Source organism: Castor canadensis, chromosome 17 (genome assembly GCF_047511655.1).
Source record: "Castor canadensis chromosome 17, mCasCan1.hap1v2, whole genome shotgun sequence".
NCBI classification, from domain to species: Eukaryota; Metazoa; Chordata; class Mammalia; order Rodentia; family Castoridae; genus Castor; species Castor canadensis.
Window position 1 is genome coordinate 68,853,779 of NC_133402.1, and position 72,089 is coordinate 68,925,867.

Here is a 72,089-nt window from a genome sequence, read left to right on the forward strand (position 1 = left end):
AGATTCTACATTAAATCCGAGATCCCACACAATGGGGCAAGCAGGCCAGGCAGTAGTCTGGGCTCGGTGGGCCGTACTGGGTTCAGAAGAGACAGACACGTAGAAGTGGGGTGTCTGTCAGGAGACACACAAGAGGGGTCCTATCTTGAAGGTCATGGCAAGACAAGAGTTCAGAAGATCAGTCAGTGTAACAATTGTCACCAAGCTTGTCCTGTGCAGCATGAAGCTGTTCTCAGGTGGAGAAGAAACTGGGTCTACCAGTGAATTGGGGGGAGCAGTAACTCCATCCTCACAACACAGATTGGTCCCCGTTGACTGGATCCTGTAATGGGCTCATGTCTCAAACTCAGGCAATAAGAAGTAAGTTGTGGGTCAGGACTTCCAGGAAAGAAACGATTACTTTGCGTGTCATCGACACTAGTATTTGAGTTCATTTGATTTGGTTTTTTTGTTTTGTTTTTTCAACATAGAGTCTTAACTGACACACGGAGGAGAGATTGATGCTCAATTCTATAGGCATTTTGATGGGATGGACACACAGCCTTTAGTATTTCAAGAATCCAGTCTTTTAGAAATGAACTCTGGCTTTCCTGAGGGACCTGATTTGGGATGTCACTTGAAAGCAGTCTGTCTGTGTGTGTGTGTGGTTTCTTATTGGAAACAGCAGCCCTTACCAAAAAACGAGCACTGGACCGTGTGAGGCGGTGAGGCTCAGAAGGTGAGGGGATGTCCTCACCTGGGCTCTCCCAGTAAGGTGGGAAGTGGCTCAGAACTTCCTGTGTAATTTTAAATATTTTGAGGAACTCATCTGTGAGGGTGGAGAAAACTCACCAAGTTGGAACTTCCAGATTGTTCTCTAACTTCTGAGACAGTAAGACAGCCCCAAATGCCACAAGCTGGCTGGGTGTGGGTGGTGCCAGGAGGAGGCACAGCGTTTCTGGAAGAGGAACTCTCTCCTTCCGTGCTGTCTTTCAGAGGGAAGGTGCTCAGGGGACTGGGAAGCCACTGTGCAGCCTCAGCCTCCCAGGTCTGGGGAGCTCAGGAAGCACTCACTGGACCAAGTGAAAAGTCCTCTGCAAAGGAGCGTTGCGGAAGGAGGTGGCCCCAGGACTGCCACAGCTCTTCGCTGGCTGGCACTTTCTCCAGTGATACAATGCAATGCTGGGTGACAACTGAGTAGCCACCCAAATCAAGCTGTCTTCCAAACCTCTCTTGAGAGCAAGTGTAGACTTTGGAGCAGAGAGGCAGCCCAGATAGCTGCTGTCCACGGGCCTCTGGATGGACTTTTTCCACACTGTCTAATTTAGTGTGACCCTGAGACAACACTGAGACAGCCTCAAGCTTTCTTGCTTATCTACCTCCTGGGAGAATATTTTTAATTAGCATATTATTTTGTTGTACTGGGGCTACATTGCAGCATTTACAAAAGCGCTTACAATATATCTTAGTTAAATTCAGCCCTCCATCATTTTCCTCTACCCTCCACCCCCCCCCCCACTATTCTTACAATAGTTTCATCGGGTCTCATTTTTCCATGATAACTTGGTATCAGGGAGAGCTGGATAACAATTGGCATAAGTATTTCATATGTCTTGATAAAGTAACCTTAACCATCATGTTGAATAAAAAGCACCAAGTCTGAAGGAAATAATGTCAAATTTTTAACCTGTGCTTTTTTCTTCAATATATCTCAAAAAATTTGGTCGTGTCAGGAACATTCCAGTCTCAGGGGAAGAAAGACGCCTCCCGAAACTGCACCAGGGAGGTTGTTTTGAATCCAGAGTGTCTCGGCATGCCCCAAACACCGTGTTAATGCAAAGCTTCAGGCTTAACAAAAATCTAAGACGAGGGCCTCAGGGCTGCGTGATTTATCATCCCGGGTGGGCGGAGGCAATCCTGGGTACTTGGACTCCAGCTGCATTGGGTCGTGAGACTGAGAGGGCCGGAGAGATGGGTGAGGAGATGCTCACCGTCAGCACAAGCTTCATTCGGGAAAGAAGAGCCTGCAGAGGTAGCTCTCTAGCAGAAGCTGTGGCCCAATGTGACTTACAGATTGGGGGCTGACACACCCGGAGCTGGTGGAAAAGTGCCAGGAAGTTCGCTGGGTGGGAAAACTTTCTTCTGGGTCACTAAGGAATGCCACTGCTGGCCAACCGAGGAAATAGGTTGTGGCTAGGTCACCCGTCTGCTCAACTGTCCTTGGTCCCCAGTGACAATGGCTAAAGGTAAATGTTTGTCCTTCTTTGGGGCTGGGTGGGGGGAGGGTTCCTGTAAGCCACTTGCAAGGGGAAGGTGTCTGGTCCTAACATGGCTACCCCCACTGTTCACCCAAACAGATCTTACGTGTATCCATTCAATGAAAGAACACGTATGGAATTCAGATCTGGAAATGGGACTTTTAGACTGTCTACATCCCTTGGGAAGTCTCTGTGTGTTCCTGACCTATGTGCCTGTATGTTTGAAGACAACTCTCATCACCGATACCCCCCGGGGGGTCTGGGCACCTCTCACTTGTGAGCATTCCAGGTTCTTGGTGAATCGAACAGTTTTAGACAAAAGACACAGAGGTAGCAGACAAAGTGTAGATTTATTGAAAGTGGAAAAACACTCCCACAGACAGGAGTGGACCTGAGCGACGAGCTCAAGGCCTTGATTCTCTGCAGAATCAAGTGATTAAGGCAGAAGCTGGGACTGAGGGAGGGGCTGAAAGGGGGCGGAGAGAGGCACCCCCTGTGATTGACAGCTTTGATTGACAGGAGGATGTTACATAACTTACTGTTGACTGCGTACTCCCTATCACAAGGCTTTCTGTCGTAAGTACACGCATGGGGTGTAGTCCATATAGGAAGCTTTAAGTAGGGGGAATGTCTCAAAGGTCATCCAAGGACAAGTTCCCCAGCTTTCAGGGCATGTGCTAGCACGGGGACTTTCCCTTCTGCGCAAACATCCTCTTAAGTCGTAATGTACTGACTATTGAGTTAACCACAAGAAAAGAGGTTCCAAGGACGTCCCCAACCAGGTGTCTCTTGAAGGGCGCTTGAAACGCATCCTAAGCGTTTTTATGTCGTTTGATCTGGTCAGTCTCACCTCCTCTTGACCAAACTGCCCTCCTGCCTCCCCACATGATCGTGACACTGGAGTCACAGGGTCTCATTCTTTACTTCCTGATTGACTTCTCACAGGTCCCTTATTCAATGTAGAGTTTTTCAAGTGTACTTATTTTTGAGTAGCACTGGTGGCACCACAAAACCTCTTAGAATGGCAACATCCCATACACAAATTGTGTCATCCTGTACACGATGACATGGAGGCAGCCACTTGTGCTAGGCCAGGGGCCTAGAACCTCTTTCCATAGAAGGTCGGGTAGAAAATGGTTTAGTCTTTGAACATGGCTGTGAGCCAACGAAACTTATCTACAAGTCAGTTGGTGGCCTGGGCTTGGCACACACGTAGTCTGACAGCACCTAGTCTAGGCCACACATCTTAAGGATTTGAACCCAGGTCTGATGAGTTCATAATGCTGGACCTGTGCCCACTCCCCTAGTGAGGTGTCTTAGAGGGCCTTACAGAGGAAGGCTGGAGCACAGGAGGCCACAGGAGGCCACAGGAGGCCACAGGAGGCCAACATCATCTCACTGGCCGTTTAGCCAACAGTCAGCCGCTTTCAGCTTCGCTGGCTCTGAAGCCAATGAGGGTCTGTCTCTCCCTCGGTGTCAAAACTGGTTTGTCAACTCCACTTGTCCTTACTGAGCAATTAATATGGATCTCAAAGCCTAAAGAGAAAATGTTCCCCACAGGGACTCAGTTACAAAACACAAAGAAAAGTATACGAGGAATCTTTCAGTACAGAGCAGTTCCGGGCTCATTTGGGCCCACGTGGAGTTCTTTCTCTTTCTCATCCTCAAGCCAATGCCTTCTCAATAGAGCTGGCAATTAGGTTGGCTACTTCTATTTTAGTTCCTCAAGGCTTTCAGAAAGCTAAAATATATTCGTGAACCTTTGCCTGCTACCAAGATAAAGATAAATATCTGGGATTTGAACCCACACCACTTCCAGGGCCGTACTTGGGAAGGAAGGGTCTCACAGAGTCCACTTTTAGACAGAATCAAATGGTGGTCATTACTTCCTGGGCAGAGCTTGCTCTCTGGGAGCTGAAGACAGCTGGTGCTGTGTTGTGAGCCCCAACCATGAAGACCCTTGCCAAGGCCTTCCTATGTTGTTAACCTCCCCAGCAACAGAAAAGACCATTCCCATTTTTTCTAAGAACACTATGCAGGGATCTGATCGTGAGAACCCAAACATGTCAGGTTGGTGCTGCAGAGAACTGCAAGGAGGGGAGTGACCCAAGGACCCGTGAAGAGTCCCTTTGGACAAGGGGATGATGGGGAGGGAGGTGAGAGGCTGTTACAGTGGTTTAGGACAGGAGGCCTGATTTGAGACTAGGACTATGGGGAGTGGGTTGAAAAGAGAGGGGTCCAAGAAGAATAGTCATTGAAGACCAGAAAAGCTGATCTGAGAGTAAGCAGACATTCCTTGGGAGGACTGGGGAGAGACTGAGAAGTGGGGTGAACTTTAGGAGTCAGCTAACAGCAGTGGTGGCCCAGGGGTAAGAGAGATGGGATTGAAATGGTGACTTCTGTGCCTGGTCCCTTCTGCCACGGACAAAGGTTTTCCCAATACCATGGCAGGTGCTGGAAAGGCAGGTTCCAGTCTCCACTTCTACTTCCAAACACACAGGCAGTCGAGGGCTTTGCAGTACAGACAGTCTGCTGCCCCCACCATGACAGTTACAGACTAGGCTTCGCGTTTCCCTGAAGAGCGAGATACTCTGCAAAATAAAGATCAGTGGCTGTGGCTTCTTGGCTTGAAAATCCATCTACTTTATAATCATTGCCACAAACATGGTGTAGTACCCAGATGGGCCACCTCTTCCTACACAATACAGACAAAGTGCAATGTGCCACATCAAGAACAAAGGAGCACCACAGTAGAGAAGAATTCATAATTTAGTTGTGACAGTCTGCTTCCAGATCAGGAGCCGAGACAGCCATCTTAAATACAGAGTCTGTGCACTCGGGCAAGTGTCTTTATGTCCTCCCGAGTCTGCCAGGCCTTAGTGGTGGTGTCCTAGCTCAGAGCTGCCCACACCCGAGGTGCCCAGGACTGTCGGTGACTGTCAGGACTGGCCAGTTGTTTCCAAAGCATCCCTTGGCGGGGAGGAGCAGGTGAGACTCCCTTCAAGTTCCCTGTCCTCCCTGGCCAGTTCAGAAGCCTCCAACCGGCTGTAGCCGTGTACCTCGGTCACAGCCACCTGACACTGCTTCGGGCTTCACTGCTGCCCACTGGACCTTGGTGGCGGAATTAGATCCAAGTGAGCCCTCGCTGTCATGGGCACTGCAAGCAGCCCTTGCTCAGGTTTTAGGTGTGCCTGGCTTTTCTTCCTCTTCGTGCTCCTCCTGCCCTGCTGCAACTTCCAGCCTCTTCACTGAAAATCTACCACAAACTCGACTCTGCCTGGGGCTGGAAGATGCTCAGTGCATGGTCTTCCCCACGGGGACCTGGCAGAGCAGCTGGAGAAGAGCGTCAGGCGTGAGGAGCACACTCTGGAGGCAAACCACATTCCGTGTGCTCTCATCGCTTGTGTGTCTGCCTTCTCTCACCTTCCCACGTGTCCACGTGGAGATGAGCGCCAAATCAGAGATTTGATGTGAGAAAGTGAAATGCCTGGTCTTGGAGGTCGCAGAGAGCCTTTTGCTGGATTTATGGGGAAGCATAGACAGATGGTAAGTGCACAAGGCTGGGTTTACAGAGAAGGTAAGGCAGCCAAACACCGGGACAGAATGCCTTTCACTGAGGTTGGTCCGATTCATTTTACATGTTATGAGTGTTAGTTGTAGCTGTGGCTTTTCTCTCTCTCTCTCTCTCTCTCTCTCTCTCTCTTTTGAGTAGCTAGACAAGAAACCAATAAATATGAAAGATGGAACAAATTATTATTTCAATAACAATTGGGTCCCAAAACTTCTCAGTTTTGGTTCCTTATTCCTGCTAATGACACAGTGAAAATCCCTGAAGCCTTTTTCTTGTTCTCCTGCTTGTACTCAACTCTCCACATTGAGAAACTGGACCTCAGGCAGTGCTGCAACCTGGACACAAAGCGCTCTGTCCCCACCTTCCATCCGGCAAGGACAAAAAAGTGATTGAAAGGGCCCATCTTGCTTTTTGCAGGAGACACCTGAGCTCTGTCTGTCCAAAGACATTCTGTCGTTACACAGAGGGTTTGTCAGGCTGCTTCATTTTTAGGAAATGGTACTGTACAGTGTAAGGTCCCATCTGGCAGTTGGAATTTCTGCTTTCAGTTTTCCAACACTGGGGTCCTCTGGGTGGTGTGGAGATGCCGGGCCCGTGGGTGGCTCCCGAAGTGCTGGCCATTTAACCCAGGCCTGCCTGTGAGTGGGAAGAGACACCTATAGGCCACTGGCCAGGCTAAACTGCAGGCGTACCATAGGAGAACGGACTTGATCCTGAAACACACCCAAAGGCGAGCCAGAATTTCTGGGCTCATTTTCTCCAGTACTTTGTGCTGGTTTGGGTCATTGCCCTTGGTGGTCTTTAATTTTTTTTCTCTGTCCTTATGTGACCTGTCATATTTGCCAGTGAACTGCAGCACAGGGCTTTGGAACCAGACAGATATGAGTTCTAATTCGGAATCCCCGCCCCCACTCTTTGGGAGAGCTTCTTAAACTCCACGAGCCTCAGCTCCCATCTGTAGAATGGGGATAATGACCCACACAGGGCTACCATGAAGCGCTGCAGTCAAGTACAGGGAGGACCTGCCCAGGATAATCAGAGGGGCTGGGAGCTCCCTGGCTGACTAGGTCGTTTAGCGCTGTGAGACTCTTAAGGAGCCATGGAAACACTTTGCTCTTGGTTTTGCTCACGCTTGAGTTGAGTTGGAGGAGAACATGACAATGACACCTGCTCACTGGGAGGTTCTGGGCTCATCTGGACACACATGCCTGTGACTGTGAGTGACAGCCATGCTGTGGGGCTGCCAATGGGTCAGGACTCAGCCCCCTGGTCCTCTGGGGTGTGTCTGAGGGGTCAGGGGTGTGACTCACTGGAGTTGGGACACGCCTGCAGGCACGCTTCTTCTTATAGTAGACATCCTGAATTCAAATGGTAAATATTTTATTTTCTTTGCCACTTTTTCCTCCCCACAGCTGTGGTCTTAATCCAGACTCTTCTCATTCTAGCTACAAATGGTGGCAGTAAAACTGAATTTTTGCTTTCAGCTCTCAGACTAGGCTTTCTAAAATCCCAGTCACTTTCAGCCATGTTGCTGCCCAAAGACTCCACGGTGCCATCACTTCCTGGATAAACATGTAAGAATCAGCTTAGGTTGTGTCTTTCTGACAAAAGATTTAAACAGTAGTAACTGTCTCACTAACTCACTTCCCATCTGCATGTTTCAAGGACTCTGCTTGACCTGATAAAATTTTCCATTAAGAGCAAAGGGTTGTTATCCTCTGCCAGACAAAATTCTGCTAACCTAAAACAGTGATTGCTTTCCTGAGCTTTTAAACTTCTTTGTCTTCAAAGCCCCTTCCCAACCTGGCCCCTTTCCAATTAGCCAACCACGTAGACCATGAATGCAAAACCTGCCAAATTCAAGGGAGGGGCAGCATGGCATTAGAGATCAAACCTGAGTGAACTTCCCGCCTGGTGTGCTTGCCTCCCAGACTCTTGGTCTGGCACAAATCCTTCTGCAGAAGTAAATTTTGCCTTTCCCAGTGGCTTCTGAGTTGTGTTGTCTCTCTTGTGACATCTCAGTATCTTAAAGATATTCTAACAAACAGAGGACCCCTCAGTGTGGGTTTGCAAGTGGGTTTGGGAAATAAGGGGCTGAGCTTGTGAGTTCTGGGATGATTGTCATGTGGAAAGCAGGGCGGAGGATTGGGTTGAATGGGGAGGAGTGGAGGAATCTCAGAGATGTGGATTTGTAGCAACGGCATCTTTAGATTCCTCCTTTCAAAATCACTTGGGATTTTAATCAGAGAACTGATGTCCAGGGGAAATGTTCCTACTTAGAAGAGAGCATTTGCTCATAGGAGAGAGAGAGAGAGAGAGAGAGAGAGAGAAGAAAATTATAGACAATTAAAACTTCCTGTATGTCCTATACCACCAAAATTACTGCTGTTTAAATGTATATCCCTCCTGGCCTTAAAAAGAAGTATTTCTGATTATGTAAGAAGGTAAATTACGTCACATTTACTCTTTTATACATTATACTCAACAATATATTCTGTGTCTTCCATATCAATCAGTACTGATCTAAATAATTTTAATAATCATTTAAGGTTAAACTAAAACATGTGTTATAGTGGAGTGGCTCAAATGATAGAGCCCCTGCCTAGCAAGCATGAGGTCCTGAGTTCAAACCCAGTACTGGCAAAAATATAATGTAATATAACATAACACAGCATAATATAATGTGTGTAATCAATCTTGTATTATTGATTAGCTTATTTTGAGTTTTTAATTTTATAAACAGCTTCACCATGAACCTCCAATTATTTTCTTTTTTTGTGGGACTAAGATTTGAACTCAGGGCTTTGCACCTGCAAAGCAAGTGCTCTACTGCTTGAGCCACACCTCCAGCCCATTTTGCTCTGGTTATTTTGGAGATGGGGGGGTCTCACATACTATTTGCCCTGGCTGATCTTGAACTGTAATCCTCCCAAACTCAGTTTTCCAAGCAGCTAGGATTATAGGCACGAGCCCCAAGCACCTCGCTTTCTAATTTTCTTGAAAGAAATTTCTCAATGTGTGATGCTATCTTTTATAATTGGGCTAAGAAATATGATTTTAGAGATATGATTTATAGGTGTTCATTTTAAAAGCAAAGTAAAATAGAGAGATACACAGAAAAGAATGAAAATAACTCAGCATTCCATCACCAGAGGTAGGTTTTGATGGCAACTGTACCCGAGTTGGCAAAACACCTACTGATCATTCTGATAATTTATTTCTATTTTTCTATTTACCCAAGTGGTTGAAATTTTTATCTGGGCTCAGGTGAAGAACACCCTGGCATCTTCACACTTAACACACTTTCATTGTCTTTCTTCAGAGCTCACATAGTCAGTATTTCAGCAAAACGATCGATTCTGACACGACACATTGCAACATCAAGAAGGAAGCTGTGACCTTATTGCCCCAGGTCTCATCATCTGTGTAATTTTTAGCCTTCTCCTCATGACTTGGAAAATGACAATGCTGTGCCACCCTGCTCCTGACACGCAGAGTTCACCACGCTGGGATGGTGTGCATGAGGAAACAGCAGATCTCTCTGCATCCTTCCACTTTCCGTCGCCTCCTCCATGGCTCTCTGCTACAGAATGCTGCTGGTGGCGTCTCTCCCACGCCCTTGATTTCAATCTGTACAACCTCATGGTGGACTTGCAGCGTCCACTTAAGGTAGAAAATTTTTTTTTTCATTTTTCTTTTATTATTCATATGTGCATACAAGGATTGGTTCATTTCTCCCCACTGCCCCCACCCCCTCCCTTACCACCCACAAGGTAGAAAATTTTAAATGAAACCATCCACGGGAATAATGTCATGATGAGAGAAGTGTGGAGACGTCATGACTTTTGTGACTGTAGGTAACTTTTCCTTCATGCTCCTTTCCTCCATTTAAAAAAATTTAAATTATATTTTTCCATGCATTATCATAAACATGAGTACAATCCAGGCTGGGTTTATTATTACATGTGCATTCTTCGGATTCCAAAATAAATAAAGCATTCTCACGGCCCTAGCCACTGGGCCTGATGGATAAGGTGCCGTCTGTGTTTTGAAAGTTAAGAAGGAATAAAATTCTAGCGGGAATTCTTCACTGGGAGCTGGCTGGGACTTTCAGCTTTGCACTGTTCACCGAGTTCAAGGACCAGGCTGATATACACCATCCCGTTTCTGTGTTCATTACGATCATTAGTCTCCATTTTATAAAGGATTACCCATACACACAGAGGTGAACTAACGTGCTCAAAGTCATTCAGGGAGGAAATGGAGGGACAGGGCTTTTGTTCATTACATACAAACAGGTCCTGAGCCTCTGCTGTGTGCCACGCCGGGTCCTGGGCCATGTGGAGGTGACAGTGAGCAGAACAGGCCTGGCCCTGTGAGTTCATCCCCTGTCTGACTCCAAAGTCTGTGCTCTTCACTCCCCACTGGAGGTCAAGTTTTTGGGCCTCTCTGCTGCCATGGCTGAAGTTTCATCAGTAGTGATGAAAGGTACTGATGAGTCACCAGTCAGAATCCCACCCATCTCTCTCTCTCTCTCTCTCTCTCTCTCTCTCTCTCTCTCTCTCTCTTTGTAGCAGAGAGGAGGATCAGAAGAAAACAGTCTAGGCCTGAGTCCTGAGAAAGTAGCAGGGAGGTAGGGATGGCAGAGCAGAGAAATCTGAACATGAGGAAGGTCACGTAGCACCAGGGAGGGGAAAGCCACATAGCACTAGGATGAAGTAGCCAATAAAAATAAATATAACCATATATGGATTAGACCATGCTTTTTGCTTCTGTAACCTGCTTGCAAGTGTATATAAGGTGAGACCCCTTTGTTCTCGGGGCTCAGCCTTTGGACATGGGTCTGCTGAGTCTGTGCTGGCACAATAAAACGTTGGTTCCTGCTAAATTGCCTCAGTGTCCCATATCTCAGCCAGCAAACTCCTGCAACACTCTCTCCCTCTAAGAAGTGTTATTGTTGTGGAAAATTATTCATGCTCGTAGTTTAAAAAACAAGAAGTCTAGAAAGAAGACAGATGAGATGAAATTTACCTGCATTTCCAACATCCCAAATTCCCACTGGTATTTTCATGGGCATCCTCCTAGACTGTAAAAATAAAAGGCATTTTAAATTTTTTAAGAAAGAAAATATGAACATTCCTTCACATCAGTGGATTCAACCAACTGCAATGAAAAATATTTGGAAAAAATTGCAAGCCTATTTGATCGTGCACTTTCCTTAAGTCACACAGACGATACTCTGCGCGTAGCGTGCTGGAGGTCATAAATAGCCTAGAGATGGTTTCAAGTGTATGGGAGGGTGTGTGTGTAGGATCGGCCAGTACTGTGCCGTTAATATAAGGCACCAAAGCATCCCCGAGTTTGGAATCCCTGGGATGAGGATGCAAGCCCCATGGATAAGCACGGGCGACCGAGTGTCACACCTGCTCTCGGCCCTGTCTACGTTATATTTGTGTCTTCCACGGCCACAGCCACTCTTCCCCTGGACTCCAGGGATTTTCCATGTGGGATTTCTCTTTTTTTTAAATCATCCTGCCCTGCCGTGGTGAAGGCTGGGATTCTGTGTGCCTCCATCGCTACCATCTTGATCTTGGGTTGTTGTCTGCCCCGTAGATGCTGCTGCAGACAGCTGCCTAAGGTGCTCATCTGGTCTGGTCCTCAGCCTCACGCCTTGCTTGAGACCTTCATGGCTCCTGTCGTCTTCAGGATGACCTGGATATCATGTCTGTTCTCATCTGGATCCGGTTGGCCTCGCTCCTGCCTCACACTCACACTCCTCCTCTTTTTTCTCCCTGGTGCACCATGACCCTAGCGAATCAACTGTTCATCAATCAGTCAACAAACATTGATGGAGTACCTGTTGTGTACCCTGCTCTGTGCACTGGGCCAGGATATAAAGACAGTTCAGTCCCTAATCTTCAGAAGTCAGCAGATCAGGGTGGAGACTGAACAGCAAAGACACTGCTGAGGATCCCGTGAGCAGGACCAAGATAGAGAAAGCAACAGGGCACCACAGGAGCACAAGACATGGCAGAGACGCCTCACCCCAGGGGAGGAGCAGTGCTCACTGAAGGTGGGTGGGCGATCCTGGAGGCTGCCTGTAGGAAGCAGCCCCGGAGGTGTGCTCTGAGGATGGGGATAGGAAGTTGAGTGGACTGATGAGAGCTCCCGCCACAGGTGCAGTCCTGGGGCTCAAGACCAGCAGGGAGAGCTATGAGGTCCCCGCCCCAGGGGTGCATTTACCCTGACGTGAGGAACAGGGGAAGGTTGTAACCAGGGTGTGGAAATGATTACCAAGCTGGCAGAGCTTATGAGGACAGTGGAGGTACAGAGGGGTGGGCAGGTTGGAGGGATGGGGGAGAAGTAGGTCGTGCAGGGTGTGGTGTCCAGGTCAGTTTTGGGGTGAAGGAGAACGAGGGGTCAAGAATGAAGCCTTGGCTGTGGCACACACTGGTCTCTTCCCTCCACACCTCTGAGCTGGCTGCTCACTGCTCCCCTCTGGACCCAAGTATCTGCTCACCATTTGGTATCAACTCAGACAACACCTGTCCCTGGAAACCCAGGACCCAGCAGGAAGGGACCAGTTATCACTGGGTCCCTGGGAGAATCATTGTAAAGGTGTGTACAGAGACCAGAGGTGATGTCTCAGGGCCCTGTGGCTAACTAGTACCATGACCACCCCACAGGCGGGAAATGGCAGTGAGAGAGGTTACTGGGACTGGGGGAAAGAGCGGTGTACAGAAACCCCTCCCCCACCCCACCAGGAGCTACATCCTTCTGGAGGGGACACAGCCAGTTGGTGAGGACCTGAAAGGGGGAGCCCAGCTTTGCTTTCCTCCTTTGGGTTCATCTGCTGCCAGGAGGCCCCAAATCTGAGTAGAAGCATCAGGCAGGGAACCCCTGGTTGCAGTCCCTGCAAATCAGCCCCAGGGCCCAGAGCAGAGTGCAGGTGCACCTGGAGAGCCACATGGAAGGCACTGTCGCCCTGTTGCTGGCCTTCTCTGTTCCTGTCAAGGTCAGCGGCTTCTCCTGTAGGTCTCTCAACACCTTGTGATTCTCACTGGCGCAGTGAGAATGAGTGAGAGTGAAGTGCTCTCCACCTAGGCCTTGTCTTATCCATCTTGTATCCTTCCACGCCTAGTACAGAGCCTGGTACACGGTAAAGACTCCAAGAACATGGACTAATGAAATAATGAAATTCCTATAGAAGTTTAATTACTTAATCTGTTATCAGCTGTTGCCTTAGGGTGGTTTATGGCAAAAAAGAACAAGTTTCTGCATTATAGATTTGAGTTTTAAAAATCCCCAGAGGACCCGTACTTGCTGGTTTTCTTCTTTTTTGGATGGATGAGCGTGTCATCTGTTAAGCAGAAAAGAACACACACTGGGAACTCATTTTCCTTTGGTAACAAAAGGAACACAAAGGAAGTGAAAGCAGTGACATTATTTCATCTAAATGGCACGGGAACGGATCAAGCAGAGAGGTCTGATGGGAAATTACACAGACCAGGGCAGAACTCAGAGCTGTTTACAACCCTGCTGCAGTTATAGGGTGGCACAATTCAGCTACCAGACTGACTCGCACATCCCAGCAGTCTGTTCTCCTGCCCTGGCCTCTCCAGTTCCACGGCCGTCCCAGGGCTCCTCTGCTTTCCATACCACACTGAGGAAGTGGGAGAGATCCTTGGGCAGTTACTTCCATCAAACCACATAATCCTCTACTTACTGCTCAAACCCTTTGTGACAAGGCTCCCACTGTCCCTTTAGTAACGTGGCATGTCCCCTTGGAGCTGGGTCTCCGTCATGCATCTGTAGCTGCCTTCATCCCTTATTAAAGGCAACGCTTGCATCTTCACATGACTGGGAATCCTCACCTCTTCCCATGCTGGGCAGACACTCGGGGATTTCTGATTAAGCGTCCCTTTCTGTGTACCTACTTCATACATGTCACCATAGTAACTCCACACCTTGCTGAAGTTGATGACAGTCATATGCAGTGACTTGGCTACTCCCCATTCAGCTCCTATTCCTGTGGATTGGTGATAGTGTTCCTGCCCCACAAAGCCCAGAGAGCTCGGCTCTCCATGAAAAACTCAGAAGAGCTGCCAGCTTGTTACCTGATTCCTCTCTGTCTCCAAAAACAATGCAAAACAAGCTCCTGTTTCCATGCAGCCTGCAAATAGAGACTGCTCTTCAACTTCAGAAATGTCCTTGGCACACAGAGCACATGCTTGCCAGCCATGGATCCTGGCTCCATCCTACAGGGCCATGGCTGAAGTCATGGAAACCCTGTTTGGGAAACCCACCATGGAGAGAATCTTCAATTGTCCCAATGGCCCTGTGTTAGAGAGGGAGCAAATAGTCCTCAGATACTGGAGCCCAACCTATGGATTCATTCCCTGCCTCTTTCTCTGAGTTCCTTCTGCCAGGAAAGGCCTCCATGTTGCACAATCCGGGAAGCGTGGCACTTCCTGTGGCTGTAAAACATGGTGGGTCTTGATGAGCTTTGGCGTGAGCCTAATGTAGACAGAACCAGGCTCCCTGGGGTGCATTCTTTGCTCCTCTCCAACCGTCTGGGTCCCAGGAATCAAATCTGAGTGGCGCCATTCCTTCCATGGCTCTCCAACTTCCTGTTGGATAAAGGGGATCCTAGCAAGACACTGGAAGGGGTGGGAGGGAGGGGAGTGACCAGTGCTCTGCCTCCCTGCTAGAGCACGATGGGCTTGCAACTAAAACCCACAGCCCCTGCCACATCCCATGGGAGTTCTGGTTCCCCTGGTGTGACTGGCCCAGGACACTGTAGTATCCTTGCTGCCCTCATCTTTCTTAAACGCCTCTAACTTGGCTCCATTTGCCTGTGTCATGGTTTCTTTCTTCTTGTAAACTTGGGTGACGCCGTGATCAATAGCACAGAGCTCCAGCCTCCTCAGAGGCTTGACAGACAGCAAATAGATGTGCAAACATACTTTAGATGATTTTCAATAGCGATAAAGGCTAGGAAACAGTAAGGCAGAGTAATGGATGGAGAGGCTGGAGATGGAGGGCTACTTAATTTGGAGTGGTCTTTACTGAACTGAACAGGTGACATCTGACCAACACTAGATGAGAAGGTATATAGTCACAACATTTGGAGAAGAAGGAGCAATCCTACAGGGGGCATGGACAAACACAATGGCCTCGAGGGGAAAGGGCTGGAACAGAATGGAACCTAGCAGACCAGGGCAGAGTGGTTGATGAGATCAGTGAGGAAGGCTCCAGAAGACTTCTGGATTTTACCAGATTTTACACGGAGACGTCATTACAGAATTTGGGTAAGGAAGTTAGGGTCACTGTCCAACAGAAGTCAGATTGAAACAACCAAGGGTTTACCTGAAGACAATGCAAGTAAAGCAGTGTTACAAAGGCTGGGCAGAATTGAGAAGGATTAAGAAGCCGATAGTCGGTGGGTGTTGAGCCTTCCAGGCATGAGCAGCACAGAGAAACCGTTACACCTTACATCCGATGGGGACGAGGACAGGGAGCTGTGGAAAGGGGGCCACAGGACAGAAGTTGGTGTCTGATGGTGTCTTTCCGGGGCCCATAGCAGGGGTTGGGAGGGTAGAGATAGACCGTGCAGTGAGGACACATAGGGTCGAGAGCCGTATGGGGTAAGAGTTCAGGTGAGGATAAATGGCACCAGAGGCCAATTGTGCACTGTGACAAGCACATTTGTATGAAGTGGTAAGTCTGGGAAGAAGGATTCCACATTTTGCAGAGGATATCCCGGGCCCAGGGTTCCCCATAAATACTAACCGCTCCTTCAGTTGAGGGAACACACAGTCCTTACTAAGACTAAAGTCTAAGGAAAGAGAACAGGTTGAGGGTGGTCAGGGAAAGGAAATATGACAGCCTTTTTTTTCTTTTTTGTTAGTTCTTTTTTTTATTATTATTATTTTTATTATTCATATGTGTATACAAGGCTTGGGTTTCTCCCTCCTGCCCCTACCCCCTCCCTTACCATCCACTCCGTCCCCTCCCTCCCCCCCCACTCCCTCGATACTCAGCAGAAACTATTTTGCCCTTATTTCTAATTTTGTTGTAGAGAGAGTATAAGCAATAATAGGAAGGAACAAGGGTTTTTGCTGGTTGAGATAAGGATAGCTATACAGGGAGTTGACTCACATTGATTTCCTGTGCGTGGGTGTTACCTTCTAGGTTAATTCTTTTTGATCTCACCTTTTCTCTAGTACCTGTTCCCCTTCTCCTATTGGCCTCAGTTGCTTTAAGGTATCCGCTTTAGTTTCTCTGCATTAAGGGCAACAAATGCTAGCTAGTTTTTTAGGTGTCTTACCTATCCTCACCCCTCCCTTGTGTGCTCTCGCTTTTGTCATGTGCTCAAAGTCCAATCCCCTTGTTGTGTTTGCCCTTGATCTAATGTCCACATATGAGGGAGAACATGCGATTTTTGGTCTATTGGGCCAGGCTAACCTCACTCAGAATGATGTTCTCCAATTCCATCCATTTACCAGCGAATGATAACATTTCATTCTTCTTCATGGCTGCATAAAATTCCATTGTGTATAGATACCACATTTTCTTAATCCATTCGTCAGTGGTGGGGCATCTTGGCTGTTTCCATAACTTGGCTATTGTGAATAGTGCTGCAATAAACATGGGTGTGCAGGTGCCTCTGGAGTAACCTGAGTCACATTCTTTTGGGTATATCCCCAAGAGTGGTATTGCTGGATCAAATGGTAGATCAATGTCTAGCTTTTTAAGTAGCCTCCAAATTTTTTTCCAGAGTGGTTGTACTAGTCTACATTCCCACCAACAGTGTAAGAGGGTTCCTTTTTCCCCACATCCTCACCAACACCTGTTGGTGGTGGTGTTGCTAATGATGGCTATTCTAACAGGGGTGAGGTGGAATCTTAGCGTGGTTTTAATTTGCATTTCCTTTATTGCTAGAGCTGGTGAGCATTTTTTCATGTGTTTTTTGGCCATTTGAATTTCTTCTTTTGAGAAAGTTCTGTTTAGTTCACTTGCCCATTTCTTTATTGGTTCATTAGTTTTGGGAGAATTTAGTTTTTTAAGTTCCCCTATATATTCTGGTTATCAGTCCTTTGTCTGATGTGTAGCTGGCAAATATTTTCTCCCACTCTGTGGGTGTTCTCTTCAGTTTAGAGACCATTTCTTTTGTTGAGCAGAAGCTTTTTAGTTTTATGAGGTCCCATTTATCTATGCTATCTCTTAGTTGCTGTGCTGCTGGGGTTTCGTTGAGAAAGTTCTTCCCTATACCTACTAATTCCAGAGTATTTCCTACTTTTTCCTGTACCAACTTTAGAGTTTGGGGTCTGATATTAAGATCCTTGATCCATTTTGAGTTAATCTTGGTATAGGGTGATATACATGGATCTAGTTTCAGTTTTTTGCAGACTGCTAACCAGTTTTCCCAGCAGTTTTTGTTGAAGAGGCTGCTATTTCTCCATCGTATATTTTTAGCTCCTTTGTCAAAGATAAGTCGCTTATAGTTGTGTGGCTTCATATCTGGGTCCTCTATTCTGTTCCACTGGTCTTCATGTCTGTTTTTGTGCCAGTACCATGCTGTTTTTATTGTTATTGCTTTGTAATATAGTTTGAAGTCAGGTATTGTGATACCTCCTGCATTGTTCTTTTGACTGAGTATTGCCTTGGCTATTCGTGGCCTCTTGTGTTTCCATATAAATTTAACAGTAGATTTTTCAATCTCTTTAATGAATGTCATTGGAATTTTGATGGGAATTGCATTAAACATGCAGATTACTTTGGGGAGTATCGACATTTTTACTATGTTGATTCTGCCAATCCACGAGCATGGGAGATCTCTCCACTTTCTATAGTCTTCCTCAATCTCTTTCTTCAGAAGTGCATAGTTTTCCTTGTAGAGGTCTTTCACATCTTTTGTTAAGTTTACACCTAGGTATTTGATTTTGTTTGAGGCTATTGTAAATGGAATTGTTTTCATACATTCTTTTTCACTTTGCTCATTGTTAGTGTATAGAAATGCTAATGATTTTTCTATGTTGATTTTATATCCTGCTACCTTGCTATAGCTATTGATGATGTCTAGAAGCTTCTGAGTAGAGTTTTTTGGGTCTTTAAGGTATAGGATCACGTCGTCTGCAAATAGGGATATTTTGACAGTTTCTTTACCTATTTGTATTCCTTTTATTCCTTCTTCTTGCCTAATTGCTCTGGCTAGGAATTCCAGGACTATGTTGAATAGGAGTGGAGATAGTGGGCATCCTTGTCTGGTTCCTGATTTTAGAGGGAATGGTTTTAATTTTTCTCCGTTAAGTATAATGCTGGCTGTAGGTTTGTCATATATAGCTTTTATAATGTTGAGGAACTTTCCTTCTATTCCTAGTTCTCTTAGAGCTTTTATCATGAAATGGTGTTGGATCTTATCAAAGGCTTTTTCTGCATCTATTGAGATGATCAAGTGGTTTTTGTCTTTGCTTCTGTTAATGTGGCTTATTACGTTTATTGATTTTCGTATGTTGAACCACCCCTGCATCCCTGGGATGAAGCCTACCTGGTCGTGGTGAATAATCTTTTTGATGTGTTGTTGAATTCGGTTTGCCATTATTTTGTTGAGGATTTTTGCGTCAGTGTTCATTAAGGAGATTGGCCTATAGTTCTCCTTTTTGGAGGTGTCTTTGCCTGGTTTTGGGATAAGTGTAATACTGGCTTCATAAAATGTGTTAGGCAGTTTTCCTTCCCTTTCTATTTCGTGGAACAGTTTAAGGAGGGTTGGTGTCAGTTCTTCTTTAAAGGTCTGATAGAATTCAGCAGAGAATCCATCAGGTCCTGGACTTTTCTTTTTCGGGAGACTCTTGATTGCGACTTCAATTTCATTTTATATAACAGCCTTTTGTGCTCGTTTTCCTCTTCTGGCTTCTGTCTCTTACTAAGAACCTTTGAAAACAAAGCAAAGCAAATGAAACCCAACACAGAGAGGTGTGCTGAACTCCTCAGTGCCTCTCACTGGCATGCGTCTTACCCCATGGTGTCAAGTGTCCTGCAAAGCAAAACTTTTTTTCCCATTGAAATGTGCCCCCAAAGTTCACTGTGTGACACAGGCACAGACCACAGACTGTGCTCATCCTGTGTGTGGGGGACGTGCCTGTGTGTGCCACCTGCATACAGTAAAATTTGCCCAATTTAGGCGTGTGGTTCAGTGAGGTTTTTTTGCAGTACTGGGGTTTGAACACAGGGCCTACACCTTGATCCACTCCACCAACCCTTTTTTGTGATGGGTATTTTTGAGATAGAGTCTCATGAACTGTTTCCCTGGGCTGGGATTCTCCTGATCTCTGCCTCCTGAATAGCTAGGATTACAGGTTTAAGCCACCAGTGCCCAGCTGTTTGGTGAGTTTCGGCAGTCTTGCAATAACACCACAGTGCACAGGACAGCTCTGCTGTCCCCCAAATTTCCTTCTGCCCTTTTATAGTTCAGCCTCCCTCTTCCCCCCAACCATGCAACCACTAATCTGATTTCTGCCTTGCGGCTTTTATGTCATGTAAGTGGAGTCACGCATGCAGTGTGTGACATTTCGCGTGCCTGCCTTCACCCCTGACTTACCGCATGTATCAGGAGTCCGTTCCTTTTTATTGCTGAGAAGTCTATTGCTCTTGGGTGGTTTTCAACATTGTCCTTTAGCTGCTAATTTCTTTTCTGCATCAGCTATAAAGACTTCCATCAAGCAAGTTCTTTTCTTCCTTAAAATACCGATATGGAAGTCCTGGTAATACCAGGGCAGAATCCCACCAAGTGTGGGGAGTTGGAGCCTAGAAACATGGTCACTGCCACATGGCTGCATTTGAGCACCATGTGCACAGCAGGCTCCCCAGCTTCCACCCACTCCTCTCTCGACTAAAATTCCTTGGAATTTTCTCTTCCCTTCCCCTCCACTCCCCTCCTTTTCCCGTCCCCCTTCCCTTTCCTTCCCTTTCCCTTTCCTTCCCTTCTTTATCTCTTCCCTTCTCCTCCCTTCCCTTCAGCTCTTCCCTTTTTTCTTTTCCTTTCCTTCCCTCCCCCTTCCTTCCCGCTTTCTTTGCCTCTTTCCTTCCTTCCTTTCAAATTGGCCTTGAACTCTCAATCCTCCTGTCTTTGCCTCTCAACTACTGGAATTACAGGTATGCACCATCATGCTTGGCCCTCCTTGGCTTTTTCTAATCAAAGGGGAAAATCCCAGGTTGCGTTCCCTTATTTTATTTTTTAATTGTAAAGAAGAAATTGATTCTTGAGGTGGGGAAATAGATACTCTTCCACTTAGGATGGGATGAAGCCCAATAAACCTATGGTAAATTGATAACCTGTCATGATGGAAAATGTATTTAATGCATCTAATCTGAACATCAGTTTAGCAACACAGTAACTACAGTTTACCTCTTGAGTGCATGGCTGACTGAGAGGCTCCCGACCACTGCCCGGCACTGCGAGAGAGAACCTTGTCCCACAGCGCGAGCCTGGGAAAGGTCAAACTGCGAACTTCGAACTACTTCAAAGTATGGTTTCTACTTAATCCACACTGTTTATGCATCATCCTAAAGTTGAAAACGCGTCCGTTAAACCATCCTAAGCTATGAACTGTCTGTACAAGGCAATGCATTTGTGCAAAAATAAACCCCGGCTGCTAAAAGTCCACCCAGAAAAAAGTCACAGTCCCCAAACACAAATTTCATGCCAAATCTTCAAGCAGGAACCTCAGCTTCGGCTGCTGCGCCTTGGCCTCCCAGTTGAGAACCCCTTGGGTTCTCAGTGTGCCCTCTGACGGCCAGGTCCACTGCGGAGGCTCAGCGAGATGGCGCAGACTGCTCTCACGTGACTTGACGGGCCGCCCCACAGGAAGGGGTGCTGTGCGTAGAAAGGGGGCCCAGGCCTCCTTCGTGGGGAAAATGATTCCTGGGCTCTGGGAAGAGCACATGGGAACGCTCTGGTGGAAGAAAGTGGAGCCCTCCACCACGGAAAGGGACTTGGGGATGAAGGGGATGGAGGAAGGGGAGCACTCTGCGGTGCTAAGAGGGATGCTAGGCATTGAATGGAGCTGGGGGTGGAGCCACGGCGGGGGCGGGGCCAGGAGGGGGCGGGGCCCGAGAGAGGCGGGGCCGGGGAGGGAGCGCGGCAGGCAGGGGCGGGGTCGGGGAGGGGCGGGGCCGGGGAGGGAGCGGGGAAGGCAGGGGCGGGGCCTTGGGAGGGTGGGGCCAGGGAGGGAGAGGGGCGGGGCCAGGGAGGGAGCGCGGCAGGCAGGGGCGGGGTCTGGGGGCGGGGCAAGGAGGGGGCGGGCCCGGGGAGGGGGCGGAGCAGTCCCACAATGGGGTCGCCCAGGAGAAGCTCCCCTGAAGGCCTCGCCTGCTCTTTTTCTCCTGAAAGTGTATTTGTGATTTGAAATCAGTATCGTAGCCTCTGGATCTGCCTTGGTTCCCCTCACTTCTGGAACTCTTGGAAGTGGTGCATATTACAGGACCAAGAGAAAACCATTCAGATCCCAAATGTGAGCCTCTTCTAAGTGGAGGATGGAGTAACTTATTCTCATCATTAGGTTTGGGGGAAAAACTGAACAAATGCCTGTTATTGCACTGTGACTCTCATGTCTCCCCATATCAAATCGGAGGGAAAACAAGGCCATAGACATAACAATAATTGACTCAGCCTGCAGCCCAGAGGTACAGGAGCTCTCCCTGCTCCTCTTGCCCACTGCCCCTGCCCCAACCACATCCTCCCAAAGAGCTGGACAGGCTTCTGTGGGCGCCATCACTGACCATCGCTTGTGTCCATGGCTGTGCTGTGGTCCTTGTGTCCTCCTCCTCTGAGCCGGCTGGCTTTGACACTCTGCTGCCAGGTTGGGTCCTTGTGAAATGAGGAGAAGACATGGATTTCCACTTGTGCTGTGGGCATGGAGACAGAGGTGGGGGCAGGGTGGGGAGGGGTCCGCAGGGCTAGATCCCAACTCTTGGGTCCTGGGCTGGAGTCTGGACCTTGTCCTACAGGACGGTCACATGCGTTCTGAGAGCTTCCTCTGACATCTGAGGAATCCTGGGTGGGGGGGCCTCCATGTGAGACAGAGTGCACTAGCATGAAGACGTACAGAGAGAGGGGGTCCCAGACACATGTGGGATGCCAAACTGACAAGATGTGGAAGAAGGGCAGGGAAAGGAAGGTGTAAATGACTTCTCTTGGCTACCCCCCAATACTGTGACCCAGGTTTTGTCACTTCCACTGTATAGGTGACAAAGCTTGCATGAGTTTACACAGCTAATCAGATAGAAACCATCCCACAGTACCAGGCTACTATACTCAGGAACTGCTCAGTCATTGAAATAGTGAGGCTTGCATTTGCTGACTCATTAAAACTGTCTTTAAAAGGGACCACCATGCCATTCCTTGGGACCAGGGACGAGTGAAATGAGTAGATCCTACACAGGTTCACCTGGACTCATCTCCTCACTCACCCGCTGTGTCCCTCCCTGACATTGGGAAGACAGAGTCCTGCAATTACCTGCTAGCATTTGAGAGCATGTAGCACAGTCTGCTGCCAGCTGCTTTCTGTGACACAGGCGTGTCCCCCACCAACATTTCATTGCTTTGTGATAAGTGGCCTCCTCCCCATTCCTCAACTGCTTCAGAGATTAAAAAAAAAAAAAGGCAGAGAGGGATTTAGCCTTTACTCATACACTGTCGTGGCTGAGATCTAGAGCCATGGTAATTCATGTAAGCAGGGTGACCATACAGCATGGGAAAAGCCATCTTTCAGATCCCAAGGGGAGAAATGTGGAGCCCTTTCTTCCAGCCGTAGATTACCTTAAAACCCACAGGCAGCTGTTGGCATAACCAGACAATGGAATCTAGGGTGTGATTACCCACAATGAATTGTCCTTCCTCTCTTTCTTTTCCACATCTTCACTAAGCGGCAAAGTCGTTTTATGTACTGGAAGATTCCAGGACTCAACAACTGATCCTAACATGGCAAATTTGGAGATGCTCAGAAAGGATCTCAGAGCTGGCTGAGTCCATGGCGTACCAAGGTCAGGGCCAAAAGGAGCAGAAAGTGATGGCATGGCCCATCAACCTGATTTTGGGATGCTCACAAAAGAGATCCCGGATTCAGGTGTGGCTCTCTGAGCAGTGAGTATGTGGAGAGAGAGCTGTGTTACTGGTTTTCATGAGTATACAAGCTTGTGTTAGATGATGCAGAAGAAATTTATTCTAAAACAAAGTCAAGAAAGCAACTGGGTCAGAACATGCTCAAAGGATGTAATATTACTCTGCTACAAAGTGATCTAGAGTGAGAAACTGTTTAGAGTCCTATTCAGTTTTTGTTTAAGTTCTTTGCTAGTAGTTCTAAAAGATCTGTTTATGTTTTTATGAACTCTATTGTTGAGACCTTATTGTGCAGACAGTTTTAATGACTCTTATGTTATTATTAGATGACAACAAATGCTGTGGGATTTCTTATTAAAAACTTGCAAATGCTAGGGTCTGGGTAAGCTGGGATGGCTTAGTTAGACTAGTCCTGTTGTGATTACCGGTCATGAGTCTTCCAGGAACCACGGTGTCTGTGTTTCCAGGATGAGATGTAGCAAAACAGCAATCTTGCTGCCTTGCCCTGGCCTGTGATTTCTGACCATGGGCAGATGTGACCACCCATCCTGTAGTTAAAACCCATTCCCCTAATTGTGCTCTGGTGAGTTCATGGAGGAGACGATTAGCCCCCAAGACTGGCACATGTCCTGCCATGGCCAGCTCTGTCCAGTGTGTCCTTGTGCACAGCCACGAGCACTGATGTATCACAAACATTCTGGGCACTTCATGCTCACTGGACTGTGCCATCTCACCTTTACTACAGCCCTGAGAGTCAGAGCTGGAAATGAAGTCACAACAAGTAAGTGAAATTCTAACCCAGGCATGCCAAGCTGGTGTCTTGTGTCATTGAATACCATTTTTTAAGAGAGGAGGTCCCCAAGAGTTCTCTTTGAAAAAGGAGAATGAAATTCTTGTGTTGTTATTGAATGTATAAATCAGGTCAAGTACTGCCTGAGCTTGTCCAGGGCATCATTTGCTTCTTGAAGTGAATGATTCCCTGCTCTCATGCTTGTGCCTCCAGCTTCACAGTTCAGGCTCTGGATTAGAAGCCTGAGTCCAATTCCTGCTGTATCTCTTCTTACCAGGGTGACTAAACTTCTCAGGACCTCAGCTTGTCCATTTTATAATTTTTAAAAAAATTTTTGAATTAGCATACGTAAATAATACAAAGGGATTTTATTGTGGCAATTCCATACATGCATAAGGTATACTTTTTTCCCTCCTGTCTCCCTCCCTCCTCCTTTTCCAAAGAGCATTTGGTGGGTTTCATCCCAGCTGTGGTACTAGGCTGCCATCTTGGAGACACCAGTCCTAGCAGATGCCACGTGGAGCAGTAGAACCGCCCGTCTGAGCCCACTCAACACACAAAGCCTTAAGAAATAAGAAAATACTGTCTCATGTAGGTAAATGTTCTAAGCAGTAGCCTCTTTACAAGACTGTGTAGATAGGTAGACTGACTGATAGATAAATACATAGATAAAGTGGATGCAAGACACCCAATTAATGGATTAATGGTTTAGTTTGTGGGTTGACTGCTACACTGATGACCCCAAATTAACCATCTGTCCTCATATCTAAGCCCTTCTGTAGTCCCCTTGCACACTGATTTGGATGTGGCTGGGTAACTTGCTTTGACCACTGGATTACAAGTGAGTGGCAGGAAGTTTACCACTAATCAGTGTTTATGTGACAGGTCTGTCATCTTGGGACACTTACTCTTGGAGTCCTGAGCCAGTGCTGTTGGGGAGACCACCTGGAGAAGAGAGAAATACCCAAACTATGGCTGTTCCTGCCATCCCAGCTGTGGCACTTGGCTGCCATCTTGGAGACACCAGTCCCAGCAGATGCCACGTGGAGCAGTGGAACGGCCCGGCTGAGCTCCCTCAACACACAAAGCCTTAAGAAATAAGAAAATATTGTCTCAGGTAGGTAAATGTTGCCTTTTTCCACAACCACTGATACATAGCAGAGTACCAATGAACAGCGACTTGTTCAATGTTGCTGTCGTTATCTAAGGACTACTTCCTCCAAATCAATGTTATCAAACTGAATAATAAATACAGTAAGTTAAAATAAGTGACATGGAGAATTGTGCTCCTCAGTAACTCATTTGTTCCAAAAATAATGTTTCTATGAAATACAGAGCAACCATTTTAAAATAATTATTTTAATAAAATAGTATGTTCCTCCCAAGCAATTTTGAACTCTTAGATCTACAAAGCAGAAAACTTTTTATTTCTTGTGTTTGGATCATTACTACTTATTGAGTGACTGCAGTATTTATTCATGTGTGTATCTGTGTGAAACCAGATCTTACGTTTCATACACACTTTCTGACTCTTCTTAAGGGAAAGGTGAAAAATACTCAACACTGCATCAAAACCACAGCCTTCAAGGATGAGAGGGCTTGAAAGGCCATCGTCTGCTCTGCCAGGTGGGCGTTTCATCTCAGCTTCCTAGAGCTGACCAGAGTCCTGTTTCCAAAATTCTGCAAAAGCTGCGTTCCTCAGGTGGCACCACAAGCCCTCCAGGTGTGGCGTTGTGTCCAGGGGAGCCAATCTCAGCTGTGTCCCTCTTGAGCCTGGTACTCTCCAACCTGTGTGATTTAGGGTCAAGTCTGCAAGTCAAGGAGAGCTGCTTGGTAGGAAGCCATCCATTCCTTGATTGTCTGACACCCAGCTTCTACAGGGCATGTAAGAGTTAAATCAAAATTGTGAGCTGGGTGTGTGTGTGTGGGGGGCTCATCACCCCCTCTTTCTGCAAGGCTATCTTCCCCAAGGGTGGTCTACCTTCAGTTGTGAGTAGGTCAAGTGAGCTTGAGTCATGCATTCTTTCTTCATCTGGATTTGCATCTTAAGCTCTTGCTCTCTCTGATGTTTATAAAACTATAAATCATCCAATTATAGAATCAAAGGCCTCATGTCTGTTAATCATCTTATTTTGAAACCAGAGGACCAGAAGAGGAGTTGCCCTTATCTGCTCTGCTCATGTTAAGCTATGAGTGAGGGTGGGGGGTAGGGGGGGTGTTGGGAAGAATATTTGGCTGGGATGCCTCCACAAGGAACCTCAGATTTAGACTTTTATCCTCGCTTCCCAGCAGGGTTTAAATGCCATCCCAAACAGAGACGCTCTCCATTCAGTTCTAAGCTCTGTCCTCTGATGGGACCATCCTCCCTCTAGGGCACTATGCATTAAAAAATAACACCTGTACTTACCTGTGAATATCACATTTGTATTGTCACTGCATTTCTATTGAGAGTTATTGTTAAATGTAAACATTAAAATGCACCAGAATTTTGGGATCCTGCAGGCAATTCCATAAAATGTCAGTAACTCAGCATTTATGGACAACTCATTGAACACTGCAGACTTCTCAGGAAACTTCACAACTGGGTAAAAATAGGAATGACTGCCACTGTGCCTTACAGATGAGCACGGGGAGACCTGGGCACATGGAGCAGTGAGGGGAAACTGAGGCATGGGAGGAGAAGGCCACAGGCAATTAGTCCTTGGGGCCTGCATCTGTGCCCAGGCCCTCTGGTCCCAGAGTTGCCATGTGCAATCTCCCTGCCTCATCACACTCTCCAAAGTCTCTGAGGACGGCTCTGTAGTCTCTGGAGGCAGAGGACTCCCATGGGAGGACCGGAGGGAATCGCGTCAAACATTGGGGCCTGCGTGGCTGCTGAGCCAGTGCAGCCTGCTGGAGCACTCAGGGAGGCTGCCTGGACCCCAGGACTTTCCCTTCTTGGTCCTGTGCTGTTCCCTACTGTGTCCCTCTCACCCCAGTGCTGGCACCCCTTCCCCAACATCCCTGCTCATGGGATCCTGAGACCTTTCTCCTGGTGACCAGCTTCCTGTGAGTTTCTGAGCAAAGCCCCCTGCAGCCCTGGGTTGGCCACTGGAACCCAGGCCTGGAATTCCTGCTCCCTCCTTGGACTCCGATGATCCTTGCAGGCCTGGGAGTGGGAGTGGGAGTGGGAGAAACTGCAGTGAGCAGGGGCAGCAGCCCAGGAAGCTTCTCTGCCAGGCCTGGGAGCCACCGAGTGTGGGAGAAATGTGTCTTTCACAGCCGGGCTGTCATGGAAACCTGCTGACACTGCACTTCATGCTGTGTGCGATGACATGGAGACGGTGTATGCACCAAACACAGCGAGGCTGGGCCCCACAGACTCAGGGCATGGGAGCTCCTCAATGCCTGGACAAAACCAGATCTCAAAAAGAAAAGTGAGGCAGAAGATAAAATAAAGGTCTCAGCTGCAAGTCAATGGTGCAAGCAATGTGTAGTGTCAACGTGGGTGGGTTTCCATATGATTTAAAATATGTGCAATGACTTTAAGTTGGCAGCAGTCACAGGATCACATGTGTTGGGGGTCACAGTGGTCACCCCCAACTCTTAAAAGGAGCAGAGTGAGACAAAGAGGGCTGAATCAAAGACACCCACAGGTTCCCCAAAGTAAGCCCCTCCCACAACCCCACCAGTCTTAAGTGAAGTCCCCAAACTACTCCTGTGTCCTGCTGTCTTGAAGAGGCAGATGGGGGACTGAGCATGGTTGACCTCACTCTCAGCACTTCCAAAACTCAACCCACTTCTGAAACTGAGCCTCTTTTGCTTCTAGCTACACGTCCAGCCTCTTGGAGTTTACAGGGCCACTCTCTGTCCCTGAGACGATGGCAAGACCCTCTGATGGGTCTTCCACTTCTAGTCCTGCTTTTGAACTGTCTTCTCTCCACAAAACAGAAACAATGACTGTAGAAAATCAGAAATAGACCCCACCACCCATAAGGTTTACAAAGCCCTGTGTGATCTGCCCAACCCTATTGGCCTTCTGGCCTGTGTCACTCGCTGCCAAAGCCATGGCCCTGAAGACCCCTTAACCTGAAGCATCCCTCCCACCAAGATCCACAGGTCACCAGGCTGGCCATTCAGGCCCTGACCGGGGGTTACTGTTCAGAGAGGCCTCCCCTGACCCTCCAGGGCCTCCTGCCTCAGGACCTCACAGGGATCCTGTTTTATCTTCTCCACTCAACCTTTGCTATCTGGAAATGTCTTCTTGGTTTCATTCTGACAGCAGCAGAAGTCCCACCACAGGAATTTGCCTGTGGTTGTCACCTGTGTTGCTATTATTGTCCCCCAGGCCTTCGTGGCTAAATTCTGTTGACATGAGAGGTAAAGCAATGAATAAATGGGTTTGAACTGACATGGCTCACAGGAGTGCAGAAATCCTGGGGTTGGAAGTAAATGAATTTTTACCTAATCTCCAAGGAGTTTCCAAAAAAACATCTGGCCTGTGTATGTATTTAATTATGCCCTACTTCACTGCAAAAGAATTCGTGGCCATTTTTCAAAGATCTATATAGAATGCAATGAATTTTTTTCAAAAAGGAAACAGTGGGAATGGGGGAAATAAGTTTGAAAAACTGAGATCAAATGGGGCAGGAGAACTAATTAAATTCATACCACAAAGTTCTGTGTTCCTTGCTGGGAAAGGACTACGGCCAATGAGAGCTTAGCTACACAAAAGTCTTTAAAAAAGAAAAGTAAAGGCCAGCATGGTGGTGCAGTCCTGTAATCCTAGCTGTTCAGGAGGCAGAGATGGGGAGGATTGAAGTCAGTGAGATCTTATCTCAACCAGAACTCCAGGCATGGTGGTATGTACCTGTGCCAGAGGCCATAGCTTGGAGGAGTTACGCATTCCCACAAACCCCTGCTCCTCTCACATACTGCTCAAAAAATCTGGCAGGACTCTGAGCACTGCAAACATCCAGAGGACTAAGGAGCCGGCCAGTAGGAAGGAGGGTCGTCCAAACCCTGGGTGGCTCAGGTGTGGTCATCGCTCATAATCAGCCAAAAATGCAAACCTGAGTTTGAGTTTTAGGCTCCGTGATAATATCGAGGTTCATCTTCTTCACGTCGTCTTCTCAGCCGTCTTCCCTAGAATAAAGCTTCTTGATTGGTAAATTTGTAAAATTCACATTTTAGGAAAACCGTGTTTCTCTCTTTTGACCTCTCTCTCCCTCCTCTGAAATGGAGCCAGGAGCACTGGCTGCATGGCTTAGTATCCACGTGCCTCAGTTCCCTGGCATGCATACCCCTTTCCCTCCCCCAGGGTGGTGAGGATTGGATGCTTTTGCATATGTAAAGTGCTTAGATCAGAGCCTGGCACACGGCACCTGCAGTTGTTATAATCACACACCATCCCTCTTTCAAATGGTCTCCCTTGGCAGAAGCACTGTCTCCCACTGTCTCCCACCTCCAAGGCTCTGAACGTGCCCAGAATTTCTTTCTGCTCCTCTTTTTCTTGAAGAACTTCTACACGGTTACAACTAATCTGAGATGCTCCCCTGTTCAACCACCCCTCTGGGCTCCCCCTGGCAGCCTTAGCCTGCCTGGTAACCAAGGTATTCAGAGGTTGGTGAGGTGTCAACTGCTTGCTTGTTTGTTTCCACAGAGGACTGTTGGAGAGGGCCAGGACCCAGTCTTTGTCTCAGGTCTTCCTCATTGTGTGCTGTGTAGTGTTTACTCAGCTCAGCGCTGTTTGGATATCCATGGATCCCATGATGGCAACCAACTGACAGAATGGTAGCCTGGCACTGCTCACACACTTCCCACTTACCCACCAGGCACCATGCTTACTCTGCAGGGTGGACTAAAATAAACCACTTACTCTTATTCTTCATCACTTGAATAAGTGCACATTGAGCTCGTTATGGTAGGAGAAGAGGTCTTATTTCTCCTGCAAAAAAACGATTTTAGCAAAGTGGGAGAAAGTGTGGGACAGGTGCCTTTACTGGCCCTCCTTCTGCCCTCTACTGGGTGTGAGATCTGAGTAGACTGGTAAGCCTTGAGCCACTGCGTCCCCATCTGCCAAATGGGCATTGTGGCACCTGCCCTGTCTCCTGCTCCTTCCTGTGCCATTAGATGTGCTGGCACGTGTGAGTGTGCTTTTGAGATGTGCATCACCCCTCTGCAGATGCAAGATTGGGTGGTACTGGGGGAGAATCTTTGGTGCTTCTCCAAACAAAGCTGGGAGCCTATTGTGCAGGGCAACTGGACCTGCGGCTCCCTTTGAATCAAGATGCAACCCTGAAGTAACTGTCCACTTATAATTCCAGTCACGCATTTCATTAGGTGTCAGATGTTCAATACAGTTGTCTACAGGGCTCTGCTTCTGGGGGCAGGGTGTTGGTGTATCCCACACCCACTGTGTCCTAGGGACAGGATGACCCATAATTTCATCAAGGGAAGGTGTGGACAGGGCTGGACAGTAGGGGCCAAGGTCAGCTTGGGAACACCAAGCAGAGGACTGTGTGAATTCTGATCATTTTGACGTGGTAACAGAATTATGCAAACTTGCACACATAGCAATTTGTCAGGTAGAGAAGTCTGTCTGGCCCTTTCATTGTCCTTTACTTCTTTCTAATTTTGCCACAATGATAACAGAGTGAAAGCACAGCCTCCATCAGAAGTTCAGTAACTCCGTGAATAACAGCAGATCACACATGGCTTTCCCAGGAATTTGCAATGCCAGACGTGGGCTGGCTTTTGTGCATAAATTGCCAGTGTGCCTTTTCCACTGAGGTGATAGGAAGCAGCATTGCAACTGTGACGAACAACAGTCCCTCTGAAGCTGGCATGAGGCACACAGCTCACACCACCCCCTCTCCCCGCTCCCAGTGCAAGACCACACCTGTCCCCAAGTGTTGCCGTACTTCCCCATCACGCAAAGACCTGCATATGTCATTTGGCTTTGTTTCCAAGTCTCAGGTTCTACAGAGATCAAGTACTGTATTGAAAGCCAAGGATGCCCTGAGGTCCCATGTCCCGAAATCTCGCATTATTAATTCCCATTACCTAGCTACATCCTTCCACTCCTCAATTATGCTATTCATAATAAGTGACGATTTTCTCCCCAGCATAAATCAGTCCAAGGCAGCCAACATTTTAATCAACGTGTCGATAAAGTAATGACAGCTACCTCACAGGCCAGATAGCAAGTTAACCTTTACTATGTGACACGCGTTTTCTAATTGATCATTTCCACTTTAGAGATGAGAAAGTGAAGTCTAGAAGGGTTGACTTCAAATGACAAGCCATGATTTGAACCCATGCCCACATGTTCTAATGCTTCACCGAGTAAAGCACTTTTCAATAAATCTCATTTTCCCTTTTTTCCCAAATGATGACAGAATGTAACTACTCCTGTGTGTAGTGGGCTTGTTACACAGGACACTTGTCAGTGGACCCCAGTAATTATTTTAATAATTATTTTTGGTGGTACTAGGGTTTGAACTTGCTGGGGAGATGCTCTACCACCTGAGCCCCACCCCCAGCCCTACTTTTTAATGCCATTTAAAAAAAAAACAAAACTAATCGCTTCTCGGCCTTTTGGCTAAGATCAAGTGTAGTATCTGTTCTTATCAGTTTAATATCTGATACGTCCTCTATCCAAGGACAATGTATGAAATGGATTTTTGGAATAGGGAGATGGAATAGGGGCTTGCTCTGTCCACTCCATGCATTGGCCTGCAGTACCTCCAGGAACGGTGCACCAAAAAAAAAAAAAAAAAAAAAAAAAAACAAACAAAACAAAAAACTAAACCAAAAATCTTCAGGATATTATTTGGACCCAAACAAGAGACCGTGGAGGGAATACCTCATTTTCCATTTTGTTCTGAAATCGTATTAGCTGTGTTTATTTTAAGTGCACACCATCTTGACCTTGGTTTCTTCCTATAAATTTTAATTTATCTATCAGACCCCGCTCCCCACACCCTCACCATTAACCCAAAGCCCTTACCGAAGCTGAAGTGTGAGGGTGGCTCCCCTTCTCCTACCCCAGCTGCAGTGGGCCTGTTGGCCCCGGAATCAGTTCAGACTCCTTGTCAAAGACCACATTGATATGACCTCTCTTACTTACCCGTTCTTATTTCCCACAATGCACTAACTTTACCTGCAGTCACAGTGACTCCTCTGCATCCTTCAGGATACTTAGCACAGGTGAAGAAACATTAGGTGTTCAGCCTATGTTCGCCAAGGAGTGAAGACTGGAAATCGTCCAACTCAGATTTTTAAAATCTTAGTTTCTTATTTGTGATACAGTCATAAATTTTATAATTTTATTTAAATAATGTTCTAAAAGAATCTGAATGTACAACGGTGTTATTATTTAAAAGAATCTGAATGTGCACCAGGAAGGGTTGAGTTACATAAGGAATGAAACATCCACGAAATTGATACAATGTAGCCATTTAAAATCATTCTTAAGTAAATATTGTGATGGCAAACGTTTTGCAATGCATCCCAAGTTAAGAATGTTGTGAAAAGTAAGGGACTGATTGATCTCATTTTGAAACCTCCAACCTTAGCAGGATATTAAACCACTAACCAGAAAGGAAAAGGCTGATAAGCTAGACTTCATAAAGAGCTTCTGTTCATCAGAATATACCTTGAACAGGGGATGAGGCAGGCTTGACAGAGGGCTCATTGTTGTGGTGTGAGCAGGAAATGTCCCTCACAGGCTTCCATGTTCAAGGCTTGGTCCCCAGCTGGTGCTGCTATTTTGGGAGGTCGAGGACACCTTAGGAAGTGGGGCCTGTTTGGAGGTCATGGGCCATGGGGGGTGGGTCTTTGGGGACTACCCCTTGCCCTGGCCCCTTCCTGTGTGTCCTTCTCTGCTTTCTGGCCACTGTGATGTAAGCTGTTCTGCTCTGTCCCAACCTCCCCAAGTGATGGAGTGACACTTCTGAAACCATGAGCCAAGCTAAGTCCTTTCTCCTTTAAGCTGTCTTTGTCAGGTGTTTTGTCACAGGAACACAAAAGTCTAACACATTTTCAGAATGTACAAAAGAACTGCTTCAAATCAAGAAAAGGAAGACAAGACCACTTAGAAGATGGGGAAAGGCTTAAGTAGGCAAAAAAGGTGGTATCCAAATGAAAAGGTGCCCAGTGTCACTAATCATCAGAAAAAATGCAGATAAAACAAGACAGGGTACCGTGCATCCCCACAGAGGGTACAGAACAGAAAACAAAGAAGTGACACTACTGAGACTTGGATATGACCCGTGGCTTCCCACTGCCATTGCTCACGCAGAATCCCTGTCTCCGTCACCGAAGGCTTTTGATTTCCTAGTCTGTGTTCTGTTTTTGCTGTGACATATATTCCTTTATATTTTTCTAAGCAAGGGTGGGCAAGAGTCTCCTAGTGTCTAGTTTTGCTGTGGGGAAAGCAGAGGCTATTTTGATTCTTGTTGAATGTGAACTTGGAAGAAATGGTCACCAGGAGCATTCAGACCTGATCTGTTCTACAACTTTTAAGTGATTTGCCTTAGTTTTATCTGTTTGTTGTGTTTGCTTTTAAAAAGAAAACTCTTTTCTCCACTAGGATGGACTTCTCAGGTCCGTCTTCTTCCAACACAAAATCCAGTTCCAGAACCTTTCTGTATAGTGTCCTCCATCTCCCTGAGGCAGGCTAGAGTTTGGAAAAGTTCGGGGCTCATAAAACAATATATGACTTGATATTGTACGTGTATGTAGGTTGTCCACGCCTGGCCCAGGGATGACTCACCTGGCAGGGAACCACCTGTGCCCTCCCCACTCATTGGTTATCAGATGGGAATCACCTGGTTCTCCCCTTCCCATAGGTTAGTGTAGGTTTTAAAAGCACCAGAAGAGAGAAACACGCTTTCTCTGCCTCCAGATTCCACCTTTTGTAATTCCCTTTCCTCGCCTTTAGGAAACTCCTTTTACACCCACGTGTGTCCTGCCACAGATTCTTAACAGTGGGACACAAAGAATTTGGAAATCCTCTGATCACAGATTCCACCCTACTGCCAAAACCCCCACCAGCCATCCTTTCTCTTCCCTTACTGGATTAGAGGTAGCTGCTGGACCCTTGGGTTACTTGTCATTGTTTTTTCTTTTTCTTCTCATCCCCTTATTTCTTTGTGTTCTGCTTGCACTGATTTCCTTGACTTTGTTATTCTACTGTTGACTTTTTCATTCCATTTTCAGTGATCATAACCACTGAAATTTTTGACTATTATAATTGTAACTGGTATGTTACTTGTTTTTTTCTTTTTCTCCCAGGTTTGATTTGTTTAGTGAATGCAATAGCTTCTCCTTTCTCCTACAGGCTATGAATTCCAATAGTTCTGATCTTTTCTCTCTTCAGAATGTCTCATTTATGTACGTTCCTTTAGTCTGCCTATTTGCTTTCACACCGGAGGATTTTGATCCTTAGTCTCTGTTGCTATTTTATAGAGAGGAATTAAAATGTGTCAACTCTGCAGGGATCGACAGCATGTGTTTCTGTGGCTCCTCTGCTGAATGATCAAGCTTCACAATGGCAATGAAAAATGTCTTGAAATGATTTCCAAGGGAAAAAAAAAAAAACATTCAGTGCCAAAGAGTCATGAATAACAGAGTTTTGCTCAAGAAAAAAGGATGTGATTAGCATCTAGTTTAATGGTATCCTCAGAGAAGAGGGTCCCAGACCCTGGGTAGAAAAGCTTCTTGGTTTGTAACAGTGTTATGCTCAGAGACTCAGCTTTGTTTTAATTCTAGAGTCATGGTTAAGAACCTGAATCTGACAGGGTATTTAAACCTCGTGGTGCCTCATGTACCATTTTAGAAACATAACCTAGAGACAATTTTGTTAGTGTAGTCTACGCTTACTCCTGGTTTCCTTTTCTTCCTTGTTTTAACCATCTTGCAAAAATTTGCATTTAAGAGCACCTCAGCTGCTCTCGAGTGTGGGTTGTATTTTTTTTTTTTCCTTTTCACCTCATGGTTTCATTTCACCCATAATTAAAACTGCAGTTAAGCCAAAAAGATGCAAAAGAGAGACATATTCTGCAAGGTTGCGTTCTGTGTCTTGTTAGCAGAAAGTCTTCGAAAGATGGTATTTTAAACATTTTTCAGGAGATTCTGGATCCATGAGATACTCAAGGGAAATGAAACTGGTAAATGTCATGGAAGTCACATTCATTCTCTCTGATGCAGTGTTTGCCATTGAGCCATTTGTCACAAGAGCCACATTAAATCATCATCCTTGGTTTTTGTCCCTTTCCTATTCTCTCATCACTTTTTATGGTGACCCCAATGTGTAAAAGCATGTGTGGTCTGTGTTGTTTGCTTGTTCTCCTGTCAGATTTATTTGGAGGACAAAGAGGAATACCACACAGGGTGACTCACTGCCTGCAAGCCTTTCTTGGAGACAAGGTCTTTGATTAACCAGGGCCTCATTTCAGAGGGAATCACTCAGCTGATTTTTTTAATAGCTTGACTGTCTGCCCAATGAGGTAATAGCAGTTTTCACTTGCCTAAAGATGTTTCTGTGCACATTGTGTCAGAAAGTTGCTGAGGGCTGCAATTTTTCTTGTAAGATATAATTTGAAATATTAAAATAGAGAAGGTACAGCCAGAAGACAAACTGAAGTGGTGGGGGGGTGATGCACAGCTGAAGGCAAAGTGGCGCTGGTTCAGTTCGTGTGTGTTCCTATTCTGGGCAGCAGGTTAGCCAGTGTGGGGAGCATTTAATCCCGTGCCCATGGGGTGGGGGGCTCTGTTGCAGACCAGGTGAGATTGGATGTCTGGGAGTGGGGCTGGAGACCAGACAGGTGTTAAAGTTCCCAGGACATTTGTGATACACCATAAGGCTTAAGACTCTTTGTGGGTACTGGGATTTGAATTCAGGGCCCCATGCTTGCTAGGCAAGCACTCAAGCTACTCTGACAGCCCTTTTTGTGTTGGGTATTTTGGAGATAGGGCCTCATGAACTATTTGCCTGGCATTGGGTTTGAACCATGATCCTCCTGATCTCTGTCTCCTGAGTTGCTAGGGGCTTAAGACTTTTGATAGAGGCCAAGATGGTTCCTCAGTGAACAGCTCCCTGTCTTCCCACCTCTGGGTTAGGCTCTCATAGAAGAAGATGCAAACACACAGGAGCCATGCTTGGGGGTGTGTGTGTGGGTTTAAAATCTACACGAGAGGCAAGGTAAGCACAAGTGGAAGTGACCAAGAGGGAGCAGCAGGAGGCTGTCACACAAGGGTCCTGGAAGGAAAGGCCATTGTGTGCTTAGGGCGGGGTAGGGATGAAGAGGCCTTATGGGGAAGGTGCTGATTAGGGCACTGCAGGGAGAAGAAGGAAGTCTTTTCTTGCAGGTGAGAGGACAGCAAAGTTGGGAGTGGCCTGGCCTGGAGAGTAGGGGTCCTCTGCTCCCATTACCACTCTGGCCACCTGCTTCTTGCCCATCTTTGCTTGGCCTCCTTGGCAAAGTGTCACTACAGATGAACAAACTGGGCCTCCAGGGTCTAGGAACCTGCTCAGGAGCTAGTCCCCTCTTCTGTCAGACAATTAGGCTAGGTCATCCATGCGACCTGGTTCCAAGGAACAAAGAGAAAGGTGGCAGCTGTGACAACAGTGTGGTGAGGTCACAGGATGAAGGAGAGGAGCACAAGCCAACAGGCCTCTACTGTGAGAGGCTGGAAACTATGTCAGGTGCCAGGTAAGGTTGGAGAGGCTCAGAGGGCCTCAGACCTGGTGCAGGTCAGGAGGGTCCCCCCAGCACTGGAGCAGAGACCTGCCTACAATTAGTTCATTCCATGCACTTCGAGGTGGGCCTGTGGGAAGCAGGGAGTTCTAATGCCTACTGAACCCCACAAATATTTCCCAACCTTAAAAAATAGCATTTGTGATATTTTATATTATTATAATGTCAAGATGCTTCAATATTCTATTGAGCAATGTGCCCCTCAGCCTGCCTCGCCTCGTGCCTGACCCCAAAGCTGTAAGGCCACATTTTGCCACCTGGGGCAAACAGCAAGCGATATACTCCTCGAATCAATTTTATAATTCATGATAAGCCTCACAGATGGGCGTCATCAGCCGTGTACACCATCTGGCGGCTTCGTACCTTAAACCATTACTCTTGCTAAAGAGACGGTAAGCTTTCAGAATCTGACTTAGAATTGTGTCCTCTGAAGTCAGTGCCTTAGGTCTACGTCCTTCCCATGTGACCCACCCTGCTCCAGCCCGGCCTGGGGTGCAGGTGCAGGTTGTGTCCATCTATTCATTGGAAGGAAACAATGAAATTAGGTGAAATAATGTAAAAAATATCAACATTCCTGGCACCCAAGAGGCCCCATCCAAACAGCACAATCTTCCTGTGACGTAAGCAATCTAGCAGAATGAAAGCAAGCAGGCAGCGTGGATGTGATCTGAATTCTGGCTGTGCAACTCTAAAACACCATATTATTTCCTGGCTACCAGAAGCCATGTGTGCCATACTGGAGGCTCCAGCTTTGGCCCCCAAGTTCCAAGAGTTCTCAGCTTAGCCGTGCAGTCAGGGCTGGAGATATGACACGATAAGTAACCATCCGTTATTGGTATTTCATTACAGTTCAACAAGATGAGGGGACATGAGGCACTGCAGGGGACCGGTTCTCAGTGATAACCTTTGGAACCCACTGTTCGACATTATTCAAGGTTGAACTTTCACTTCTCAGATCCGTTGTTTAATATTTGCAGTTTTGGACAGATATTACAAGCACATGGAAAAATATTTAAATGGCCTACAGGATATGCATTGTATAGCAAGTTTCCCGTCTCTCTCAGTTAGGATCCTGGCACAGAGCGATGTTCGCCCCCAGAAGGTTTGAGTTAACAGCCTTTGATGAAAGGACTGCTTACAGGGGTGTGGGCAGCATTGAGGGACAAACAAGAAATGTGGAGCTGGAGGCTGGGGACCAGCAAGAGCCTGAAGGAGGAAATAGTGTTAGTGGAGCCCAGCAGGAGCCAGGGCCTGGCAGCAGTAGCTAGTTTCTGGGCAGATTTAACTATTATCAGAGCTACAGTACCAAAGCAGGAGGGAGCAGGGAAGGAGAACTTGGATCTCTCTTCCCAGGGTCAGACCTCCTGACCTGGGAATGGCACCTCCCATTGGCCAAACATTGGAGGAAGTCAGCCTTCAAGAGAGAGAGACTGCTGGAGGCCATGGAGGACACTGTGCAAAGAACAGAGTGTGCAGGACAAGAAAATGGCCTGGGGGTGGTGTTGGGGTTGGGGCAGGTCTCACACGACAACCTACAAAGTGCTCTCCTGAGACAACGGTATTAGCACTTTCTTTAGAACCATCCAGAAAGAGTATGGGTCCATAACCTGCAGGTGTGTATGTCAATTCACATGAGTAGTGATGAGCCTTTCCCTGCTTTAAATCCCTTAACATGCATGGGACCGGGACCCGTTCTAGCATCCATGGAGCCCCTCATAGTTGGAGACCAGGGTTTCTAAAAGTATAGTCCTCACTTGGACAGCGTCAGTAAATGTGGAAACGGGCTGGAAACTCTGGGTGAGGCCCAGCGATCTGTGTTTAAACAAGCCCTCTGCTCATTCAGATTCAAGTTCAGAAAGCAGCTTCTTGGCTTTGTGAATGAGGCTGAGGTCCCTCACAAGTCAATGTGCCCAAGGAACCGGTGGACAGAGACCCACGCTGTCAGGCTGTATGGTCCGGTCTCTCCACTGTACTCACTGGGTAAGAAAAACAAAGGGAGGTACGTATAGATGGATTCAGGGTCTGACATCACGGGTCAGTACAAACAAGAGCCCGGACACCCCATGGAGAGGAGAGGCTCACTGTCCTGCCCCACCTCCCTTGTCTTTTTGCATATCTAGTTCTTTGGATGCAGACACTGTGTTTGAGTGTGTGTGGCTGAGTGTGTGACGCAATGCAAGCTAAATATATCATGAAGACGCACAGTCACCACATGCTCAGAGCTGGCAGTGCCTTGGAGTCCACAGCCAGACTCGCTGCCTGCCCTGCTTCTGTAAGCCAGTGACTCCCTCAGGAGTCAGAACTCAGGCACTGTGCGCTGCTGTTACTGTGTCTTGAGCACCGACGACATGTAAGACAATGACCTCTACAGAAAAAGGACGCCTTGTCATCTGCAAGCTTGCTGAACAGTCCAGAGCCTGGGAGGCTCTTACTGGCTTTGTGGCTCTCTGCACCTTGGTTTCCCCATCTGTCGAATGACTTTTCTCCTGAGTGCTGGTGGGCACTGCAGCTGACAGACAGCCCAGATGGACGGCCAGGAGCACGCTCTGAGCCAGACAGGCTGAGTTTGGTCCATGTTCCTTGCTCGCAACTTTGTAGCTCAGGCAAGCTCGTTCTCCTCAAGCTATCGCTTGATCTACCCCTGGAGCAGAGCCTGGCACATTGTAATGATTATTTTTTGAAAAATGAATTTGCATTTATGAGTCTCCATTTCTTACTGTGTAAATGGACACAATAATACAATTTATCCCATAGGAATAAATTAGGATTAACTGTGAAGGCATAGATATAAAAGCCTGGCACAAGGGAGGAGCTGGCTAGAAGCTGTTGGAGTTGACATGGACCAGAGTGAACTTCAATGCGTCATGAGCTTTTTGGAGTTGGGGTAACATGTCAGCCATCAGGCATGGAACCAGTTTAGGAACAGAACTCAGTTCCTATACAAATAGGCAAAAAGCAAGGAAGAGAGGGAGAAGCATTTATTGCAGTGGTGTCAGAGCCCTGGCTCTGTTACAGTCACATGGAGATTTTTGAAAACTTGACAATTAAGTCAAATCCCAGGTGATTCTCAGATAAGGCCAGGAGTAACAGCTCGGGCTTGTGGGCATCTATCCTGCAAAGTACGTTAGCCACTAGACAGGTAGGATCCATTTTCGTCCTCACAACAACTGGACACACTGGATATTTTATCCCTGCTCCACAGAAGAAGGAATCAAGGCTCAGAGGGTACAGCGACACTTCCACGTCCCAGCCTGCAGAGCTGAGCCAGGACCAGCTGACTTTGAGGCCAATACCTTGTGCCACATCCCAGAAGCATACTGGATGAAGGACATCAGAAGAGCTCAGTGGGCCAAAGGGACGCTCATGTACAGGGTCTGACACAAGGGATTGTCAAACATTGACAACTTGTCTGCAGACAGCCGAAGCCCGATTCCCACCACGCACTCTGGAGGCCCAGAGGAGTCGCCTGTGGGGTCGTCTTATTCTTTTTGTGAGGAGCTGGGAGTCCAATCTATGCTCCTTCTTCCTGGGCAAGATTCTCCCCTGTGACATCATGCACCTTTGGGGAGGGCCTCTGTTTTGGGGGCGTGTTTGTGACCAGGCAGAAAGTGCCATTTCCCCACTTCTCATGCACAGATTTCTCAGTGGAGGCTTCTGAGTTGAGGAAAGGGGTGGGAAGGAGGGAGTCTGTGTGTGTATGTGGGGGGAACCCCAGCTGGGCTGGGGGGCTGTGATCTCTCCTCCTTGTTTATCCCCTACGACGGTGGCAAGAATACCATCCTCTTGGTACGCACGTTGCTTTGTAGCATGTCCTAGACAGACAAGATAATGAGTGTCTTTCTCTGCTCATCCATGAAGTGAACATACAATACAATCTTAATTGCATTTAGGAGAATTTATCCAGCTGAGTGTAACTGGTAATTTCAGAAAGTGCCCAATAATATCGACGTCAGAGGCATTTGGAGAGCTCTGCTCCAGCAGCGCCAAGTGTGTCCTCGGCTCTGTCTGGGGGACAAGGCTGGAATTCACTGCAGAAGCAAAGCTCCTTAATTCCTGCCGACTCTGTGTCCAGCCTGAGGCCTGGGTTCTTTCTCTTTGTTCATCTTCAGCTCACTTCAGCCTCCACCAGAGTAAAGCTGACAATCAGGTTGTGTGAACCCCTCTCTGCTCGTGGGAAGTCTCCCTTCCCTCCACCCTGGCAGAGCCCAGAGGGCAGACCTGCCCTCCCCACCCTTCCAGACATGCCCCCTCCTACCATCCATAGAAATGCCAGTGCTACTGCCTCACCCTGCCAGGATGGACAGCTGCACACCAAGTCTTAAAACAGCAGAAAACAGCTGAGTGTGGTGAGCAGGAAATGCTGGCCATGACCCCAAGGACGGGCAGGCATACAGGAGGAGGCGAGGCTCCAGGCCTTTCTGGTTTTCACCTGCAGGTTTATTCGTGCGTCTCTGTGCTGGGGTTTGAATGCTGTGTCCTTCCAAAATTCACCTTGAAACTTCTAACCCAAAGTGTGAAGAGGTGGGACCTTTGCGAGTGATCAGGCCACGAGAGAGCTTGGCCCCTGTGGACAGAATTGGGTCCTCACAAGGGCACGGGGGAGCTAGCCGGGCCTCCTCTCTCTCTCCTCCTGGCCTCACAGCATTTGCCTCCTCTCTTATGGAGGACTCAGCGTTCAAGGCACCTCTTGGAATCAGGACCAGGCCTGAGATGGATACTGCACCTTGATCCCAGCTTCTGTAACTGTGAGCAATAAATTTATGCTGCTTATGAATGACCCAGTCGGTGGTGTTATAAATAACATACAGCTGATGTTTGTGTGTTCATTTTGAACTTACAGTTTTGCTGAATTAGTTTACCAGTTCTAATACCTTTTTTTGTAGAATCTTTTGTAGATCATTATCTGCGAGCAGCAGAAATGAAGATCTACTGCATGTAGTCTTCCAGACTACGTTACATATAATCTGCATGTATAATGGTAATTATAGAAAACAGGAGATTAAACCACCCTCAGCGGAACTCTACTCTTTTTCCTTTACCCCCAAACGCCTCGCTCACATTCCCTCCTGCAGTGACGGCTCCCCACTATGGCGACCCCTGTTTGGAGTTGGGGCTGGGAGGGGAGCCTTGGCACTTCGTCACCCACACCCCCTGGGGAAATGTTCGTCCATCTGTAATTCAGGCAATGACACTATCTCTTCACCCATAGTCGTGTCTAATTTTCGACAGCCTCCATATTGCTTCCCAATGGTAGTCACACCGTTTGCGTTCCCACGACAGGACACACAGGTTCCAGTCTCGCCACAGACTCACCAACATTTATTGTCTGGGTTTTCTTTCAGTAGAGGCCCCTGTGAAGAATATCCCCTTGTGGTCCTCATTTGTGTTTCTGTTTTTGGGATGTCAGCATCCTTTCATACACTGGCCATCTGGATGCCATGTGTCTAAGTCCTTTCCCCTTTTTCTGATAGAGTTATTTGATTTCTGTTGTTAAGTTATGATAGTTATTTGAATTTTCTGGATAGATATATGATTTGCAAATATTTTCTCCCATCACTGTGTTGATAATGTCCTTTGATACGCAGACACTTTGTTTGATGTAGCTCTGTTTGCTCATTTTTGTTTTTATGACTTGTGCCTTTGTTGTGATAGTCAAGAAATCACTGCAAAGTGCAGTGTCACGATTTCCCCTGTATCTTCTGCTTAGGGTCCTGCATTTACATTTTTAATCCATTTTGAATTAGATTTTTTACATGTTAATGTTTTATTAGGTTTTGATACAAAACATTTCAAAAAGTGAAAAATGACCCTTGATACCTAAGTTCTGGGTTCAGTGATGAGTAAAACAAACAAAACCCAAACCAAAGCCAGAAGAATCGACACCAATTCCTTTTCCAATGGAAGTAGACTTAAGCCTGCTAGGTCTGAGCACTGTTTGTCAAAAAAGTGTCCTGGCTATTTAAGCACACTCCTTACTTTGAACTCCCTATTCATCCTTTCTACTTCTTCGTCTCTCTGTTCTACACGGTATCCAAGAAGTCTAAATAAAATTTCCAGAGCTAAAAGGTCCTCACAGAGGCACCTGCTCAAGTCCTCAGATTACAGAGGGCTTGAGATCAAATAACTATTCAAGTGCAACTACTGAAATATGGCTGGTACCTTCACTGTCTTAGAGTCTTTCCCCAATTACCAGTGCTAAATACGATGGCAGTACTGCAATTATTATGCAAAAAAAATCCCCAAAGTTGAGCCAGTTCCTAAGATTCAACATTGACGTAATTTTTATGTGGTGTGAGCTAGGGATCCACTTTTCTGGCACTATTTGAAAGAATTTCCTTTCCCTACGGTGGAGGCACCTTTGTTGCAGGTTGTGCGATCTCCCATTGCTCTACTTGCTTTGACTATCGTAGCTTTGTAAACGCTTTGAACTCAGGATGGGTGAGGCCTCTAAAGTTGTCCTTATCAAAATCATTTCGGCTATTCTAAGTCCTTTGAGGTTCAATATGAATTTTAGGACAAAATTTTCTATTTCTGCAAAAACATGGCATTGAACTTTGATGGGGGTGTCACTGTATCTGTAGACTGACATTTACACTAAGTCTTCTAGTTCATGACTGCAGGACCTTTCCCATGTATCCATGTCTTCTTCAATTTCTATCAGCAAAGCTTTGTTCTCTTCAGTGTATGGACACTCTCACCTCCTCAGTATTTTACCATTCTTGGTGACACTGAAATTTGAATTATTTTGATGATTTTCTTTCTGGGTGTTCGTTGTCAGTGTGAGACACAGCTGATGTTCGTGTGTTGATTTTGTAACTTACAGTTTTGCTGAAATAGTTTACCAGTTTTGTAGAAGCTTTAGAATTTGTACAAATGAGACCATGTTGTCTGGGAACAGAAGTAAGCTTATCAGTCCCTTTCCATTTTGACTGGTTTTTACTACTTTTTCTTGCCTCATTGTGCTGCCTTTAATTCTGTTCACTTTAAAGGTTAAGAAACTGGGCTTACAGAAGTTAATTACCTTGCCTAAACTAAAAAAAAACCCTCACGACTTTCGCTCTCTACCAGGAATCTGGTCAACAAAATCAGGTGGCATCTTGCCTGGTTGAGATAGAAAGGGGGCCATTCCTGGCAAAGCATTCTGACTTGTTTTTTATGTCTCTCTCATCTTTTTCTAGAGACTACCACATCCCAAATCACTAAACTCAAACGTACTCAAAACCAAACTCTGCTGAGCGTATATAAAATTTAACCCTTGTTTCTTTGTGATCTGGAAGTCAAGGCTTGCTCTGGGGTCAGTTCCAACAGCAGCATTAATTGTAGTAAATCTGTGTGGACATTTTGTAAAAGTGTCCTTGTGACTGTTTCCTGCACAGTCATTTGTGTTCTCACAGGTTTCTGTTTTGGAGGACTCTCCTCTTCTCTTCTCTTCTCTTCCCTCCTCTCCTCTCCTCTCCCTTCTCTTCTCTTCTCTCTCTCCCTTCTTTTCTCTTTCTCTCTCTATCCCTCTCTCCCCCTCCTTCCTCCTCCCTCCTCTCTCCCTCTCTCCTTCTCCTCTTTCCTTCCTTCTTTTCCCCTTCTTCCAGGAAGTCACACAATATCCCCAATTATCAGAAAACACATATTAGCACCTCATAACCAAAGGTATTTAAAAACCTCATTTCCTAAGATCCCACTTTCTGCCCACACTCGACTTTCAAGGGAACTCATGGAAAGCTACCTCATTATCCCAGTGGGCTCAGAATTGTCTCCTTGGCACAGTCTTTGGTGGAGGACTTAGGCTCAGAAAAGAACCAAGTTCCCATTTTCTCTTTGGAGGAGCTGCTCTCTGGAGGTCATTAATGTCCCACCTACTGTCACCAATTCAGGGTATGAAAGAGAATCGGGCTTTAAATGTTTCACAGTTATACAAACCAGGCACCATATATAATATATAATTTATACAGCTCTCTATCTTGTCTATTTTGCAGAGAGAAGACTGAGGCTTCTGGAACCTTGGGTCTCCCCCAAAGCACAGAGCTGTGAGTGGTAGGTAAAGTTTGGGGCCAGATAGCCTTGCTCTTATGCTTTAGCTGGCCCTAAAAATGGGTTCTCAGAAAATGCATCATTGGGTAGGATGTGGTTGTCCACATTGCAGGGACTTCCTTCTCTCTGGTTCCTTCGGAGGCAACATCAGTTGTTCAGAAGTCAATCACTTTGAAGAACAATTTCCCCGATAGCCATCTGGAGACTCGCTATTCTGCCTACACTTTAAATTAACCTATTGACAGATTCCCTGCCAAGCTTAGTTTCATTTATTATGCATGCTCCTTTTGGTGGGTGGAAAAAAAATGTGTGAGAATGATCCTCTAAATAAAGCAATCTATAAACCAGCTTATAGATTTTCTAAAGCTTATTTTTATTTGCCAAGCATTTCTGTACTTTTTGGGGGTTTGAGTGTGCTTATTAAACAGAATGAAAAGCAGTATCTGAGGATATTTTAGTGGGCGTGGTCATGCAGGAATGGACCTCTTCTCTCTCATTCATCATTGTCAGCCGAGGGCATTCCCAGCCAGCAGCTGGGGGTGAAATGGTGTCAAGATGGGCTGCTCATTGTTTCTTTCTGGGCTTAAAGGAATTTCAGCACAAAATTCCATCCTTTCTGGAATCTAAAATATGGCACCATATAAATGTATTATAATAGTTAGTCCTAAGACCCACCATGGGTGGCAAGTCAGGAACAGGACTCCCTGGATGTGATGTGAAGGGAGAGTACTCTGGGGGGCTCTGGTCTTGGGCTGAAATACATGAATTAGAGCTGGGGTAACAAGGAAACAAAATTTCATCTACTTCTTTTTTTTTTTTTTTTTTTTTTAGTACTGGAGTTTGAACTCAGGGTTTCATGCTTGTTTGGCAGGCACTCGACCATTTGAGCGACTCCAGCGGTCCTTTTCTGTATTGGCTATTTTTTTGAGATAGAGTCTCACAAACTATTTGCCCAGATTGGCTTCAAACTGTGATCCTCCTTATTTCTGCCTCCTGAATAGCTGGGATTACAGGTGTGAGCCACTGGCGCCCGGCTTCATCTAATCTTTTTTGATATTACCTAAGATGGCCAGACAATGCAGTTTGTCTGGTATGGTCCTGGCTTTTGATGATCTAGGGGAAGATACTGAAAAAAAAGAATTTGGGGTCAGAAGTACTCATAAATGTCTAGTTTGTCATTGTCCTATCTAAGTTGTGCTGCAGAGGGGAGGAAGGGCATGGTTTCCAAAACAACTCACAGCTGAGTTGTTTCTCTAAATAGCTTGGAGCTCTGGAACATTCTTTGTCACTGGGAAAAATAATGACCCAGCTTATCAGTTACACACGTGGTTTTGTCCAGAGAATTCCTGATGGATCCTGTGTGTCCAAACCCTGTCAGCTCTGTGTTCCCTTGAATAACATGTATTGGAACACCCGTTTGCTCCTCTGAAATGAAATTTATGTGTGACACACGAAAAAATAACCCTCCTGCTCTAAGAAGAGAACTAAAAGTCATTCCCAATGAGCATCTTGATTTGCAAGATATATAAATGAAAATGTTTTATATTTTAATTAACTTACAGTGAAAGACCAGGCAAACGTTGTCATTTGTTCAAGAGGAAAACCACAGGCCAGGAGTGGTGGTACACACCTATAAATTCAACAGTTAGTTGGAAGGCAGAGGCTGGAGGATTGCAAGTTCAAGGCCAGCCTGGGCTACATAATGAGACCCTGTTTCAAAAACAAGAAAGGAAGGGTGCAGGAGGAACCACTGAACGGATGCGTTTGCAGGTCAGGAATATCCTAATGAGTGCGCAAAAGGAGGCAGAACCAATTTCTTCACCAGGGAGGAGGAAAAGTCAGATGGTTCTTTCATGCACAGGGAAGAATTTGCATGTCTACATCTGAAAACTATTTTGCATTTCCCTCAATTATCTGCATTTAACCAAGTTGAGGAATAGCTCACAGGGATTCAGAATCATTACCCAAAGGCGTGTGACAGACAGTGCACAAAGCTTCCCCTAAGCTACACTTAATGGAATAACTGAACATTTATGATTAGAAAAGAAGGAAGGGTCTACACAGGTAGATTGGTGCCCTGGGTTGGATTGTCACCTAGGCATTGAACAGTCTGCCTTCGGGGAGTTTCTGAAATGGAAACCAACTTGTGGTCAATTTTTTTCTTTCTTTCTTTTTGTTTTTGTTTTTGGCAGTACTGGGATTTGAACTCAGGGCTCTGTGCTTGCTAAGTAGGCACTCTGCCACTTGAGCAAGGCCCCTAGCCTTTTTGCTTTGGTTGTTTTGGGGCATAGGGTCTTGTATTTATGCCCAGGTCAGCCTGAATTACAATTCTCCTATTTATGTCTCCTATGTAACTGGGATCACAAGTGTGTGTCACCACACCCAACTATTGATTGAAATGGGGTCTCTTTAATCTTTTCTTTGGACTGGCCTCCAACCACAATCCGTCTGATCTCGGCTTCTTGAGTAGCTAGGATTACAGACATGAGCCACCACACCCAGCTTGTCTTCATCTTTAATGACCCTAACACCAAAAAAAAAAAAAAAAAAAAAAAAAGCAAGCAACAGGAGCACTTTTTGCTGAAAACAGTATTTATGCATTGTAAATAATGTCAAGTGTTCTCAGAGTTCCTTGATCCATGTCCCTGTCAAGCATTTTGGGAACTTTCTGGGGTTTGATGGGTTTTGCAGTGAGCTGGGTGAGCATTTGCTGTGTTAGCCCCCATCCATGAAAACTGACAGAGAGAATGAATCCCAGGGGCTGTGTGTGAAAAATGCTAATAGCATTGATTTTTGAATCATTGAAAGGCTCCCCAACGCAGCCCATGAGAAAATTTCTGACTGTGAATTCCTGTGTCGCACACGAATTCAGTGGGCCCCACCGAATTCAGGTCAGATCGTTCTGATGTAGCCAGCCATGAGCCTCTGGTCGATTGACCTGGAGTCCTGCAGCCTCCAAGAGGAAGGGATATAACTGTGAGCAATGTCACCTGTCATGTCTGCAAATTAAACTAGCCTGTGGAAAGGGGAGACACTTAACATGTCGCTCTTGAAATGTTCATGGGATGAAGAGATGGGCTTGGCCACCTGAGACCCTGGCCAGGCAGCTGGAGTCCACCAGAAGCTCTTGTGAGCTCCGTGAGGTTCTCTGCCGGTTTCCCTCCTCTGCTTGTGTATCTGTCTGTCCACCCCTTCAATCATTGCCCCAGCCAAATTCGAGTGTGGCTCAGGCTGACACTAAATCCACAATCGTCTCCTCTAGGGATGGTGTCCACTGGAGTCCCCAGACTGCACAGGAGATTGGGAAGAAAGACTGGTTCAGAGCTGAGCGCTGGTAGCTCACACCTGTAATCCTAGCTACCAGGAGGCAGAGATCAGGAGGGTCTCAGCCCGGGCAAATAGTTCGTGAAACCCTATCTCAAAAAACCCATCACAAAAATGTGCTGGTGGAGTGGCTCAAGGTGTAGGCCCTGAGTTCAAATCCCAGTACGGCAAAAAAAAAAAAAAAAAAGAAAGACAGGATTCCTGAGTCAGAGCTCTCATCCATGAGTATTTCAAATAAACAAGCAAACAAAGGAATACCCGACCAAAATGATGTTTTCATTATATCCACAACACATACACACCGAGGGTGAAGTAGCCTGAGATGTGATGGGTCCTGCCTTCTGTCCCGGCACTCAGCACTTGGGGAGCTGAAGAAGACCGTGAGTTCAAGGCCAGCTGGAACTAAACAGCAAGACCCTGTCTCAAAACAGACAAACAAAAGAAAAAGTAAGAAGAATAATAAAAAAGAAAACAAAAAGTCTTGATGATCCTACTTTTTGGAAAAAAAATGTGTCCTTCAGGGTAAACTGCAGAAGAGGACACAACAGGTGTTGATAAAATGTCCTTGATTTTAAGCTCGGTCAGAATTGACCCAAATTTTGCTGCGTTCTTTAGTTTTTTATATGAACACTGGTTCCCTAATCTGTCCTGTGTATAAGGTGTCTTCTGTCGACAGGTAAGACCGGTTAGATAGTTGTTATTTCTGCATTTGGAATAAGTAGTTTAACCATTACCCACAAATAGGTGCTCTGGGAGGAAAATCCGCAGCAACTCAGGATCACCCTCTGTGCGCTCACTGCAAGTCACATCGCGCTGTGAGGCCGGAGCTCCTGGGGAGAGGGCAGGGAAGCGCAGCATGGCGTAAATCCTGCAGATGAAATCTGACTGCTTCTGGGAACACAATTTCATGAAGAAAGATGACCCAGCATCTCTGAACCACATATTTTAAGATTAATATTTCTCAACCGTGCTTGTCAAAGTGCCTGGCAGTAGAATGCATAACAAGTACTTCACTGAAGAAAAAAGGCACCGTGAGTCCTGGTGTCAAATTATGTCACCCAAAAGTCAATTAGCTGTACCACGATTCAAAAAATGAATTCTTTTTTAATTTGGCAAAATACAAGTTTGTGTTTCTAATAATTCTATCAAAGACATTATTTTTTAATTAATGAAATTTAGAGTTTTATGCTCACAGCAAGATCGAGTGTCACAGAGCCCACATATGCACAGACTCCCAGGTACCGACGCTGTGCAGCTCGGTGGTGACTCAGTGGCAATCAATGAACTGTGTTGACACAGGACTGTCACCCAAAGTCCATGGTTTACGTCAATGGTCACTCTGGCTACCGTACGTCCTACATATGTGACAAATGTGTAACGCCAAGTCTCGAATCTGCCACTGCGGTGTGTCCCGCAGAACAGTTCCTCTGCCCTACAAATCCCTGTGCTCTGCCTACTCCTCCCTCCCTTACTGTTGCAACCACTCATCTTTTTACTGCCTCCCGCCATACTTTTGCCTTTCCTATAATAATAGAATTGGAATCCTGTAGTGTGGAGCCTGTCTGAGTTGACTCCATCCACTTCAGTGTCCTGTATGTCTTTTCGTGGCCTGGTAACTCTTCCCTTTTGAGGACTGAGTAATTTTCCTTTGTCAGGATACAGCCATTCACCTACTGAAAACATCTTGGTTGCTTCCAAGTTTTGGCCATTGTGAATGAAACTCCGATAAACATCTACCCACAGGTTTTTGTGTGGAGTCGTCAGTTCCTTTGGGTAAATAGAAAGGAGTGTGAGGGTCTGGTTAGGGAAGAAACGGACAAACTGCCTTCCAACATGGCTGCACCGTCTGCCTCCCCACCAGCCCTGAGCAAGAGTTCCTGTGGGTCACACCCTTGCCAGCACTCGGTGCGATCAGGGTTCGGGATCTGGTTATTCTGATACTCATCGACTTGTCTCTCTCTGATGGAATATGATATCAAGCATCTTTTTATAAGCTCGCTTTCTATAGGTGTGTCTTCTTTAGTGAGGTGTCTGTTCAGGGTTTTCTCCATACTTTACCTGGATTGTTAATTTTCCTCGTATATTTTGCATGATAGCCCTTGTCAGACTTCCCCGGTTTTCTGATATATGAACGCAGTGTTATAAATTTTCCTCTAAGCATTGCTTTTGCCGCATCCCACAAATTTAGTAAGTTATACATTTTTTTTCATTTAGTTCAAAATGTTTTCCACTTTCTCTTGAATTTCTTCTTTGACTTGTGCCTTATTTAGAAATGTGTTATTTAATCTCCCAGGATTTTGGGCTTTCCAGCTACCTTTCTGCTCCTGATTTCTTGTCAATTCAATCATGGTCTGAGAGTAGACGTCTTTGAGATCTGTGTCCTGCAACTCAGTCTACCTTGGTGACTTCCATCTGGGCTGGAAGAGAGTGTGTACTCTTTGGTCCTTATATTTGGTAGATGATAGACCGAGTAACACCCGGTTGATCGATGGCAAATTGAGTTCGACTATCTCCTACCGATCGTCCGCTGGCTGGATCTGTCCCTTTCCGAGAGACAGGTACTAAAGTTCCCAACTTCAACGATGGATTCATGTGTTTCTCTGCAGTTTAGCAGTTTTGCCTCGGTTACCTTGCTGCTCAGTTATTGGACTCATACACATCAAGGATCACGTCTTCCCTGAGTGTCAACCCTTTTATCAATCCCTGACACTTTTCCCTGTTCTGAGGTCTGTTCTGTCTGGAGTTAATATAGCAACTCCACTTTCTTTTGATTAATCTCAGTGTGGTATATGTCTTTCTCCATTTATCTCTAATCTTGATGTGTCTTTATGACACAGACCAGGACCCAACCCTCCCTGAGGGTATCTGGCTGGGGGCCAAGCATTGTTAGGGTTTGTTTAAAAAGAAAGAGAATGTTGATTTCAGGTTAAGTCTTTATTACAAGCGCTCCTTACAGGTCTTTTCCTTTCAAGTAGCTGAAGATGTCAGGACCTGCCATTTGGTGGCCCGGTTGATAGCCACCAGACCCCTGTCCCAGGCCAGCCCCAGCAGGAAGCTGTCTGGGAGCAGAACCAGGGGACTCCCTAGGTCTGGCAGAGACAGAGGTTGGACAGGAACGGTTACAGTGTTCCCAAGTCCTGTGGGGTTATGAACAATATTGCTGCCATTCCTGAAGCACTCTCTCTCTCTCTCTCTCTGGACAGTGGCAACCAAGACTTGAGACTCAATTTTCATGGAGACAGCAGGAGCTGTCAATCAAGTAGCTACTTCTCCAACAGTTCCTTGAGCTGTCATTGTGACAGCTGCTCCACACATCTCACAGCTGCTCAGGGAGTCCCTGATACAGCCCTCATTTCCCAGAGGGGACCCCAAATCATCCACAGACACCCCACCCTGCAGACATTTTGTTCTAGTCTCTGGAACTGCCACAACTGTCATGGCCACTGCTCCAACTGAGGCTTTTCTCGGGGAGATGGTGCTTCAGTCAGGGCAGCTCCAGGGGCCATGCTTTGGCCATGACAACTTCAGATGACCCTCAGGTGACCCCCCCACCCACCCACACCTGTTCCAGATCTGTCACAGCAGTCCTCAATCTGGTCAGGGAAGAGCACCACCCACACCCATGACAGCTACTGCACGAGTGTGACTGTGTGAACAGCAGCTGAGATTCCTCCCTCTGGGGTGCTGCCCTCCTGATGTAACAGTCCAGGCCCTGATAAAGCCCTGTCTGAGTGCCCACTTGGGGTTTTTGTCACAGGCAGAGCGAGCTGAGCAGGTGAAGTAGCTGGAAGGCAGCTGAGTTGCACAAAGTGGCCAGGAGCAGATGCTGCAGGGAGCAGGGACTGAGGAGGACGTCAGAAGTGTGAGAAGGTGAGAGACCACAGAGCTGAGGCTGGGAGTTGGGGAGCTCCTTGCAAAAGCCCCGGGCTGGAGGAGCTCCCCTCTGAGAGTCTCCAGGAGCTGCTACTGAGGAGCTGGGGGTCCTGTCACCACAGGCTCCGAGCTGTCACACGAGCAGCTGGTGGCTGGCTGGGTCACTGTCACTGAAAGCCCAGAGCTGTAATGCTGAGAAGAGAGGGTCCCAGCTCCCCAGGCTCAGCGTTGCTGATGCTAAGGGAGTTCCTTTAGTTTCCATCTGAATAGAGCAAAAGGACCCTCAGACATTTGGTGATATGTACATGTAAGATGGGTTCTATTTTTTTTTTTTTGGTGGTGGTGGTGGTGGTACTGGGGTTTGAACTCAGGGCCTTGTACTTGCATGTGCTTTATCACTTGTGTTGCAACTCCAGTCCTTTGTTCTTTAGTTTACTTTTTAGATAGAGTCTCTGTTTTTTTTTTTTTTTTCAGGGCCTTGATCCTCTTACCTAGGTCCTTGTGAGTAGCTAGAATTGCAGTTGTGTGCTATCATGCCCAACTTCTTTGTTGAGATGGGGTTTTGCTAATTTTCTTCCCCCACCACACTAACATTGAACTTTGGTGCTCATGACCTCTGCTGCCAGAGTAGCTGGGATTATAGGCGTGAGCCACTATACGGTGGGCTTCTTGTAAGCAGCGTACAATTGGGTTTTGTTTTTTTTGATCCACCCTGGTAGTCTTTGTCTTCTATTGAGTGTATTTAGACACTGATGCTTAAAGTGATTTTTGATATATTTCAATTAGTAGCTACCATTTTTGCTACTATTTGTTGCCCTTGTTCTTTCCTCTCTTTTTCTACCTTTTGTGGTTTTTAATTGAGCATTTTATATAATTCTGTTTTTTCCTTCCTAACTAAATTATACTTTAAAAAAGTTTGAGCTGTACATTTATAATGAGTTCACTTTTAAATAATCATAACATCAATTTACAGCAGAACCTTATAACAAACTACTTGTAATTCCTCCCTCCCATCCCTGTACCGTGGCTGCCATCCATTTCACTCAGATGTAATTGGACATGTAGCTGCTATTGTTATTTTGAAATCTCACCTCAAATCAACTGAGAATTTTCATTTTTGTCATTTGGTTCTGCAGTACCTAGGGATCAAACTCAGAGCTTTGAGCACACAGACATGCATTCCACCACCGAGCTACACCCCTGACCCTAGAGATAAGTTTTTATTTCATTTCACCTCCACTAATTCCTTCCCTGATTCACTTCCTTATGTAGATCAGAGGTGCAGGCCTAAATATCTCGTTTCTTCTCTCTGAAGAACTTCTCTTAACATTTCCTGCAAGGCACAACTTCTGGCAACAAATTCCTTTAATTTTTGCATGTGTGAGGTTTTTATTCCCCATCAGAGTTTTACGTTGATGGCTTTTTCTCTAAATGCTTGATTTCATTCCACTCCTTTCCTGCTCACATGGGATCTGAGGAAAAATTCTTCATAATTCTTATTTTTGTTCTTCTGCAGGTGAGATTTTATTTTGCTTTCTATTTTCTTTCTTTCTTTATTTCCTGCAGTTTGCACAGAGCTGTAGGGACTTTTTTTGGGGGGGAGGGACACTTATCCTATTTGGTGTTCTCTGAGCTTCCTGGACTTGCACTTCAGTATCTAACTAATGTTAGCTTGGTCAAATTCCCAGTCATAACTAATAATTAGTATTTATTCTGTTTTCTCTTTTTCATTTTCCCTTTTTGTCATATCTTTTTTTGTTACCCCCCCCATTCTGATGTTTTATTTTTCCCAGTCTTTCTTCTCTTTGATTTCCAGTTTTCGAAGTTTCCATTGAGATGTATCTTCACACTCAAAGATTCTTCTCTCAGTCATGTCCAGTCCACTGACATGCCGCTCAAAGGCCTCTTCCTTCCTGCTGCTCTTTCACTCCAGCATTTCCTCTTGGTCCGTCCTAGGATTCCATCTCTGAGTACATTATCCATCTGTCCACGCTTGTGTCTCCATTTTTCATTAGAACTCTTAGCAGACATGCTGCTTTCAGTTCCTGGTCTGTATATCCTGCCATATCTGAGTTGAATGCTCAGTCTTTTCAAACTGTTTTTTGTTTTGTTATTATGCCTTGTAATTTTTTTGTTGAGGTGGACTGATGTTCCGGGTAAAAGGAGAACCAGGCTACAAAGATGAAAGGTTGTTTTTTGACTCACAACTCTCAGTCCATGATTGGCTGGTCCGTGTGATTTTGGGCTGTGGTGAGGCAGCACTCAGAGGCCGTAACACACGGCTACACACACGTCATGGCCAGGATGCAGGAGAAGAAGAGCAATGGGCTGGGCTCCCAACATCCCCTCCACAGGCACACGTCCAGTGACTGAGAGACCTCCCACCCCATGAGGCTCCCAGCACCTCCCAGTGATCACACTGGGAACTGAGCCTTTAGCATATGATGGGCTCATATCCTGAAGTGTCCTTTGGAGGACACCGATCCACACTGTAACAGAGCCCATGACCCTGGCCTGTGAACCTTTCCCCTCTTTGCATGGGGAGGATGGCTGGAGTTGCTGGCCTGGGTATTTTGCTTCTCACATGTGAGAGGCTACAGGTGAGAATTTCCCCAAGTCTCTCGGGTTTTTCTGTGATGAAACTGCAGTCGGTTGGGCCTTGTGAAGTCGCTCTCCTGAGTACAGGCTTTGTTACACAGATCAGAATGACCTGGGGTAATTCAAAATGGTTCCTGTCCTCTCCTTCCTGGAAGCATGAGGGGGTAGTTCTTGAGAGAACTCCTGGAGGTGAAACTCAGGGAAGTGTGGGAGTCCCATGACTGGGTTCCCTAGAGGTGTCATGCTTCTGGCAATTTGTCAACTACAGTCTGGTTTCTGTGCAGGTTTCTGCTCTGATCTGTTGACTCTGTCCTCATCTTTCTCCTTCCAATTTTGAGAGTGGCCATTTTCTTTGTCCTATTTCTCTGCTAGATCTAAGAAAAGTTGTTCATTGCTAAGTTCAACTTTTACTTGTTGTTAGGATGAAGCAACACCTGATTAGTTCTTTACGTGGTAGACCAGAAGTTGAAAGTCTTCAAAAACATTGTGTTTTGGAGTTCTAGAAAGCTGTGGTGCTGTGGCCAAAGGTTCTGTGGTTCTGTGATGGAGACCTTCCATCTCACACTGAAATCAGGACATGCCCACTTGTCAAGGCAGTCATTCTTCCCTTTCTAGAAGCCTCTCTTTGGCACTGAGCATTATTTATCAAGCAAAGCAGAGTATACTTTTTGCTTTGGTTTCTTGAACCAAGAATGTACTTAGAAGGATCACAGTTTGAGACCAACCCATGTAAAAAACTAGAAAAACCCCATCTCAACAAACCAGCCAGGTGTGGAGGCATACACCTATGATCTCAGCTACATGGTGTGCGGGGGGGCTCATGTAGGAGGATCCTGGTCCAAGATCAACCCCAAGCAAAATTGCAAAACCTTATCTGGAAATAATGAAAGCAAAAAGAACTGGGAATATGGTTCAAGTGGTAGTGCACCTGCCTAGCAAGTGTAAGGCCCTGAGCTCAAACTTCAGTACTGCCAGAAGAAGAAGGAGGAGGAGGAGAGGGAGAAGAAGAGGAAGAGGGAGAAAGAGAAGGAGAAGAAGAGGGATGAGGAGGAGAGGGAGGAGAGGGAGAAGGAGAAGAAGAAGGAGGAGGAGGGGGAGAGGAAGAGGGACAGGGAGAGGGAGAGAGAGAAGGAGAAGGAGAAGGAGAAGGAGAAGGAGAAGGAGAAGGAGAACGAGAAGAATCTACATAGCTACATGCCAGGCATTTTTTTTTTAATAGGAGGAGGAAGGGAAGCAGCACCTTGTGTTTCCTTATTTCCTTTTACATCTGCATTAAATCCAGGTCCGTCAACTCAGACGATGATGAAATCACACCAAGGTCATCAATATCATTCCCTGTCCCTGTCCTTTACAGAAGTAAACTCGTGTGTCTGAAAATCTAGCCTGCTGAGAACTGGCAGCAGGTTTTATGCCAGGGTTTTGCATCCTCACTTCGGGGTGGGAAGTGTGTTGATGAGGTTGGTCAGTGTACTCACTGCACTTTGTTGTGATTTCTTTATTTTACTGCCCAACTTCCCCGGGAGACCATCGCTTCCCAAGGGCAGGACTGGCCTGGTTGATGGCTCTCTGGTGCAAACTGACATTCCACAAACTGACATTTGTGGAAGGCATCTTGGTTTTCCAGATGTATGACATGTGACCATGACCAAGTGACTGTGGGTTAGGAGGCTGCATGGCAGGTACAGTGGTGCATGACAATGAGTCGAGTCATGGCTGCCTTCACGAACTCTAGACAAATGACAAGAATTGTGATGGGCTGTCCTTGCCACACCTGTGTCCTCTTAGCCTCTCCACCTCCTCCCTGTGAGAAGTCTCCTACAGGCTATGGCTGCCAACATTTCTCTACCTGAAGGTGTGTTTTAGCCTTGGAGCAGCTCAGCACTGAGAAGCAGATGGGACCCAGAGCAGCTCACAGCCAGCAAGGGTGGCATCTCCTTGCCCTTCCCTAGGACACCTCTGAGTGTTCCAGTGGGATTGAGCCTATTTCTCTCAGCAGTAACCTCCTCATTGGAGCACTCTTTTTGGATTTTCTCTTGTGGGTTTTTTTTTTTTGAAGTAAATTTAGTTTCATTAGATTTTTAAAAAATTGTTGTACTGAGCGGATTTTCTCCTTTCCTGGTCTCCCTTATGGTGTCTCCTGGGATCTTATACACAAACCCTTTGCTCCAGGTCTGAGTTCAGGAGCACTTGCAGCTGGAAGATGAGGAATGAGAAGGGGCGGTGAGCAGAGTGCCCTGGAAGGCACAGAGGGGTGGGATGTAACCTGGAGATGTGCCATGTTGACTTCGGGCCTGGGTGGGGAGATGCTAAAGGTGGAGAAAGAAAGGCACTGAGGTGTCAGAAGACACAGCTCTCAGGGAGCTGCAGGGTCAGGTCCTCTTGAGTTTCCCACCTCTCACATCCCAGCAGGGAGGCTGCTCTTCCCGTCCCTTCCAGCTCAACCCCTCCCCTCCTTGTGTGGCACTTTGAAATGCCAAAGCAGGCACATGGTGACAGAGGCCCACTCCCTGCCCTCCAGGCTCCTTCTTGCTGACTCTGGATTTGAGTTCAGATTTTCTAAGTTCTCAGAACATTCTGTAAATTAATATTTTTACTATTTGGGAGAGATTACAGTCGAAACACAATGCCTGTGCCTCAATCCAGACAGTGGTATTTCCTGCCTTCCATTACAGACTTATCTTTGACAGAAAGAGAGAGAGAGAGAGAGAGAGAGAGAGAGAGAGAGAGAGAGAGAGGAGGACAGATGGCTTTGGGGTCAAAGAGAGTGTCCCAAGCTCTGCTTTGGAATCCGCTCGGTACTCACAGGCAAGTCGTACGATGTGCGTTTACCATCTTGTCCGTTCCCTTTCCTCTGCCCGGAAATGATCTCCCTGTGACCAAGTGTTCTGACAAGTCACTCCATCTCCAGGACTGACTCAATTACAGCCTCTCGCCGTGATCAACAACTGCTAAATGGGTTGTAAACCCAGAATGGAACTGAAAACCAAAGTCATAGAAATGTGGCAGAGGGGCAGGAGTGGAATAATTTGGTCATTTCCCCAGCAGAGGAAAACCAGATTAGGAAAAACAAAATAAGCGCTTCTGGATCAGGTATATCCAGCTCTGGCAAATTACAGAGAAGTTACAGAAGTTACGAGTCTGGTGGGAGAACACTGCTCATTTCGGCTCAGCATGAGCACATTTGCTTATTCTGTCTTGCTCTATACATAGACTTGAAGAAAGCCACAAATTATAATGGTTAAGTAAAGCTTTTGAAGATTGAAGTAGCCTTATTGCCAGTACAGAACACTGGCGGGGCAGAGTCACCTCTAAATCACCCCACACTGGGATGGCTGGGGCGGATTTCTGACACCCCCCCTTCCCACCTCCAGGGATTCCAGCCATGTCTGTCATGGGTTCACATTATTACAACTTTCGTGTGACAAATATAGCTTTGTTTTGTTTTTAAACTGCGAGGCTCCACCAAAGGCTGGGATGGAAAGAGAGTGGACGGGGTGCTTGCAGGTTGAGGACAGGTGAGAGACTGACCTAAGACATGCTTGGCTCTAGAGGAGAATGACTGAGCTCTCTGTGAGCCCAGCCATGTGACATGGGTATGACACATTAACTCGTTTATCCGCACAACAATCTCATGAGAGAGAACTGTTCCTAACCCCTCTATAGATGGAGATGGGGAGCAGAAAGGGTAAGTTATTTACCCATCATCAAAAGACTGGGCAGAACCAGGGTTCAGTCTGTGCTTTTTGTGTTTAGGGGTTTCTTCCTTCTCCTTCTCCTTCTTCTCCTCCTCCTCCTCCTTCTCCTTCTCCTGTCAGCATTGGGTTTGCGCCCAGGGCCTCTTGCTTGCTAGGCAGGTGTTCTACCATTTGAGCCACACTGTCAGCCCCTTTTTTCTTTATTTTTCAAATATGATCTTGTATTCCCCCCACCCCATCATGTCTTCTGTGTAGCTTAGATTGCAGGTGTATATCACTACACCTGGCCTGTTGGTTGAAATGGATCCTTGCTAACATTTTGCCCCCGTTGGCCTGGAACCTTCATATTCCAGATCTCTGTCTTCTGAGTAGCTGGGATTTCAGGTGTGTGCCACCACACCTGGCCTTTAGCCTGTGATCTTAATGACCATACTGTAATGCCTTTGGACTGAATGTTTGTGTCCTCCAAATTCATAAATTGAAGTTCTAATCCCCAATGTGACAGTATTGAAGGTGGAAGCTTGGGGAGATAATATGAGACTGTGAGGATGGAGCCCTGATGGGATTAGAGTCCTTATAAGAAGAGGAGGGAACCAGAGCCCTCTCTGTCTGCCATGTGAGGACCCAGCAACATCTGCACACCAGAAAGGGGGCCCTTTCAGGTACCAGCACTTTTGTCTTGGATGTCTAGCCTCCAAACTGAGAAAAAGACCTCTACTTTGCAAGGAAGTCACCAAGCTACGGTATTTTGTTACAACAACCTGAGCAGACTGAGACAGATGCCAACCATTCTCCTGAGAGTGATAGCCTCGTGGGCAGAAGACCTGCAGTTCCAACCCAGGGATGTGTTTTGGGTGCTTCTCCATTAGGGCCTTGCTTCCTGCGGGAAGGGACAGTCACAGCTCCAGCTGGACCAAAGGTGATGTAAATCAGTCAAAGAGCAGGAGGAGGCTTCCCTATGTAATCCAGGCTGCCTTTGAACTTGCAAGTCTTGTGCCCCCTTTCCTTAGTGCTGGGATTACAGGCATGCCTCATCACATCCAGCTCTGATCTCATATTAAATGGAGTAGGTGTTGGACTCCACTCTTCTTCAGTTGAAAGACATTTACTTTCTTACCAAATTTTCGCTATTAAGATCAATGCTGTCAATGCCTTTACATATAAAGTTTTCCTTCCACATCCCAGGGCCCCAATCAGATACCCAAATCCATTCACAGTCAAGTCCCTTGTGTGAAATGGCGTGGCATCTCTATACCCAAGGCACTTCCTCCCGCGCTTTGTGTCAAATGCCTGACACAATGTAACTGCTGTGTAAGTGGTTGTTGCACTGTATTGTTGTTTAACGTTGTTACTCTGTTCTTCCGGGAATAGTGATAAGAAAAGTCTCTACTTGCCCAATACTGATGAAAGCTCTTCTTCACGTGTTCTCAGATCACGGTTGGTGGAATCTGTGATCTCACCACAGAACCACAGATGTGGAGGTCTGACTGCACGCTCTTCTGTGTGGGTAACTTTCCTTCTAGAGAATAGATCGCAAAAAGGGGGGTTCTTAGGAGGGACAGTGTTTGTTATTTGAAAGGTATTTTCAAGTTCGTTTTCAACACAGGCTCTAGCAACTCACTCTCCATCGTGACCATAGCACAAACCTATTTGTCTTTCTTTTTGAAATATCCTTCCTAAGTTTAGGATAGCCTTCCCAAGGATATCCACGACTTCCCAGCACCACCGACAAAGCTCTGTGATAGTGAGGCAAGCGCTGGTCTGCACAGGTGCAGGAGAGTCTCCCGCTTGAAGACGCAGCACTGGCGCTTCTGCCTCATTCTGGGAACTTTGACGACAAACGTGGGTTTACCTTGCCAACCCCTCGGTGGCAGGAATAGGTCGGTCTTCTCTCCAGTGTGCTCACTGCTGGTGCCACTGCTCTTCCCCAGTTGAGAGCGTGTTTGGAGGTTCTAGCAGGGGAGCGCAGCTACTCGTATACCCTTGACCGAAGACCGGTCCTCCTCTATCAGGGATGGTCGTCCTCTTCCACCGAGCGCGCAGCTTCAAGAAGGACACACATGGAGTGGTGAGGGAGGAAGGGGACACCCGCCTAGCCAGCCAGATCAGCCGAATCAACCCTGGTGACAGATGTCGCAGCCAGATCGCCCCCACATTCTCTACCCCAGTTGAGAGCCTGTGGCTTCTTGCACAGGCGGCCACAACAATCTTCCATAAACAAACTGCAAACTGGTCCCCAGTCCCCAGGGTGAGTGGAGTCCACCTTCACCCTGCAGGTGAACACTTCTCCTAAACTCATGTCTTATCGGGTAACCCCCTCACTTTGAAAACCTCTCCTTTCCCTCCGGCAAAAGCTTCTCCTCCCTCACCTGGCCCACAAAGCCCTGCATGAGGTGACCCCCTGCTTCCTCCCCACACCTGTGTCCTCCCTCCAGCCCACTCTGTGGGGCTCCTGCACTTTTGCAAACTCTGTGCCTTCTCCTTCCTTCCCTTCTCAGTGCCTGGCCTAACTTGGGCCAGTTGCCAGCTTGACATCGCCCCTGGACCGTCCAGCACTAGGTTAGGAGGATCTTTGCCTCATTACCTGAGCACTCCGCGGTGTCTATGCTCTGTCTCCCACCGAGCTAGTTGAAGGTAGGGACGACACCTGTTTTGTTCCCTGTTCAATACTCAGTGTCCAGCACATGGCCTGGTATATAGAAGCTGATAAAAAAGGAATAAAAGGATTTATAAGCAGACAAGATACTGCAGATGCTACTGTCACCATGGAACCGTGGAAAAGTGAGGTTTGGGGAGTCTATTTTCATAAAGCTATGAGGCCAATTAACAGGAGAGCTGGACTAGAAGGTAGACCTTCTGATAATGCCATGTTTTCAGCCCTCCCCCCCCCCCCCACCTTGCCACCTTCAGTCAACATCACGCTCTCCTGGCCATCGTGACACATGAACACTTTTGCAAGGCACCATTGATGTTGTCGCTGGAAGAATTCTTTGCTGGGGGGAGCATCTCTGTAAAGTCATCTCCTACCTCCCAGGTGTCTCCAGGCATTGTCAAATGTCTCCTGGGGGCAGGGGATAGAATCTGAACTCTGAGGCTGCCAGGCATCTTTTGCTAAATTCCTGCAGCTTTGGGCTGAGAATCTAAGTCTCACACAGACACGCCCAGGTGGAAAGATGGAAGGCAAGAGCAGAGTGATGTCTACATTTGACCTCGCATCTTAGAAGCCCCAGGTTTTGATTTTGCTGAGCCTCACTTTTCCCATCTGCAAAATTGAGGTGGTAAAGTCAAAATTGTAGGAAGGATTAGAACTAGAATTCCCATACATTCTACAGAGTATCTATAAAGACCTCAATAAGTCACACGCATCTAACGAAACACCTGCCTTCTTCTGGCCAATACTAGTGGGTTAACTCGACCAAGCATGGGTGTAGAAGGTCATGACACACAGAGGGGCTGGAGAACCAGTGTGGGATCGACTGGAAGACAGAGATTGCTACATTCTTGGAGGAAAAGAAGTCCTACACTTCAGGAACCAAAGCAAGTGTGACACCGGAATTGACAAGCTACGGGTGTGGTGTCCCTTATATATTCTGCCCCCATTTCACAGTCTTCTGGAGAAAGAAAAAAGGCAACACCATGCTTTAGGTCACCTGACATTCTGTACTGTGATCCTCACCCAAAGCTGGAGGAGGGAGAGGCCATCTCAAGAGCCAGTAAAAATGGAGCCAGGTGGATTGGCGTTGCTCACTCTCCCACCCCCCTGACGAATTTCAAAGAAGTTTTCAGTTAGTATTTGGCTGGGCTTGCTTACAAGATCCCTTTCATTTTGAATAGTAAGTCTAGAAGAGATATTTTGCTTCTGAGCCTCTAGCATCTGTGCAGACTTCCTGCTCTGACAATGTCACTCCACAAAATGCCTCTTAGGGAATTCCACACGGTGTGCCATAGCCTGAAGGTGTCAAGATGGAACTAAAGGGACAGTGGCCTCTCCTGGCCCTGTAGGCAGAGCTTGGCCGCCCTCTGCCTCCAGCTCTGCAGAGCTGCTTCCCTCTCTCTTTGAGAGAGCAGGTCACACGTCCATCCTAGTCACCTATAGGCGAGACATAGGCCAGGAAGTGCAGTTCTACTATGTGACTGCAATCTCTGGGAATGGCCCTAATGATCATCTCAAATGCAAACTGAAACTGTGTCCCGTGGAGTCCTGCACAACTCATGACCGTTGCCATTGCTCGCTGTGACTAACCATCTTTAAAAGATGCAAAGAGGCAAAGGCAAACTCTGCAGAGAGGCAGAGGAGACATACAGGTAGCATAAGCAAATGCTTTCAACACTAATTGAAGGAATGTTTATGAAAGGCAAAAGTGGTTTCACCTGCTTCTTGGCAACTAGCGTAGTGGGCTGGTGATCAATATGCTTTTGAATTGCCCAGGAACTCTTACAGCTTTGACCAAAGGCAACTAAATAAATGAATTTCCCTTTGGGCCTTTAATGAAGGCAGCTTACATGAATTCAGACAAAATGTATCCCTGGTGGTCACTGTAAGCTTCAATACCACCAATCAGCAGAGAGGGAGGGAAAAGACCCATGCTGTTGGTCTATGATCTGCAGTGTTGGTAGAAGGGTAAGTTGACAGGGACATTTGTTTTGCTGGCTTCGTGCTCTTTGTTCTCTCTGCATACACACCTAACCATAAGCTCATCATGCTGATAAATTAAAGGGACTCACCCTTGCACCCCTATAAACTGTCACTTCTCTGTGCTGGCTTTCAAAGGTATTGTCTTTGGTAGGTAAGAAAAAAAATCTAGTCAAGACATACATATTAATGGATACTGATCAAAAAGCAAGAATGGAACAATAGCAGATTGTGTGTCTGCTGAGACACAGGCGTGCACACACACACACACTCACACACCACTTGCCTACTTCTCAAGAGCCAGTGCATGGTTTCTCTCTGGGATTAAGTCTCCTGTTTCTGTGTGATCACACTTCATGCGGTGCCAGGCTTGGAGAATGGCCTTGCCATTTGGAATAAGGTCGGCAAACACATCCTCTGGTCCCTCTGTAATAGGAACATGGTTGACTCGCTCCCATCCTATTGTACACTGGTCTCAGCACCAAGTATTTGTGGATCATAGTGTAAAACCAAATATAGTTTATGGTTTCTCCCATGTTGTGAGACTTTGCTGGCATTTCAACTTAGCTCTCGCATAGGAACTCAAAGCAACCTTTGTAAATACGCATCCTTGCTACCAGGTAGTTGGATTAAGAACTCAACACTGCCAGAACACAGAGGGAAGAATAAACAGAGCAGGAGGGGCTGTGGGCAACCTTCCCAGTACTGGATATTGTTGCATTGGTTTCTTACTGGTCAGTGAAGAATGGGGTATCTGGTTTTTTTTTTTTTTTTTGAGATAAAATAAATTCTCAATTGTATTTTTTTTTTTTTTTTTTAGGTATCTGCTTTTGTAAGTGCTGGAGCTGCACAAAGCACCTGTGCAGCAATATATGGGTTTCACAATGGCTATTTTTAGAAACAATTGCCATTCTGGAATCTCAGACTGCTCACCTCAAACACTATATCTGGAGCAGATGAACAGCTGACGTTTGAAGCTAGGCACACTTGCATTCATGTTTTTATGTCAGCAATCCTGTAATAGTAAAATAGACACTAGTTTTTAAAAGAGTGTTTAAACACTCTAAACTCTGATGCATACTTTCTTTCAAACCACATTAGAGACATCACAGCTAACAATAATCTCTTCTTGCATTGATAACTCTCCTTGTGCATTTATTATGAAAGTGCTGCTTGGGAAACCGTATTTTCAAAATGTATTGTTTTCCCCTAAATCAGTCTTCTGTCTTGTGTCCACTTTGGCCTCTGGCCAGCAACACACCTCTTTGCATTCTTCTCGGCTGCAGTGACAGTGGATGCACACATAAACAAGTTTTAATTTCTGAAATGAAGTCAGCCTCACCAGGGGCCATTCCACACTTATGTTACCCTTAAACTTTCAGCTTCAAAAGGATTCTTCAAAGTTCTCAATGTGGTTCTCATTTAGGGTATTGTATTAAAATGGCCTATGTGCAAATGGGACACCATTTGCAGAATTGGAAGGTGGAGCCCAGGCCTTCGTTTTGATCAAAATGCCCATGAAATTTCAATCTAGCTTGAGTTGAGAGTCCCCCAAGACTAGAATCACAGGACCTGAGCAGTTGATGAGGTCTCTTAGAGTACAATTTTCTTTATCCAAAAATATCTGTTAGCTAGAAGAAAAAGCTGAGTGATTCTCCTCAAACTTCATTTTCCCGTGACCTTCACAACTTTTGCCACATTCATGTGTTATGTGTTCTATTCTTTAATTAATTCTTTCCTAAATTAACTTGCATTTAAAAACTGAAATGTAAGAGATAAAAAAATACAAAATTGTTTTTTACAACTACAAGTAGGAAATCAGTACTGTTTTCCATCAGGAGAAAACAACCAAACAAACAAGCCGGTAAACCCCCCTCACCTGGTTCGTACTTGGCCAGAGGTACCTTGGCTACCCAGGTACACAGCCAGAGACACTGACTAGGGACTGAAGAGGGTCTTGCTGTGACCACCCACCTTCCACCCATCTGCCAGGGACCCAGGACGAAGGCTTAGGGCCACTGTCCACTACTGAGACTTTTCATCAATGGCCACGTGAGCCCTTTGTGTTGATGAAACAAGAAGGGGACATTTTCTGCAGGCTTTTGGGAATAAAAGATATGCTGTCTTTTGGGGGGCCCTGAAAGGAAACCCAGTTTTTCCTGTGGATTATGACTGGGACCAATGTTGGATATGAATGCAAAACCTGGAGTTCTCCCAGCCATTCATAAGAGGGGCCACCAGCCAGAGAGACAGGTCAACATCCTAGAGGCTCCAGAGCCAGCTGACCGAGCCTCTGGAGCACCCTCCTGCCGTCTTGGCTGTGTCAGTTCCTTAAGGCATCTTAGTCAGGTTTTCTGCTGTTAGCCACCAATCACCTCCCAATACAAAGAGAGACCAAGTTTTGAAAGACACACTAGCACCTATCTGGGACTTTCTTCTTAATATAACCGGGAGGATTGAAAGAGACCTGGAAGGGAGCGATGCTCTTATTAACTCACGCCCTGCCTGTCCATCTAACCATATTGCAGGGGCATCTCGTAAGTCCTGGCTTCTTTGCTTCTCGATCACATTCTTCAACAAGAGGATCACAGTGTCACTGCCAGCCTCATTTGAACTCCCACAGGAGACTCTGAAAATGTGGGCGGGGAAGGGGGAATCCATTATCCAAACCGTGTCTGAGCCTCTGGCATTAGGCCTGGGCCCCTCTGAGCATAACCTACGTCCTCGGGGCTGGAAGTGGGACTGATGGCTAGCCTGCCGGGCTGTCACCTGGGCTCTTGTTTGGAATACAAAGCCTCAGGCCCACCTAGACCTGCAGAATCAGAACATTTATGCTAGCAAGATGCTCCTTTGGTGTGGATGACCTTAAATCTGAGAAGCGCTGTCCTAGGATGCATGTCACAGCTCAGTGCTTCTGAGACCGTCAACAGCTCGTGTGTGGTGTGTGCAGAACCTGGGCTCAGAGGAACCCATTCCACCGTAGGAGGCCAGCTCTAAACTCCCAGCCCGAGGCTGTCTGCTTTGACTCTGTAACTCATGGGTCCTCTCCACAAAGGGACATTTCTGGAATCCCTGAGGCTTCACTTGATACTAGCCCATCTTAGTCCACCTCTGACATCCTCACCTTGTACTTGTAGAATTCATCCACATTGGGCCAGACGAAACCTCCAGGGTGTTTTTCTTTGCTATTTAATGTCCTGTATCCTGTGTGTCAATTCACCCACTAACTCCAACACAAACTGAACTCTTGCTTCGTGTCATATGTGAGCCACTTCTTTACAGATTTTTTAATCAAAATTATTATGGTGATTAGTAATTCTGTAATCAGTTAATTCTGAGTGCTCCTGAAGGCATATTCAATCAAGAGCACGCCTGACTCTATGAAGTTTTAGAAATTATGTTTTTTCTTCAGAATAGTCACCAGTCAGTTAAGCTACAGGCCAATGGCCACCTAAAGGCTGGGTGAATGCAAACCAAAAGATGGGGGTAGAGGAGGAGGATGCTGAAAAGGGAGAAGAAGAAAGAGAAAGAGAATACAGCCCCTTCCTGCTGTACTCCTCTTTGCATGCTCTCTCCAGGAATCACCGACACAGTACTTCGGTGGCTTTGAACCTAGCTTTCTGAGTGTAGAATGGAGATGGTGACTCTGAGTGCTCAGGGTGAGTGAAGTGCCCACACAATGGTGCTCAGTAGGGTGAGTGCCCTGGAGTAAGGAAAGCAGGGAATTTATGCCAGAAAAGGGGGAAGATGCTGTTAAATCCATTTTTCTCTCAAAGGGGAAAATAAGCTTCATGATAACTAGTAACAGGGAAGGGACAGTTGGAGAGAAGTGACCAGGGATCAGTGCTCATGGTTCCGGGGAAGCTGGGGAGAGCCTTGAGTACAATGCAGCTATGGCAGTCTCTGTCAGTCCATGGTGAGTTCTGCAGCCAGCCCTTCTCTTGGGATTTGTCTTGGGCAGAAGTGACAACGTCTGAGAACCCTGCTGTGTTCAGGTGTTGACTGGCCTTGCATGGAAAGAGTGTGGTTTCAGTTCAGAAGCTGTGGAGCCTGAGGGGTCAATGGGGGTGGGGGGGACTGGGGAGCTGTCAGCTGGTGACAGCCTTGCATCTCCATGGCAAGTTATTTTCCTGAAGCAAGAGCCCAGCTGTACGTGTCCGAGGCTGGCACTGGCTGGGAGAACGGAAATCCCCCAGGTAAATCTAGGAGGATCTCAGATCAGAAGACACCATTGCTTGTCTCGGAGGAGAAGCCTGGGAGAAATCAAGCGTTGTGGAGAGCCTGATCCTACAAAGGATTCCAGATGTTGGAGAAGCAGGGGAGATGAGTGTGCAGGTAAGGTCACTGCATCCTGCATCCCTGGCTGTCTCAAGGGAAGAGACTTTTTGAACTGCAGGAAGGGGGTATTAGTGGCGATGAAGCCAGCAGACTGAGGGATTGAGGGGGTCACAGAATATGCACAATGCCATAAAGAGTGGATGCAGCCGGGACGAGGGGATGCCCAGGAGTGGTGGGACCGGGTGCACCTTGGGGACATTATCAAAGCCAGGACCATGCTGCCCCTTCCCAAGCTTCCCCTGGGTGCAGACTCCACTTTGGGAGATGCACAGGGAGGATCTCAATCCCATTGAGTAAATAGTTACAAAGAACAAAACAGAACTTTAAACCAGAGGGACTGATTTATCTCGAAGTGCTGAGATTAAGTTTGTGCAAATGAGACAAAATAAGGAGGTGGGGCTGGTTACCTTCACTCATAAAAGAAAGACGTTGACAAATTGCATTTCCCAGTTGTGTAGCCTATTAGATTTCACCTCTGCCAATCATGGCAGCCATGCAATCATTTCACTTTTGGAATCTAGTTTCAAACATGGAAAACCATGCAGACAGATTTTTGCACATTACAGTAATAATATTTCCATTTATGACACTGAAGGGAAATAAATCCCCAGCCTTAGGGGAAAAGTTAGTACAGCTCCTTGATGGCACAATTACAAATTGTGACATTTCACCCATATGCAATAATACAAAACATTCTTCTGCCCACAAGCTCATGAAGTGAGCAGAAAGAACTATGGGAACAGCATGTCTCCAACTCTTTGTCCACAGCCCCCAGGAAACAGTTCATTTCTCAGCTTGACCCAGAATACACAGACATATTTTGTTACTAAAAAAAAAAAATTTTTTTTGCACGAAGCAAAGCTTGCTACCTGGGAGCAATGCGTTTCAGCATTTGGGGTGACCTTCCATTCCACAATGGTCTCACTTGTGGGACCCACTCCACAAGTTTGCTGCATCACCACTGATGGCCACAACCCCTCGGGACTGAGTCTTATTCCAGTGGTGAAAGAAGACAAAAGGACAAACGTGTGTGTTTTGAGGATGCGTGTGGAAAGAATGTGTTGGAATATCTGCAGGACCCCGGGGTTCCTTCTTAGCTCCTGATTTTTCTGTAATAAGTGTGTTACTTTTCCAAAGAGGTATAGTTTTACTCTAGTAATTTTTTAATTGTTCCCAGCGTGACTCTTGTCTACCCAAGTAATCTCGGTTCCTCATTATCTGAAGTGCAAATTCACTTCACTATTCCCTTAAATTCCTGAGCCCACCCAGAGCAGTTCTAGGTTCATCCCTCGAATGCCATCCCTCATGGTCCCCACTCGGCCACTGCTGAATTAGACACATTTTAATGAGGAGAGTGATGTCACAGCTTTCCTCTCTTCCTTCTTCTGTCTCCAACACAAAGAATTTTCTTGAGTTCCTGTTATGTTCCAAATACTATTTCAAAAGCTAGATGAAACAAAGGGATCTTTTATATACCCTAATTTACCTTCAACAAACATGTATTTCCTTCATAACCTGAAAAAATACATGTTGTCTTAAAAGATGACCTTAAAATATAGCTGTTGCTTTCAAGATGCCCACAACCTAAGAAAGAAGCTGTCACTTAAAGAAATGACACCTTCAGTCCCCTACCCACCTCCTAGCCCAGCCCAGAAGTGACTGCTCAGTGATTTTAGTTGATAGAGGCCAAAGCGTTCATCTCTCTCCATCCCAGGACACCATGAAACTTATCTGATGCACTCTTCTGCTCCTCTGGGGGAGAGGGTAAGGGAGAGAGAGAGAGAGAGACAGAGAGAGAAAGAGAGATAGAGAGAAATTCCTTGATCTTTAGTGAGTCAGGTCCTTGACTTGGCTATGACCTTTGACTGAGGTTAATATTGAAGGTGTTCAGCCCCCTTCTGAGCCTGATCAGTGTCACCCAAGGCTGGTTGGCCAAGCAGAGTTTATTTCCCTGGTTTCTGAAAAGTATGGAAGCCTGGCCTGTGAGCTGCAGGGGATGAGCCAGCAGACTGTGTTTGTGTGACATCAGTGGGGCCAGGTCTTTCTGATTATTTCTGAGTTTCCTGTTTATGAGTTGACATTCTCGTGGTAGTTTTTTCAATACCTTGCCTGTAATTCTGGTATTTCAGAAAGGTTCCCATAGGTTGGCAGACAGCAAGTGGGGTAAGTCACCAGAAAGTACACAATTCTCCTGAGTCTGCCTGTATGGCCACCGCCCTGGTAAATGCATGATCCCTTTATCACCAGCGTGCTTTGTTTTCCAGTCATGGGTGCCCCGTCAAGTTTAACAGAATGCAAGGGACAAATATTGTCACTCAGGGATGTTTGGATTCAGCAGTTCCTTGAACTCCTGAACGCTCACCATCTGCTACAGTCAGAAATGTGTCTCCTCAGCACAGTCCTGTAATAAGCCCTGGACCCCACGGTGAAGATGCTGACACTCCAAGCCAGCGTGGACTTTCCACCATTTCTGCTCCAGCACCTGTCACCTTCCAGGCTCCTGCTGTGCTGATGCTTGTAGGGCCATGCAGGACAACTGAAGGATATCCCTGAAGGATAACCAGAAGGGTGCCTGCAGGATAACCTGAGGGTCCCCGAGTGTCTGGGAGACATGACTCAATTTTCCAGAACTACTTGGAAACATTTCTCTCCTGGGCCTCTTCTGTTGCACCTCATGATAAATGTTCTTTTGGCAGTTTTATAAACAGACTGCTAAAATGTCACCTTTTTAGAAGTGTGACAGGCTTGTGGGCGAGGCCTGCTGGGAGTCAGGTGGCCAGGTGTGAGCTGGCAATTTGACGAGGTGTTGACCATTTGTCTGCAGAGTTGGCCCGGGTTGGAAAATTTTGAGGTGCTATCCTTCATGCTGACCAAAAAATAGCATTGCTGTTCCTGTGAAAGTCACACGTGGGGTTTATGGGCACCTGGTTTTCATGAATACCTGTGTTCCTATGTGAGGACCATGTGAAAGACATCACACGCAGGATGGGAAGGTGGTCTTAGAAGAGAGCAGGCACAGGTAAAATAGGGTATTCACCCAGCCCAAACAGCCATCCCACAGAGAGAGAGAGAATCAGTCATCTCAGAAGTCCTTCTCCGACCCCAGAGACTAATGTACATTGCTTGAAAATTAATGCAGAGATTGGTTGTAACTGGATTCAGGCTCCTCCACCCCACAGAGCAGATGCAGACGAGACATTCTGCTTATCACCATCACACAATGGGTGGGACTCTGTGGGAATTCCAGAGATCCCCACGAGGCTCAGAAGATACCGCTTATTTTGTTGCTATGTGGGACACATTGGAAATCAGGAAAATGAAATCTTTGTAAAGTGAGGAAAAATACTGGAAGCCTTGAGAATGGAAAATGCATAGACTTCATAGCTATTGAGAACTGCCATTCAGGCAGAAAAAGCCCCCCATGGCCCATGTCCAGCTGGCCACAGAACCGTCTCAGCACAATGGTACAATTCCTGTTGGTAAACAACCAAGAGAGAAAACTGCTTTGCCTCTGGAAGGTTCCCTCAAGCTGACTTCTGACCCGAAGCTTTCAGATTTTAGTTGCATCTTTTTGGCTTTCCTTTGGCAATGGCTGGCTTAAGAGCTGTGCTGTCCAATATGGTGGCCACTGGCCACAGCAAGCACTTCCAGTGTTCTAGTCCCAGTTGGCAGGAGCTGAAAGCACACTACACACAGCGGTGCCAAAAGAAAGGACAAGCAGGACAAAGACAGCAGTGGTTTTCCTGTAGTCATTACATGTTCCAATGACAATGTTTTCAATAAGGTGAATTAAGTAAGATATTCTATTAAGGCTGATTTCATCTGTTTCTTTTTGCTCTAGAAAATTTAAAGTTGCGTATTTGTTTTGATAATTGACAGTTCTGGGTTACAGGTTTCATTTAAAGTGTGAAGAATCTCTAATTCCCTCTACACACTCCTCCAAAAATCTTCTTTTAAACTAATTTCACAGTCCTTTTAAGTGAGATGCCAAGCTTTTTTGATGCTATAATTAATGGCTGATTTTTAAAGGTGCCATGATTATCCAGTAGCTGTGTTACAGGGAAGCAGGCAAGAGATAGAAGGTTCAAAGGACATCTAACAAATATGCTTGGAGCTCACAAGTGACATTTCCCCTACCACTCACCACTACTTACCAACCCAACAATGCATGCACTGAGAGTCTATCTGAGCTCCGCTGCCAAGACTAGACCCTAAGGTACCATTGTCTGAGTCAGGTAACCTAAATTTTATACACCAGTAGGGAAGGTGTCATAACTGAGCTATGTCAAAAACATGGACAGACATGCTTTTGTCTTTTACAGTGTCAGAATTTATTGAGTAATAATAAATTCACAAGCTATGTTCACCTTGATGGTGTTAATTCACCAGGTACTACTGATTTCATTTGATAGTGGTGAGCTCTTGGCAAACAGGTTGTTTTCTTCCAATCTTACTAATATTAACTCCAGATACACATTACACTTCACACGATGACATACAGATCACAGAACAGCTACGAGGGCTGACAGAGTGACTCAGTGATAGAGCTCCTGCCTAACAAGTGTGAGGACCTGAGTTCAAACCCCAGGGCTGCCACAATGCCAAGGAATGATTAAAGTGGCTGTAGGGTTCAAAGGGGCCTTGCCAGAGGCAAGAGCAGGAGAGCTGATGCAGAAAGGGTCACTGCCAGTGATTAGGTGAGACAGTGAAGAACCCATCACAGAGCTGTTGAGGCCTGTGGGGTCCAAACACAGTGCTGGTTCAAGGTGCAGAGCTGGTTCTAGCTTACCAGGTCTGACTGAGGAATCACATCAGGCAGGGAACTGAACTGAACTGAAGCCCCAGGGACAGTGTCAGGAGTTCACTGCCTGTTGATCTTTGGCATATATCATATGGTCTGATAATGGGTTCTGCTATATCCCAGTGTTAGGAGTCCCTCCTTTTATGATCCAGGAGAGGAGGGTGTAGCATTCATCGGACTGGTGGGTTTGCTAAGTTCACTGACCTGGTTTTCCTGATAGGGGTTTGATACACTCATGTGTCCAGGCATTCCTGATTTAATTTGGTAAGTCCACAGGTGGTAATCTTTAATTTGCCAAAATATGTTATTTATCAGTCTGCTTCATGGGTTTGTGCTGGACAG

The 72,089-nt window shown here is 46.5% G+C and overlaps 1 non-coding gene and 1 pseudogene across 1 annotated transcript; both read left to right on the plus strand.

The window, feature by feature from the left end:
• The first annotated feature begins 22,838 nt into the window (after positions 1-22,838).
• On the plus strand, positions 22,839-23,115 carry LOC109681525 (small nuclear ribonucleoprotein E-like; annotated as a pseudogene).
• An 8,164-nt stretch (positions 23,116-31,279) lies between these two features.
• On the plus strand, positions 31,280-31,464 carry LOC141418751 (U2 spliceosomal RNA). The gene has a single exon (XR_012443396.1). It is a non-coding gene; the product is annotated as a U2 spliceosomal RNA (small nuclear RNA).
• Positions 31,465-72,089: the final 40,625 nt, after the last annotated feature.